This window comes from Nelumbo lutea, chromosome 4, assembly GCF_056320005.1.
Source record: "Nelumbo lutea isolate HS-2025 chromosome 4, American lotus-T2T, whole genome shotgun sequence".
Taxonomy (NCBI): domain Eukaryota; kingdom Viridiplantae; phylum Streptophyta; class Magnoliopsida; order Proteales; family Nelumbonaceae; genus Nelumbo; species Nelumbo lutea.
The window spans coordinates 70145698-70217786 of NC_142687.1; the positions used below are offsets into that span (position 1 = coordinate 70145698).

At 40.1% G+C, this 72089-nt stretch overlaps 1 non-coding gene across 1 annotated transcript; it reads left to right on the forward strand.

Annotated features, from left to right (window-relative positions):
- The first annotated feature begins 21232 nt into the window (after window positions 1-21232).
- LOC148861018 (small nucleolar RNA R71) lies at window positions 21233-21339 on the forward strand. Its single transcript, XR_016095344.1, has one exon. It is a non-coding gene; the product is annotated as a small nucleolar RNA R71 (small nucleolar RNA).
- Window positions 21340-72089: the final 50750 nt, after the last annotated feature.

The following is a 72089-nucleotide window of genomic DNA, read 5'->3' on the forward strand; positions in this document are numbered from 1 at the left end:
CTAAGAAACTGAATTCAAATCAAAAGAGAATGAAACTACAAATGATTTATTACAAAAGATCTTTGAATCACAAACCCTCAATTTGAACTCACCTTCTCTTCTAGCTTGCTTGTCTTGAACTTCCTTCAGCCCTTCTTCTGCTTCTTCCTTGCGCCTAGCCTTCTTCTCTTCTCTTCTCTCAAGGTGGCCGAACCTCTAAGAGTGGGAGAGCCTTCCTCTCAATCAATTGAACCACTTTCTCCCCTCCTAGAGGCCTCCTTATATAGTTTTTCAAGGGGGCTCTTGCCCCTTCTTGAAACTTCTAGAATGGGGTGTATTACACCCCTCATGAACCTTCTAGAGTGCTCCCTCCTTCTCTTCAAGAAACTCCTAGAAGTTGCCGCCCCTAGCTCCGTTTGGGCTGCTATTTGGGCTACAACTTATCTTGCTTTTGAGCTCATGTGGGCTACACTCTAGGCTGTTATTTGGGCTAAAAATGGGCTGGGCCGAAATTTCCTTCTTGCTAGGCTTCTTCCCTTGGATTTTCCAAAGAGTTTCACTTGCTCTTCTTGAGCCGAATGAAATTCTCTTGCTCTCATGGCTGGGCCGGGATGAACTTGATAAATTTTGGGTTTTCTTTTCTTGCTTTTGCCTTCTTTTTGTTGATTTGGCTCCCCCTGAAATCTTTCTTGCAATCAAGCTAAAATAGGGCAAAATTTAATTAAACCATCATAAAATTTCATGCAAAAACCTCATAAAATATAGATAAATTGTAGGTTCATCAAATACCCCCACACTTAAGCTTTTGCTTGTCCCCAAGCAAAGACATCAGCCATAAACTTAACATTCCCCCCCTTCTATTCTCACCATTTACCTGGTGAACTTTTTAAGATAGAAATGCATTGAGTAGTCGGGGAACTTTTGTAAGTGCTCAACTCTTATTCTTGTAAATTTCCATTTAAGATATGTATCAGATCCAAGGAAAGTAGTATATGAATTTCATCATAGTCTAGCCTTCACTCCTAATTCATATATAAATCAGCTCCTTAATTGTCAAGGTTAATAATCAAATTTCACTATGTTTCACATCTGTAACTAAATCTCAATGAGAGTTCAACTTTAGAGCGCCCCTTTGAACCTCGGTTGTCACCACAATTACTTATTTCTAAGGGTGAGTGCATCTTATGCTCCATCTCACCCTTTTTTTTTTCTTTTTTTTTTTTTTTTTTTTGGTGTGAGTGCATCTTATGCTCCATCTCACACACTTTTCTCTTTCTTTTTTTTTTCTTTTTTTTTTTTTTTTTTTTTTTTGGTGTGAGTGCATCTTATGCTCCATCTCACACTGGTCACTTACTTGAGGTAGGACTCATGTTCTGAGCTGCTAGTTTTACTATTCAACTCAAAATAGCGGAGTCAATTTGGGCTTTTGTCCTTCTTTGCAATTATTTACCCTCAAGAATTAGCACTTCAGATGTGCACTAGCTCTCTTGACCATTAACCATGAAATCAAGGGCTTCCATACACATGAAGATAGTTAGGGCTAGTCATGCTGAAAAGCATATTCAGCTCCCCTTTTCTCATGCATATATCAAATTGGGTCATTCACAAGAATAAAAACTTAACAAGTACATCAGTCTCCCTCAACTCATTGAATTCCTTCTTAAAAAAATCATCAAATAAATAGTAATGAACTTGAGGGGTTCTAGTCTTTTTTGGTTATGTCATTGCCTGCATATGTGTGTTGGGGTGAATGAGGTGCATGGTTTCAGCCCCCATACCCTAGCCTGAGCTCACTCCCCCACACTTAAGATGAACATTGTCCTCAATGTTCGTAGTGTTAGGCAGTAACAATAAAGCTAGCAAGAGAAATTCCAAGTAAAGAAAAGGGTGTATAGAGGACTTCCTGAAGATTAATTTCCAGATATGCAAGAGTTCTTTTGGTGGGAGCCTCTTCTGCTAGAATTTACTTGCAAGAGAGATCAAGAGCTTTGTTCTAACTAAAAATAATTTAAACCAAATAATAAAAATACTACTATACACAATTCCAAACAATGTAAATAATTTAACCAGTCTGTAATACACAACAGAAACTTACAAGGCCAAGAAGTTTGAATTCTATCTAACAAAATAAATAAATAAATAAATAAATTTTTAAAAAAACAAGATCAAAAGCCAATATAAATATCTCTTGGAATCTGATATGCAAGTGATAAACAAGTGATTTACAAGATTGAAACTAGCCTAGAAGTCTAAGAGTTCTTGAAATCAGCACACTACCAAAGTTATTTGATATATATATATATATATATATATATATATTTTTGGTTAGAACTTGACTTTTGAGAACAGTCACTTACAAAAACTCCAAACCTAATATCAATAAGTAGGTCTAAAATCTGTTGCAGTTAGGTCTGAAATAAGTTTGATCCTAAGAGCTTAAGACTTCTCTTTCAAGTCCCAACTTAAATGTCTTGTATGCCTCAGACCGGAAATCAGATCTGCAATTTTATAATGAAAGCAGCCTTGATTCAGATCTGAATACCATTACATCAAAAATATGAAGCTCTTTTTGGACTTCACAAACATTAGTCCTAATCCAATACAACCAATTCAGATTGGGTGCAAGTGATTTAAAAGATAACAAAACATCAAGTTCACAAAAATTTCAGATCATGTACTTATACTGCCTCTGATTCTCATGCACTTCAGAACTGATTTTACCATTCATGGCTTAAATTTTCATCAATGAAGCAAGTCTGATGCATCAAATTGTGAATTGGGTGCTGTCACTACCCGAATTCACATCAAAATAGAGTGGGTTCAGGTCTGAGTTTAGATGAACTCAGATCTGAACCTAGCAGAATGCAGTCCTGCAACCGGCTGAACACAGATCTGAACTTCAAATCTGAGTTTCAGATTTGAAAACTCACATGCTATTTTTTTCATTGTTTTCTTTTTCTTTTCTTTATCTATTTTTTCTTTTTTTTTTTAAATAAATCTAAAAACAAAATACAGCAATGCAACCAAAATCTTTTTGGATGAGTGCAGGTCTGATTGATGAATGCAATTCAGATCTGAACTTATTTTAATTTTTTTTTTCGGTTGAGTGCTGCAGTTCTGCTATAGCAGATCTGAGTGCCGAATGCAACTCAGATCTGCAACACTCATGATTTTGTGATTTTTTTCTTTTAGAGGGTAATAACTTCAAGATAGAAAGAAAACATGTCTCCTTTTATTAAAATTAAACTGAAACAAGGAAAATAAAGTAATCTACTAAAGAGAAAAGAAGCATAACTACAGTAATACAGTAGTTGCATTCAAAGCAAAAATGAAAAATTAAGCAAATTAAACCAACTATGAATGCAATGCTGAAGAACTACATCTACCAGCTACACTAAATCAGCAATCAAATATGAAGTAGATCATCAATGGGAAAGAGAGCTAACTAGATCAGCAGTGGAGTTTCATGCTAATTGCTGTACTGTAGCAGCCCTGCTACAGCTCTGAATGCTAGTGGAATGCACTGCTGCTTTTATTGAATATGTGAGGCATCACAATTATTCAATCCAAACACACATCCTCACCAAATTTAGATTGGGTACAAGTGGGTAAAGCCAAGAATACAGTCCACCCAGAATTCATAGTATGCTCTGTATCAGTTCAGTCCTCACATAATATCAACTGCATTTCAGATTTGAATTTCTCTCATTCTTTGCTATCCATTCACCCTTGAGGCAGGTTGGATGTATCATAGGGTGGATTGGGGTAGTGATGGCACCCAATTCACCTCAAACTTGCATCGGTTCAGATCTGAGTTCAGAGGAATTCAAATCTGAACTGAGCAGATCTGTAACAGCAGAATTCAGATCTGAACTTAAGTCTGAGTTTGGATCTGAATTCTCAATTGCCTTACCTTCAGTTATTGCTACCAAATTGTTTTTGGGGAATAGCAGAAGTGCCCTAGGGTGAATTGGGGTGGTGATGACACCCAATTCCCCTCAAAATTTTATCAGTTCAGGTCTGAATTCAAATCTGAATTCTGATCCGAATTCTCAATTGCTCCTCTTGTTGTTCAAAAGATCTCCCCTTTTTTTTTCATTTGTTTTTTTTTCTTCTTTTTGTAATGAAAGAAAAAAAAAATAATAAAGTCTGAAACACAAGCAACTCTTTTCAGTTGAGTGCTGCAGATCTGAAATCTGCTGATCTGAGTGCCGAATGCAACTCAGATCTGCAACACTCATGTTTATGTGAATTTTTTTTTCTTTTTTTTTTCTTTTTGAAGGGAACAACACCAAGATTGAATAGAAATCAAATATGCCTTTATTAAAATGAAACTGAAACCAGAAAAAGAAAGTAATCTACTTAAGAAAGAAGAAACATAACTACAATAGTACAGCAGTTGCAGTCCAAGCTGAAATGAAAAAGTTAGCAAATTAACCCAACTATGAATGCAATGCTGAATGAGATCAGATTAAGAATGCTCAATGTTTCCTAATATTGTTTCTCTAATTCCCCGGCAACGGCGCCAAAAACTTGATGTGTTGCTCATTGTGACACTAGCAAGTGCACTAGCCGTTCAAGTAATAAAGTAGTGAGTGAAGTATCGTTCCCACGAGGATTTAGGAAACAATTACCAATACTAAATTAAGCACTTCTTATCTAATCAACAAATAAATCAAAACTCTAATCAAAGCTAAGAAATCCTAAATTAAAATCTATCTAAATCATTGGTCCAATTGCCTTCAAATCAGGTTAGAAGAGTAAGCAGTAAATGTCAATCTCAGAATTCAGCAATCTATCAATTTGGATCATTCGAATAAATCATGATTGAGCCTTGGTTTGGTGAAACCCCAAGGTCATGAACAGCCTCTCTCAAGCGCATGTTCATCCTATGCATGAGTGACGGTTCTTCTATCTCTAGCAAGAATCTAATCCCCATGCATGCATTTCTTCAAACACTTCTAAGGCATCAATTCAAATCTGAATTGATCACCAACTGAATTGTGCAAGTTATCTCTAACCTTGCACTCAATTCAGTTCTTGAATAGTAGATCTGAATTTCTAGAGTCTCTCTCAAGCACTCTATGAATTCCAAGCTGTAGATTAATTCGCCCAATCTGAAAATTGCAGATCTGAATTCTCTTTCAAGCAATTCAGATCTTGCAATCTCAGATCTGAGAATTCAGATCTGAGTTTTGAAGGTTAGTTGGCCGAATTACTCTACAATCACACCCTTATTCAAGAAACTTCAAGTACAATACATGACCATTTGAATGAATAAAAAAGAATTAGATTGCTGAACTGAAATTTTACAAGCTGAAATACATCAAGGAAGAATGGAAACAAGGAGAAAGAAGAAAGAAAATATAACTAAGAAACTGAATTCAAATCAAAAGAGAATGAAACTACAAATGATTTATTACAAAAGATCTTTGAATCACAAACCCTCAATTTGAACTCACCTTCTCTTCTAGCTTGCTTGTCTTGAACTTCCTTCAGCCCTTCTTCTTCTTCTTCCTTGCGCCTAGCCTTCTTCTCTTCTCTTCTCTCAAGGTGGCCGAACCTCTAAGAGTGGGAGAGCCTTCCTCTCAATCAATTGAACCACTTTCTCCCCTCCTAGAGGCCTCCTTATATAGTTTTTCAAGGGGGCTCTTGTCCCTTCTTGAAGCCTCTAGAATGGGGTGTATTACACCCCTCATGAACCTTCTAGAGTGCTCCCTCCATCTCTTCAAGAAACTCCTAGAAGTTGCCGCCCCTAGCTCCCTTTGGGCTACTATTTGGGCTACAACTTAGCTTGCTTTTGAGCTCATGTGGGCTACACTCTAGGCTGTTATTTGGGCTAAAAATGGGCTGGGCCAAAATTTCCTTCTTGCTAGGCTTCTTCCCTTGGATTTTCCAAAGAGTTTCACTTGCTCTTCTTGGGCCGAATGAAATTCTCTTGCTCTCATGGCTGGGCCGGGCTGAACATGATAAATTTTGGGTTTTCTTTTCTTGCTTTTAACTTTTTTTTGTTGATTTGGCTCCCCCTGAGATCTTTCTTGCAATCAAGCTAAAATAGGGCAAAATTTAATTAAACCATCATAAAATTTCATGCAAAAACCTCATAAAATATAGATAAATTGTAGGTTGATCAAACACTGCTAATTCTGCTCCACCCTGCACTGCGCCATCTTCAGTGGGAGCAAATTTTGGATCCTTCCTTGGGCGTCAACACCTCCATTGGGAGATACTACTTCTCTGTATCAGGTATTATCTCTCCCTACTCCTTTTGGTTCAGATCTAGTTCAAGAATGATCATTGAAAATATGATTTTCTAAATGGGGAATTCAATTCCCAGTTGAAGGGAGAGAAAAATTTTTGAAATTCGCCCCCTTATTCCGCAATCTTTGGCCGTCCATGTGATGGATTTCCCATCCCTTCATGCAACACTGTTCCTTGCAGCCGAGGGAGAGGTGCTCTCTTGTCAGGCAGTGTATGATCATTATGGGCTGATAGGTTAAGTGTAAGACCATTGAGGATAATACCTGATGGGCTAATCTTGCATCTGCTCACAGTCCCTGGCTGTTACAAGGTGGCTTGGCCCAGGGACCACTTAGGGTAAGTGTTGGGCCCATAGAGCCCTTTTGATGGGTTTTAGGGGGTGCACTATTCATAACAGTGTACTCGGCGATGCCTTGTAATAAAGGCTGTGCCGAACCCATGTGGCTGATGTGTAGACCAATATTTGGGTCCCATGCCATACAAAGAAGCCCAACTGGGCAGCAATTTGGAAGGCTAAGTGAGTATATAACCTTAAATGGGCCTTAAAGTCATTTCAAACTGGGCTGATTTGATCAGTCAATTAAAAAGGGGAGATTTCTTAGATGGATCAGTTGATAGGATTGGGCGTAGATCCTATCCACTTAGAGAGTCAAAGATCTAAATAAGATTTAGATCTGGAAGCCTCTTAATTAGATTAGATAAAGGTTATCCCTTATCACTTAAAGGGACTTTAATCCAAATATGATTTGGATTAGCAACTCCTAATGGGATTAGGAGTTGATCCCTTTAAGATTATAAAAGGAGGAGGGGCGGCATGAAGGGATAGGATATCCATCACATGGATGCCGAAATCTTGCGGAATGGACTGGGTGAATTTCAAAAATTTCATCCATCTTTGTAGGGAATCGAATTGTTTGTTTTAGAAAAACATATTTTTCAAGGATTGATCTTGAACCAATAACCAAACCAGATCTGAACCAAAAGGAGTAAGAGGGAGGATGTACCTGATACAGAGAAACAGTATCTCCCAATGGAGGTGTTCAAGCCCAAGGAAGGATCCAAAATTTGCTCGCACTGAAAATGGCGCAGTGCAGGATGCAGTAGAATCAGCAATGTTCATCCAAAACAACTTGACCCTTCACAAGAATCAACAGGATGGCTTGTGAATACAGCTCCAATTACCCTTTTCCCCAAAAGACTGGTATCAAGATCAAATCTTGATTACTCCTATAGAGAGTAGGAGATCGAACTACTAGAGGTGGCGGCTGCAGGAAGGAGGCATCAAGAGAGTTCCCAAGGTGCAAAATTCTCTCTTCTTGTGATTTCAGCTCTGAAGACAAGAGTTTTTGGGTTGCATGTCTAAAGGCTATCGTCCCCTCCTCCTTTTATAATTTGAAAAGGATCAGCTTCTAATACCATTAGGACTTGCTAATCCAAATCATATTTGGATTAGAAGTCCCTTTAAGTGATAAGGGATAACCCTTATCTTATCTGCAAATCAGATCAGCAATCTCCTAATCTAATTAGGAGGCTTTCAGATCTAAATGTTATTTAGATCTTGGACTCTCTAAGTGGATAGGGTCTAGGCCCAATCCTATCAGCTGATCCCTCTCAGAATTTGCCCCTTTTTAATTGACTGATCAAATTAGCCCAGTTCGAAATGGGCTTAAGGCCCATTTAAGGTTATGAACTCACTTACCCTTCCAAAGTGCTGCCTAGTTGGGCATCCTTGTATGGCGTGGGAACCAAACATTGATCTGCAACATGGGTTCGGCTCAGCCTTTATTACAAGGCCTGGCCGAATACACTGTTATGAACAATGCACCCCCTAAAACCCATCAAATGGGCTCTGTGGGCCCAGCACTTACCCTAAGTGGTCCCTGGTGGGCAGATGTAAGATTAGCTCATCAGGTATTATCCTCAATGGTCTTACACTTAACCTCTCAGCACATAATGATCACACACTGCCCGACAAGAGAGGACCTCTCCCTTGGTTGCAAGGAACAATGTTGCACTCTCTGCTTATATGGATCCTGGGTGTTAAAACCTTTTGCAAATCATTTCAAAACCATAATATATACACTTTTATATCTCATATAAAATATATTTTGCAAAACAAATCTCAACGATTGAAATTGGCTGTCGGTAGTCTTGGTTTCCATCAGTGAGAGTGCATCCCTGATCATTACCTTTGTCCGACAAAGGGGCTAATCCTATCACTATGATCATCCACTCAGATGAATTCCCAGACTGTCCCAACATACCTAGGTTTTGACCCCCACTAAGGGTCTCACTGATTGGTATATCAAAAACAGCCCAATCCGACACCTAGTGCAGTATCATAATTGAGTCTAGAGGTCGGGTGTAACTTTTCAGTTTTGCCCATCAATCTCCAAGGTCTATGGCAATACTGGAAATCTGGTCCAGTTCGTAGATTCAATTAATCCTACACTGTATGTGCCTAGGGTCTCACCCTGGCAGCTTAGACAGGCCACCCCAACTGACTTGGTGGCACCACAGTGTCAGCCTTCTCAAGATAGGTCTCCCCAGACTGACCCAGTGGCTGTGAACATTCTAAACTAACACGAGTCTCATTAAGTGTCCAGTTTTAGGGTATTACACAGAAACATACCAAGGGAACATGAATCAAATATGCACTTTTATTCATTTACAATAAACTTATTAAGTACATCATCTTGATTGAAGATAAGGGCATACAATACTATCTTACAACTCCCACTTGCACTTAGGTCCAATTAGGGACAAGCCAGAGTCCCATGCTTTCCATGTGTTTCTCAAACACTTTCTATGATAGTGGCTTCATCAATGGTTCTGCTACATTTTCCACTGACGCTACCTTCTGAATCTGGGCGTCCCCTCTGCCAACAATCTCCCACAGTACGTGGTACTTCCTCTCGATGTGCTTCGACTTTGAGTGAGCTCGTGTCTCCTTAGCCTGAGCAATGGCTCCATTGTTGTCACGCAACAATGGGATGGGTGATGTGCTGGATGGAACTACTCCCAACTCGTGAATGAACTTTTTCATCCACACGGCTTCTTTGGCTGCCTCACTTGCGGCATGGTACTCAGCCTCGGTCGTGGAGTCTCCAGTGGACCCCTGTTTGCTGCTTTTCTAGCAAACAGCACACGATCCTATCGTGAAAACATATCCAGATGTAGACTTTCTATCATCTGGATCTGACTTGAAATTGACATTTATATACCCTTCGAAGGTACTTAAGTATGTTTTTCAGAGCAGTCCAGTGTTCCTACCTTGGGTTGGCCTAAAATCTACTTACTACACTCACTGCCTGAGCAATGTCAGGACAAGTGCACAGCATGGCATACATGATGCTTTCTACGGCAGAGGCATAGGGAATGTCTTTCATGCCATCAATCTCCTCAGAAGTCTTGGGAGACGTCTTGGAGAGAGTGACTTCGTGCCTGAAAGGAACATTTACTTTTTTGGAGTTTTCCATGATGTATCTTTTGACTATTTTGTCAATGTAGGGAGATTAGGATAATCCTATTATCCGCTTCGTTCTATCTCTATAGAGTTAAAGAACCAGTATATAGGAGGTTTCTCCAAGATCTTTCATGCAGAATTGCTATGAAAGCCATACTTTCTATTAGATAGTTTTGTATGCCCTTAGCTTCAATCAAAATGATGTACTTTATGAGTTTATTGTAAATGAATAAAAGTGCATATTTGATTCATGTTCCCTTGGTATGTTTCTGTGTAATACCCTTAAATTAGACACTTAATGAGACTCGTGTTAGTTTAGAAAGTTCACAGCCAGGGGGTCGGTCTGGGGAGACCTATCCTGACAAGGCTGACAGTGTGGTGCCACCAAGTCGGTTGGGGTGGCTTGTCTCAGCTACCAGGGTGAGACCCTAGGCACATACAATGTGGGATTAATTGAATTCTTGAACAGGACCAAATTTCTAGTATTGCCCTGGACCTTGGAGATTGATGGGAAAAAATGGAAAGTTATACCTGACCCCTAGACTCGATTATGATACTGCACTAGGTGTCGGATTAGGCTGTCTTTGATGTACCAATCAGTGAGATCCTTAGCGGGGGTCAAAACCTGGGTATGTTGGGATAGTCTGAGAATTTATCTGAGTGGGTGATCATAGTCACAGGATCAGCCCCTTTGTCGGACAAAGGTAATGATCGGGGATGCACTCTCACTGATGGAAACCAAGACTGCCGGTAGCCGATTTCAATCGTTGATATTTGTTTTGCAAAATATATTTTATATGAGATATAAAAGTATATATATTATGATTTCAAAATGTTTGCAAAAAGGTTTTAATTCCCGGGATCCATAGATGAGAGAGTGCAACACTGTTCCTTGCAGCTGAGGGAGAGGTCCTCTCTTGTCGGGCAGTGTATGATCATTATGGGCTGTGTGGTTAAGTGTAAGGCCATTGAGGATAATACCTGATGGGCTAATATTGCATCTGCCCACAGTTCTTGGGTGTTACAAGGTGGCTTGTCCCAGGGACCACTTAGGGTAAGTGTTGGGCCCATAGAGTCCATCTGATGGGTTTCAGGGGGTGCACTGTCCATAACAGTGTATTTGACCAGGCCTTGTATCAAACGCTGGGCTGAACCCATGTGGCTGATGTGTAGATCAATGTTTGGGTCCCACACCATTCAAGGAAGCCCAAATAGGCAGTAGTTTGGAAGGCTTAATGAATACATAACCCTAAATGGGCCTTAAGCCCATTTCGAACTGGGCTAATTTGATTAGTCTTTATGGGGGGCGAATTCTGAGATAAGATCAGCTGATAGGATTGGGCCACACCCTATCCACTCAGAGTGTCCAAGATCTAAATGAGATTTAGATTTGGAAACTTCCTAATTAGATTAGGAACTGGTTGATCTAATCTACAGATAAGATAAGGATTATCCCTTATCTTAAAGGGACTTCTAATCCATATATGATTTGGGTTAGCAACTCCTAATGGGATTAGGAGCTGATCCCTTTAAGTCTATAAAAGGAAGAGGGGGTGGCAGCCTTTACACAACATCCAACAAACTCAAGTCTTGTCTTCAGAGCTGAGATCAGAGAGGAGAGAATTCTGCACCCTGCAAATTCTCTCTAGCCGCCTCCTTCCTACAATTGCCACCTATAGCAGTTCAATCTCCATTGCTTGGGAGAAATCAAGATTGGATCTTGATTCCAATCTTTTGCAGAAAAGATTGGTAGGAGTTGTATTCACTAGCCGTCCAGGTGATTCTTGGGAAGAATCAAATTCTTAGGAAGGACACTGCTGATTCTGCTCCACCTTGCACTGCTCCATCTTCAGTAGGAGTAGATTTTGGTTTCTACCTTGGGTGTGAACACCTCCATTGGGAGATACTATTTCTCTGTATCAGGTATTATTTCTCTCTCATCCTTTTGGTTCAAGTCTGGTTCTGTTTATGGTTCAAGAATGATCCTTGAAAATATGATTTTCTAAATAGGGATTTCGATTCCTAGTTGAAGGGAAAGAAAAATTTTTGAAATTTGCCCCCTTCATTCCGCAATCTTGGGCATCCATGTGATGGATTTCCTATCCCTTCAGTGGTATCAGAGCCAGGTTCAAAACTTGAACCATTCTGTTTCAGATCTGAACCTGTGCAAATAGGGAGAAGGCGTTCTACCCAATTTGCACAGATATGGGTTTTGGGAAATTTGTTCCCAAAACAGATGGGCAAATAATCTGAAATTAATTTTAAATAAATCTGATTATTATTTAGAATAGTTTTTTATAATTTTCTTGATTTATGGGTTGTTCGTACAAGAGGAGATCGAAATCTTGGTTTGCGTAGGGAGAACTGCAAGATTTGCAGTTTATTGAATTTATTTATTACATTTGGTCTGTAAATAATTTTTTTTTTTTAGACTCAATGTATAGGCATTCGATCTGATGTAATAATTAATAGAAATAGGATTTCTATTTATTTTAATTTTGGATCGAAGATGGCAGGGCAGAGAAGGAGATTTCGCAGATGGGAGATTCGCTATCTGCGATTTGCAGTTTGAGAAACTGCAATCTGTGATCTAACCTCTGTTTTGCAGGATGGAGTGTGCGAACAGCCCTGATTTACTGATTTTTGTTTTTCTTTTATCAGTTATTTAATTTCAGATTATTTACTTGAATTAAGGATTTAATTAAAAATCAAACCCTAGACCCATTCGAACCAAGATTGGTTCAAACTGTTTGGACCAATTCAAGGTTTAATCAAGGCTGAAAGTCAGCCCTAATTTTCCCACTAATGGGCCTGAGGATTGATATTTAATTAAATGGTTAATTTGGCCCAGCCTCTAAAGGCCCAGTTTTAAATAGTTAAAACTGCAAAAGCCCATTTTAAAGGATAAAGCTATATGGGCCGAACTGGGTAACCCTAATTCATCCCGTATACCTAGATAATATTAATGGTTAATATTATGGAATTTTAACAGGCTTCCAACGGGCCTTACAGATAATTAATTGATTGGATCAATTTATCCCTGCATGAGATGTATGGATGTGTGATGTGCTTCGTACATGGGCCATAAGTACTTGGCCCATGCTCATTTGACAGTGGCTCTTGCACACACCATGGCTGAATGCACATCATTGCCATGGTGTCCCTTTTGGTCAGTGGATGACCTCCCTCAGTGGTGGGCCCCACACCTCATCGAGAGGTTACATGCGGAACCCTAGCCGATTTGAGGCCCACCGAAATCTAGCTTTATGAAAGTCAGTGGGAGCCACTTCGGTTTGACCTAAATCAAACTAGGGCATAATTATTTGTTCCCTCCAGCTAATATGAGTGCGTGTGATAGGGAGATTCATATGATGAACTCTCTAAAGGCCTTCCATCATTAGCATGAGGATGGGTCCTTTAGTAATGAGGAGACGCACCAGAAAATGGGCTATCCATTTGATGTTGGGCTTGTCTAAGTGTTTCATAAGATGATAGGGGCATCATAGACCGATGTGGGAGGGGCTTCACCAAAAAATGGGAACTCTCTCATGGTACCTTGGCGTTCACGAATATGATGGGTAAACACTCACTAGATAGAAATGTTTACCTGAAAATGGCTCTGAACCTTGTCTAACAGAGGCCAAAGGGAAAACTCATATGATGAGTGGATATGATCCTTCACAGAAAGGTGGTGGGGTTATGCAGCTGAAACAATTGGCTCCATGCACCCTATGTGATTTCCCACATTTCTAGAGATAACCCGTAGACTCCATCATTGAGAAATGAGGGAAATCTCAGAGATGAATAAATGGAAATGGATCATAGATTAAAAGCCATATCTATGAAATGAACATGAATCAAATTAGGTTGTGGACTGATGTTTGCTCTTTTATCAGAAAATGGCAAACGAATCTTTTGCAAAGCTTCTTGATGACAACAAGCTTAAGGGCCCAAACTATGCCGACTGGTACAGGAATCTTATGCATTCGGGAGACAGGGCTTCTGAGGCCCGAAGGAGAGACTATTAGGAATGGGAGGAGAAAAACTCCCTTGCCCAGTGTTACATCATCGTCTCTTTGGACAACCCAATACAGAGGTAGTTCGATCAGATCAAACTTCCCAAGGACATATTGAATAGCCTGAGAATGATGTATGAAGAGCAGAACCGTTCAACTCGAAAACTGGTCTTGAAGTAGTTCATTACCACTCAAATGTCCAAGGGCCAACAAGTTCATGACCATTGTCTCGAAAACTGGTCTTGAAGCAGTTCATTACCACTCAAATGTCCAAGGGCCAACAAGTTCACGACCATTGTCTCTGGATGATGGGTTACATCAACGAACTGGAGGCTCTTGGATCCGGGCTGGACCTCGCAACCCACATAGTTGCTATCCTTAATTCTTTGCCTCCTTCCTTTAATCCGTTCATCATGAACTATAACATGAACAAGCTGAATGTCAGCTTACAAGAGCTCAGCAATATGTTGCAAAGAGCTGAAGAACTGATTAAAAAGGATGAGCCTGTAGTTATGCTTGTTGAAGCAAGCAAAACAGGCAAGAGAAAGAGGAAGGCAAAGAAGCCTCAGAAAAAAGCCACTTAGAGCAAAAGGCAGAAGAAAGACCAAGCATCGGATGCCTGTCACTTCTGCAAGAAGACCGGCCACTGGAAACAGAATTGTCCTACCTACCTGGAATCCAAGAAAGGTAATTCTGAAACTTGTGTTATAGAAACCAACTTATTGGTAGCTTCTGCATCCTGGTGTATTGACTCCGGGGCTTCAACTCATGCGTGTAACTCACTGCAGGAGTTCAAGGTAAGCAGAAGGCTGAGTGAAGGAGAAGTCACTCTCTACTTGGGGACTACTGCAACTATTGCAGCCGCCGCAATAGGATCCGTGGAGTTAATTTTTAGAGAAGGAAAAGTTGTACTAAAAGATTGTCTTTATGTACAAAACTTAAGAAGAAATTTGATTTTTATTTCAAAACTGTGTGCAGATGGTTATTCTGTCTTCTTTGTAATACAATTACTATTAAAAGAAACAATAGATTAATTGCATACGTGGAACTGGAGAACGGTCTCTATGTTCTACATCCTTCTCTAGAAACTAACATAGCCGAAACTACGTCGGCTGAAATCCCCAAGAAGAGAGCCCGTGATACAGTTAATCCCACGTGTCTGTGGCATTACGGACTTGGCCACATCGGTGTTGACCGAATCACAAGGTTTGTAATTGATGGTCCTTTGAGTTTTCTAACTGTAGAAGATCTTCCCACCTGTGAGCCTTGCCTGTAAGGCAAGATGACGAAATGGCCATTTAACGATAAGCCTGAAATATGTACAGGCATGCTTGACCTAATACATACTGATGTATGTGGTCCCCTGAGTGTTAGGACACGAAATCAACACGTGTATTTCATTACCTTCACAGATGATTTTTCACGATATGGTTGAGGGAGAGGTCTTCTCTTGTCGGGCAGTGCTTGATCATTAAGGGCTGAGAGGTTAAGTGTAAGACCATTTAGGATAATATCTTATGGAAAATCTTGCACCTGCCCACAGTCCCTGGGCTTTTATAAGATGGCTTGGCCCAGGGACCACTTAATGTAAGTGTTGGGCCCATAGGGTCCATGTAATGGGTTCAAGGGGGTCACTAAGTTTTTTAGTGAATTTGGCTGGGCCTTGTAATAAAGGCTGGGCCAAACCCATGTGGCTGGTGTGTAGATCAATGCTTGGGTCCCACGTCATACAAAGAAGCCCAACTGAGCAGCAAATTGGAAACTAGTTAAACACTGAACACTTAATGGGCCAAAAGCCCATTACGAGCTGGGCTGATATGATCACCCATCTAAGGGGCGAATCTAGATTGATGTTTGTAAAAGGATTGGGCTTTTGACCTTATCCACTCTGAGAGACCAAATTCAAATCAAATTTGAATCTGGTAACCTCCTGATAAGATCAGGAGTAAACTAACTTAATCTGCAGATAGGATTGAGATTATCCCATATCCAAATATTGATTTGGATTGAGATAGCTCCTAATTAGGAGGATTTCTTAATCAAGAAGAAAGGAGGAGAAAGAATTCGAATATACCAGATTTTGAACCATGTTTTTCCAAGAGAGAAGAAAGTCTTCTGCAATAGAGATTTGATCTCAAGAACTCCAGAGAGAAGAAAAGTTGTTCAGCCATCTTCGTCCCAAGAGTCCTCCTCCAGCCGCCGCCAACCCCTCTTGCAAGATTCGATCTTTGTAGGAGATAGAAGTCAAGAAATCAGTTCTTGACATCAGTCTTGCAGAAAAGATTGAAAAGGATTCAGTGTTCAGAGTTTCTAGTGGATTCTTGTGAAGGATCCAGTGTGTAGGATGCACCCTGCTGGTTCTGTTTCATCAACAACTGTGTCATCTTTAGCAGGAGCGGATCTTGGTATCTTCTTTGGGCATGAACACCAACTTTGGGAGATATTGTTTCTCCGGATCAGGTATAGTCCTTCCTGTTTCCTTTTAGTTCAGATCTGGTTTGATTATGGTTCAAATTTAAACCATGAATATTGTATTCTAAATCTAGGGAATATGATTCCCAGTTGGGAGAAGGTAGGAAAATTTTTGAAATTCGCCCACCCATTCCCACCCTTCATGGTGTCCATTAGATGGATCCTACCCTTCTTTCAGTGGTATCAGAGCCACAGGTTCGAATCTTGAACCAAAAGAAAATCAGATCTGAACCTGCGTAGAATGACAGAAGTTGTTCTACCAAGATTTGCGCAAATTGTTTTCTCTATTTCAAGAAATTGTTTCTTGTTAAGGTGATTGATCAGAAATTAATTTCTGTTAAATTCAGAATTTATTTAGAACTGTTCTTTATTTATTTTGATTTAATGGACAGTTCGAACCTAAAGATCGCAGTGCAGATTTGGCACAAATGGTCTGCGCACCCTTTTTCCTTTTCTATTCAATTCAGTTTGTAAATATTTTTTTTTTCTAGACAGATTGTCTAGATTTGATCAAGAATGTAATTAATTAATAGAAATAGGATTTCTGTTTTTTATTTTATTTTCTTGATTAAAGAAGAAGGAAGAAGAAGGCGGCGCGGGAGATTTGCAGATGGAGAAATCGTTCTTTGCGATTTGCAGTTTGTGAAACTGCAACCCTTGTGATTAACCTATGTTTTGCAGGTGGTGCGAACAGTCCATAATTGATTTGTGATTACAAAAAATCAAATTAATTAATTTCAGATTTTCATGAATTAATTCTTGAATTGAAAATCAGTTTCGGACCACTTTGGACTAGATTGGACCAAAACTGTTTAGACTGAATCTGGGGGTTTGAAAGGGACTGGCTTTCAGTCCACTTTTCTCACACTTTTGTTCCAAATCTGATGTTCAATTACAGGGATTAATTCAGCCCACCTGTAAAGCCCAGTTTTAAAGGGTTAAAACTATGAAAGCCCACACTTGTGAGAAAAGTTGTATGGGCCGAACTACTAACTGCGATTCATCCCATACACCTAGTAGACATTAATTGTTAATGTTATGGATTTCAAATGGGCCGTTTAATGGGCTTTACAGTAGTTGATTGATTGGATCAATTCCTCCTTTTTCATGTGACGATTGGATGCTTGATGTGTTGCGACCATGGGCCATAAGCACTTGGCCCATGATGATTCGTTAGTGGCTCTTGCGCACACCATGGCTGAATGCACATCATTGCCATGGTGTCCCTTAAGGTCATTGGATGACCCTTCCATTCTTGGTGGGCCCCATAACCCTTAAAAGTGATGCGTATGGAACCCCTAGCCGATTAAGTCCCACCAGAAATCTGACTTTATGAAAGTCAGTGGGAGCCACTTTGGTTTGACCTAAATTAGAACTAGGGCATAATTTTGTTCCCTCAAGCAAATATGAATACATGTGATAGGGAGATCCATATGATGGACTCTCTAAAGGTCTTCCGTCATTAGCACAATGATGGGTCCATTAGTAATGAGGAAACACACCATGAAATTGGGCTATCCATTTGCTGTTGGATCTGTTGGAGTTTTTCATAAGATGATAGGGGCGTTATAGACCGATGTTGGAGGGACTTCACCAGAAAATGGGAACTCTCTCACGGTACCTTGGAGTAACTTGAATATGATGGGTGTACACTCATTGGACAGAAAGGTTTACAAGAAAATGGCTCTGAACCTTGTCTGACAGAGGCCAAAGGGAAACTCATCTGATGAGAAGATATGATCCGCCACAGAAAGGTGGTGGAGTTATGCAGCTGAAACAGTTGGCTTCACGCACCCCATGTCATTTCCCACATTTCCAGAGACATTGCATTGTCTCCATCACTGAGAAAGGAGGGAAATCTCAAAGATGAATAAATGGGAATGGAACATGGATTAAAAGCCATATCTATGTACGTAACTTGAATCAAACTCAGGTTGTGGACTAATGATTTTGCTGTTTTATCAGAAAATGGCAAACGGTCAGTTTGCAAAGCTTCTAGATGATAACAAGCTTAAGGGCCCAAACTATGCCGACTGGTACAGAAATCTTATGTTGGTCCTAATTTCAGAAAAGTTAGACAAGGTGGTGCAAAATCCAACCCCGGAGCATCTGGGTGATAGGGCTTCTGAGGCCCATAGGAGGGACTACCAAGATTGGGAGGATAAGAACTCCCTAGCCTGTTGCTTTGTGATTGCCTCACTAGACAAGTCAATACAGAGGCAATTCGATCAGATCGAATTAGCCAAGGACATTTTGGACAGTTTAAAGACAATGTATGAAGAGCAGAACCGTTCTACTCGACAGAAGGTCTTGAAACTATTCATGACCGCACAAATGTCCAAGGGGCAGAAAGTTCATGACCATTGTCTTCGGATGATGGGTTACATTAACAAACTTGAAGCCCTTGGATCCGGGCAAGATCTTGGCACACAAGTGGGTGCCATCTTGAATTCTTTGCCCTCTTCCTTCAATGCATTCACAATGAACTATAACATGAATAAGCTGAATGTCAGCATCTAGGAACTCAGCAATATGTTGCAGAGGGCCGAGGATCTACTAAAGAAGGATGAGCCTATGGTTATGCTTGGTGAAACTAACAAATCGGGCAAGAAAAAGAGAAAGGCAAAGAAGCCCCAGAAGAAAGCTGTCAAAACCAAGAAGCAAAAGAAGAACAAGGTATCTGATGTCTGTCACTTCTGCAAGCAGATCGGCCACAGGAAGAGGAACTGTCCTACCTACCTGGAATCTAACAAAGGTAACATCGAAACTTGTGTCATATAAACTAATATGTTAGTTACTTCTGTGTCCTGGTGTGTTGACTCCGGGGCTTCAACTCATGCGTGTAACTCACTGCAGGGGTTCAAAGTTAGCAAAAGATTGAGTGAAGGCGAAGTGACACTGTTTTTGAGAACAACTGCAAGTGTTGCAACTGCGGCAATAGGAACCGTAGAATTAGTTTTTAGAGAAGGAGTGCTTGTACTTAAAGATTGTCTTTATGTACAAAACTTGAGAAGAAATTTGATTTCTGTTTCTAAACTGTGCGTTGATGGATATACTATTTATTTTAGTAATATGATTACTGTTAAACGGAATAACAAATTCATCGCATGCAGAGAACTGGAGAATAGTCTCTATGTTATACGTCCTTCTCTGTAAACTATCTTAACCGAAACTACGTCGGTTGAAAAACCCAAGAAAAGAAATCGTGATACAGTAAATCCCATGTGGCTCTGGCATTACCGACTTGGCCACATCGGTGTTGACCAAATCACAAGGCTGGTAAAGGATGGTCCTTTGGATTTTCTAACTGTAGAAAATCTTCCCACTTGTGAGCCATGCTTTCAAGGGAAGATGACTAAGTGGCCATTTGACGGTAAGCCTGAAAGAGCTACAGGCACACTTGACCTAAAACATACTGATGTATGTGGTCCCCAGAGTGTTAGGACACGAAATCAACACGTGTATTTCATCACATTTACAGATGATTTTTCACAATATGGTTACGTGTACCTAATGAGACACAAGTCTGAGTCATTTGAAAAGTTCAAAAATGCAGACAGGAAGTCGAGAAACAGTTAGGGAGAGAAATTATGGCCCTTCGATCAGAACGAGGTGGCGAGTATCTCTCTGACGAATACAGGGACTACTTAAAAGGTCAACAGAATAGTGTCACAATTAGCTCCTCCTGCCACACCTCAACTCAATGGCGTTTTAGAGATGAGGAATAGGACCTTGTTGGACATGGTCCGGTCACTTCTCGTCCACTCAGAATTACCCACATCCTTTTTGGGATATGCATTAGAGACTGCTATCTACGTACTGAATCGGGTTCCAACCAAATCGGTTTCAAGGACTCTATATGAACTATGGACCGGAAGGAAGCCAAGTGTAAGACACTTGAAGGTTTGGGGTTGTCCTACACACGTTAAAAGAACAAGTGCAGGAGATCGTTGGTAGAGGGGACGTCCTAATTCAGAAGGTAGCATCAGTGGACATGTGGCAGACCCATTGACTAAGCCACTAACATTGAAGGTGTTTGAGAAACACGTGGAAAGTATGGGACTCCGGCTTGTACCGAATTGAACATAAGTGCAAGTGGGAGCTGTTAAATAGTTTTGTATGCCCTTAGCTTCAATCCAATTTGATGTACTTTTGACATTTAGTGTAAATAAATAAAGTACATGTTTGATTCTTCCAGTGTAGGGATAGGGAGTTTAATTTCATGTAAATTCAGTTTAGGTGTACTTCCCTCATCCTCCTTTTGCAGATTGGCTACATCAGCTTTCTTGTTTTCTTTTTGGATTTCGCCAATTGCCTTCCCGCTTCTTACAGCTATGGCGTTCACATGCTCTCTGGGATTCTTTTCTATGTTGCTGGGCAGCCTTCCTTCTTTCCTCTCTGATAACATGCTCACCACCTACCCCATTTGAACTTCTAAGTTCTTAATCGATGCTTCATGGCTTTGGAATCTTGCTTCAGTAGCATTGATGAACTTAGAAATCATCTCTTCCAAATTACTCTTTTTTTCTTGTGGGGGTGGCTGTGGTTGGAATCCCATGGGTGCCTTTTGCTGATTGTTGCTCCATGAAAAGTTTGGTTGACTCCTCCACCTTGGGTTGTATGTATTTGAATATGGGTTATAGTTTGACCTACCAGCATGAGAGATAAAATTAGCATTCTCATGGGAAATAAAAGGACTGTTTAATTGACAATCAAAATTAATATGTCCTATTTGACCACATAAATCGCATGAGATGCTAGATGGTGTATTCATGGTTACAATACTAAAATTATCCAGTCTTTATTTAAATTGGCTATTTGCGCAGATAAGGATGCAAAGGAATCAATGTGGTGTATTCCCCTCTGATTGGTACGATCATTGCTCCGCTGGTAGCTGTTTGATGCCATCTCCTCCACTAAGTCATATGCTTCCTCTGGAGTTTTACTCATGATTGTACCACCTGCGGCTGCATCAATAATGGATCGATTAGAGGGGGTGATACCATTACAAAAAGTCAGTATTTGTCACCAAATTGGTATCCCATGGTGAGGACACCTCCTAAGCATCTCTTTAAATCTTTCCCATGCTTCATACAGAGACTCCCTCTCAAATTGAGCAAAAGTGGTAATATCATTAATTAATTTTGCTATTTTGGAGGGTGGGAAATATTTAGCCAAAAATTTCTGGGTTAAATCATTCCAAGTGGTGATGCTTCCTGTAGGGAGTGAGTTGAGCCAATCTTTAGCTCTATCGTGCAATGAAAAAGGAAATAATCTTAGCCTAATTGCATCATCACTAACTCCATTGTGTTTAAATGTATCACATATTTCAAGGAAGTTAACGATGTGTGCATTAGGGTCATCACTTGGTAACCCACTAAACTGAATAGTAGTTTGGATCATTTGAATTATTGCAGGCTTTATTTCAAAATTATTGGCATGGATGGTAGGCTTGCAAATGCTGGATGTCGCCCCATCAATGTTTGGACAAGCATAGTCAAAGAGGGTGCGGTTTCCTTCTGCCATCTCTCATTCTATCTCTATGGTTGGTTCGCAAATAACAACCACTTCTCTTGCTTTTCCTTTGTTGGCCCTTTGCAACAAGTGAATGGTCCTTTCAATTTCTGGATCGAATTCTGCTAACCCTTCCTGTCTAGTGCGTGTCATGCACTAGTAAATCCGAACCAACAAAAATAACAAAAAATTTTGAACAAACAAATAAAAATAAAAATAATAACAGAAATAAAAAGAAATAAAAGGAAAATAGTGATGTGTTGCTCATTGTGACACTAGCAAGTGCACTAGCCGTTCAAGTAATAAAGTAGTGAGTGAAGTATCGTTCCCACGAGGATTTAGGAAACAATTACCAATACTAAATTAAGCACTTCTTATCTGATCAACAAATAAATCAAAACTCTAATGAAAGCTAAGAAATCCTAAATTAAAATCTATCTAAATCATTGGCCCAATTGCTTTCAATTCAGGTTAGAAGAATAAGCAGTAAATGTCAATCTCAGAATTCAGCAATCTATCAATTTGGATCATTCGAATGAATCATGATTGAGCCTTGGTTTGGTGAAACCCCAAGGTCATGAACAGCCTCTCTCAAGCGCATGTCCATCCTATGCATGAGTGATGGTTCTTCTATCTCTAGCAAGAATCTAATCCCCATGCATGCATTTCTTCAAACACTTCTAAGGCATCAATTCAAATCTGAATTGATCACCAACTGAATTGTGCAAGTTATCTCTAACCTTGCACTCAATTCAGTTCTTGAATAGTAGATCTGAATTCCTAGAGTCTCTCTCAAGCACTCTAGGAATTCCAAGCTGTAGATTAATTCGCCCAATCTGAAAATTGCAGATCTGAATTCTCTTTCAAGCAATTCAGATCTTGCAATCTCAGATCTGAGAATTCAGATATGAGTTTTGAAGGTTAGTTGGCCGAATTACTCTACAATCACACCCTTATTCAAGAAACTTCAAGTACAATACATGACCATTTGAATGAATAAAAAAGAATTAGATTGCTGAACTGAAATTTTACAAGCTGAAATACATCAAGGAAGAATGGAAACAAGGAGAAAGAAGAAAGAAAATATAACTAAGAAACTGAATTCAAATCAAAAGAGAATGAAACTACAAATGATTTATTACAAAAGATCTTTGAATCACAAACCCTCAATTCGAACTCACCTTCTTCTTCTAGCTTGCTTGTCTTGAACTTCCTTCAGCCCTTCTTCTTCTTCTTCCTTGCGCCTAGCCTTCTTCTCTTCTCTTCTCTCAAGGTGGCCGAACCTCTAAGAGTGGGAGAGCCTTCCTCTCAAGCAATTGAACAACTTTCTCCCCTCCTAGAGGCCTCCTTATATAGTTTTTCAAAGGGGCTCTTGCCCCTTCTTGAAGCCTCTAGAATGGGGTGTATTACACCCCTCATGAACCTTCTAGAGTGCTCCCTCCTTCTCTTCAAGAAACTTCTAGGAGTTGCCGCCCCTAGCTCCCTTTGGGCTGCTATTTGGGCTACAACTTAGCTTGCTTTTGAGCTCAAGTGGGCTACACTCTAGGCTGTTATTTGGGCTAAAAATGGGCTGGGCCGAAATTTCCTTCTTGCTAGGCTTCTTCCCTTGGATTTTCCAAAGAGTTTCACTTGCTCTTCTTGGGCCGAATGAAATTCTCTTGCTCTCATGGCTGGGCCGGGCTGAACTTGATAAATTTTGGGCTTTTTTTTCTTGCTTTTGCCTTCTTTTTGTTGATTTGGCTCCCCCTGAGATCTTTCTTGCAATCAAGCTAAAATAGGGCAAAATCTAATTAAACCATCATAAAATTTCATGCAAAAACCTCATAAAATATAGATAAATTGTAGGTTCATCAAATAGAATATAATTAAAAAATAAATAAAAGATCCAAATTAATCAAAGTTAACAAATTCTAATATTATTTTAGGATTAAATCCCCTGCAACGCTGCCAAAAACTTGATAGCTATAAATATATAACTCTAGCAAGTGCACTAGTTATCAAGTAGTATAATAATATCGTTCCCATGGGGATTTAACAAAATAAGTATTAGAATCACAGCCTTCCCTAATTATTTGGACAGTCGAAATTTCGATTTAAGGAAACAAGAACTACTGAAAATAAAAACAAGAACAAAGAAAATAAAAACAAGGGTGATCACTAATCGAATATGCAAATGATGGAATCGCTAGGACTTTTGGTCCACCTAACCAATGCAATAAATATTGATGGGTCCAATTATCCAAGACTAATTATTATTCCCATAAGCTGATATTTTCAAAAATTTATTTAATATTTTCTCTTGAGATATACTAAACCTATGCCCATCAAGTAACCCTTCGATCTCTCGAGTAGAGCTCTCAAGGAAGTGCATTAAGTCCAAGAAAACCATTAAATTCAGATGAATCATGTATATATATCTCTATATACCATTCAATTCACACTGTGAATTATTCTGTCAATTATGTGAATTCCTCTCTCAATTCATTCACATAACCCAAATCAATTAAGAGGTGGCCAAGCTCTTAATTGCGTTAAGCACAATAATTCATAGACTATATAGAAATCACAATCTTGGATTACAACATGAACAAACTGAACATCAGCTTGCAGGAACTCAGCAATATGTTGTAGAGGGCCGAAGAATTGATTAAAAAGGATGAGCCCATTGCCATGCTTGTTGAAACTAGCAAATCGGGCAAGATAAGGAAGGCAAAAAGAAATCCCCAGAAGAAGGTTGCTAGACCCAAGAAGTAGAGGAAGGACTAGGCATCGGATGCTTGTCACTTCTACAAGAAGACTGACCACTGGAAAAGGAACTATCATGCCTACTTGGAATCCAAAAAAGGTAATCTCGAAACTTGTGTTATAGAAACCAACTTATTGGTAGCTTCTACGTCCTGGAGTATTGACTCCGGGGCTTCAACTCATGCATGTAACTCACTGTAGGAGTTCAAGGTAAGTAGAAGACTGAGTGAAGGAGAAGTCACGCTCTACTTGGGGACTACTACAACTATTGCAGCTACGACCATAAGAACCGTGGAGTTACTTTTTAGAGAAGGAACTATTGTCCTAAAAGATTGCCTTTATGTACAAAATTTAAGAATAAATTTGATTTTTGTCTCAATACAGTGTGCAGATGGTTATTCTATCTTCTTTAGTAATACGATTACTATTAAAAGAAACAACATATTCATCGCATACAGGGAATTGGAGAACGGTCTCTATGTTCTACATCCTTCTCTAGAAACTAACATAACTGAAACTACGTCGGTTGAAATCCCCAAGAAGAGAGCCTGTGATACAGTTAATCCCACGTGCCTGTGGCATTACCTTGGAGAAGCCTCCTATATACTAGGTCTTCGACTCTATAGAGATAGATCGGAGCGGATAATAGGATCATCCCAATCTGCTTATATTGACAAAATAGTCAAAAGATATAGTATGGAAAACTACTAGGAAGGAAATGTTCCTTTCAGGCATGGAGTCACTCTCTCCAAGAAAATGTCTCCCAAGACTTCTGAGGAGATTGATGGCATGAAAGACGTTTCCTATGCCTCTGCAATAGGGAGCATCATGTATGTCATGTTGTGCACTCGTCTAGACATTGCTCAGGCAGTGAGTGTAGTAAGTAGATTTCAGGCCAACCCAAGGCAGGAGCACTGGACTGCTGTGAAGAACATACTTAAGTACCTTCGAATGACAAAAGAGTTTTGTCTAGTATTCGACGGTAGCTCACTATAGATCCAAGGGTATATAGATGCCAATTTCCAATGAGATACAGATGATAAAAAGTCTACATCTGGATATGTTTTCATGATAGGATAATGTGCTATTTGCTAGAAAAGCACCAAATAGGGGTCCACTGCGGACTCCACGACCGAGGCCGAGTACATTGCCGCAAGTGAGACTGCAAAAGAAGCCATGTGGATGAAGAAGTTCGTTCATGAGTTGGGTGTAGTTCTGTCCAGCACATCACCCATCCCATTGTTGTGTGACAACAATGGAGCCATTGGTCAGGCTAAGGAGCCACGAGCCCACTCGAAGTCGAAGCACATCGAGAGGAAGTACCACGTACTACGGGAGATTGTTCGTAGAGGGGTGATGAGACCAAAATGAACCCTAATTTTATCCCCTAATATTCACTCTTTTACGTTTACTTAGCACTTAAATGGACTCATTACTCTTGTATTTCGATTCAGGGCAATAAAGAAGGCAATTGGAAGAAAATAGGGCAAATCGGGTGATATTGCACAGTTTCGGCGACAGTCAGTAATCAGGGCCTAACTATCAATTCCGGACACCGAATTGGACAATTCAAGAAGCATTAGAAAGAAGAAAAGAATGCCCACAACTTTTATGTTTTGAGTTTTCACAGATTCGGCCCGCATCGAGTAAAAAATGATCCCAAAGGCGGAGCAAGTTCGCAGCCAGGCCCATTTCACAACTTAAGCCCAACTCGCAGAAGTACCTTGAAGCAGCCCAACTCGAATTCAAGAGTTAAGAGTCCGAATTTCGAATGTAATCTCTAAGGAGAGAGTTTTATCAGATCTAAAGTCTTGAATGTAATCCTAGAGAGATAAGAAGATTGAAATTAGAGCATTAGATAAGAGATAGGATAGGATTAGTTCAAGATAAGAGCAAAACTCCCTAAGGATAAGATGATCTCCTAGAAGGAATTGGAAAACAGCCCTCTCCTTTGGCTATATAAAAAGGGGGGCGAACCAGCTCTAAAAATCACTCATTCCAAGATCCAAAAAATCATCAAGAAGACCAAGAAGCAAGAAGGCAGTTCGGCTATGGAGAAGAAGAGCATGGAGATTGTGCAGATCATGAGTAGTTAAGCTTCTTTTTCTGGTTCAAGGGGGGAGGTTCGATTGTGTCATTGTGAGGTTCTTTAGTTACTTTGTTTTTTTTCTTTTTAATTCAAGTATTCATTGGTTCTTGAGCACATTTTTATTGGATGTTAATGTTAAATAGTCTAACAAACTGAATTAATGTTGATTTTCCTACTGCTATCCATGATTTCGGTGATCCGTAATTGTCACGAATAATGGTACAAGTAGCAATTAGGTTGATATCTTTTTTGGGTCAATTGTTCGTGACAGCCTTTGACCAATGTTTTAACATGGTTCAACCTAAAAGAATCGATGGAACAAAATTCAGTAATTGCAGCTATCTCAATTATTGTTATTTTGGTTTAATTGTTTTCACAAATCTTAATGCTATCATTGTTTAACATGGAACGCTATCGTACCCAGTTGAGTGGTGATAAGTGTTGATCGAATGCTGGGTTTGGTCAACTGAATTAGGAAAACACAAAGTTTATTATGGCTATCCTAATAAATCTAAGGTTAAATGCTTGAATTGCAAGAATGCTAAATTGTACCAAGGATCGATGGCCAATCGATTCAACCCGAACCCTTGAACCAGAATTCGGTAAGACTGATTTTCTCTTGTTTGTTTAGTTTGTTATTCTTTTAATTTTAGTTATTTAATATTCCCACACAATTACTTTATCCATTCGGCTAAGAGATTACTGATTTGCTCCCTGTGGGATTCGACCTAGAACCACTTTTACTGCAAATATTTTATTGTGGGACTAGTACTAATTTTGAGGGCTTCGACAAACCCGTCAAAATTTTGGCGCCGTTGTCGGGGAGTAACTTTAATTTCTTAGCTATTACCTTCCTATTGTTAACCTCTTTTGTTTTATGACTCGTGCTTCTCAACGAGGTGAACTCGAGTACAATCCCGAAATTGAAAGGACCACCCGTTGTTTAAGAAAGGAGGCGAAGCAAAGGAAGGATCGTTCACCAAAGAAGGTGAATTCAGATTGTGATCTTCCCATCTTCGAAGAAGTAGAAAGAATGGCTGACAGAGAAAGAACATTAAGGGAGTTGGCTGCACCAATTATGAACCAACAGCCTTTATGCATCACGTACCCCACTCTTGAGGTAGCCTTTGAACTCAAATTTGGTTTGATTCAATTATTACCTCTGTTTCATGGTTTCCCAGGTGAGGACCCTCACAAACATCTAAAGGAATTTCATGTCGTTTGTTCAAGCATGAAACCCCATGGTATGACCGAGGACCAGGTAAAACTCATAGCCTTTCCATTTACTTTAAGAGATAAAGCAAAGGATTTGTTGTATATTCTTCCTCCCGGTTCAGTACGCACATGGGACGAGATAAGAGGATATTTTTAGATAAATATTTTCCTACATCCCGGGCTACAAATATAAGAAAAGAAATATGTGGAGTTTGGCAATTTGGTGGTGAGACACTATACGAATATTGGGAAAGATTTAAACAACTTGTTGCTAGCTATCCACATCACCAAATACCCGAACAACTGTTAATCCAATACTTCTATGAAGGGCTGCAGCCCATGGATAGAAGTATGGTTGATGCAGCCAGTGGAGGAGTCTTGGTGAACAAGACACCCGAAGCGGCCAGGGAGTTAATCTCCAACATGGCCGAAAATTCACAACAGTTTGGTTCTATGACAGACGGTACCATTAGATGGGTTAATGAGGTAAGCCATGTAAATTTAGAAAATCAGATTTCTGACCTAACTGCTTTGGTAAGATAACTCGCTGCAGGGAAAGTACAAACTGCTAGGGTGTGTGGTATCTGTTCGATTCCTGGCCATCCTATGGACATGTGTCCATCATTGCAAGATGGTTCGATGCAGCAAGTCAATGTCGTAGGAGGATTCCCGTGCCAGCCCCAATGAAAGTATGATCCCTACTCCAATTATTACAATCTGGGGTGGAGAGATCACCCAAACCTAAGCTACGGGAACCAAGGAGGACAGCAGCAATACCTGCCCCATTTTTTCAGTCGACAGCCCTAGTTTTCAACACCCATCACAGCGCAAAGCCATCCCTCGAATTCAGGTACGTCATTAGAAGATATAGTTAAGGCTCTAGCTACAAATACTCAGCAATTTCAATAGGAAACAAGAGCCAGCATTCAGAATTTGGGAAACCAAATCAGCCAACTTGCCACTGCCGTTAGCAAGTTGGAGGTGCAAAGCTCCGGGAAACTACCATCACAAACGGTAGTCAACCCCAAGGAGAATGTAAGTGCAGTGGTGCTGAGAAGCGGGAAGGAACTGCAGCTAGAACCTACCTCACCAAGGAAGGTGGATAAAAGACAAGAAGAAGACAAGGTGCAGGACTCAAGAGTTAGAGAGAACATTTCACCCATGATCAAGAGGACCTTACCAGAAAAACATGCTGATCTAGGTATGTTCACCCTACCTTGTGTGATTGGGAATAAGCAAATCGAGTATGCCATGCTAGACTTAGGTGCATCTATCAACGTCATGCCATATTCGATTTACTATGCTTTGAGATTAGGTCCTTTAATGGAAACTAAAGCTGTTATCCAATTAGCTGATCATTCTAACGCCTTCCCAAAAGGGATTGTTGAGAATGTAATGGTGCAGGTTAACGATTTAATTTTCCCAGCTGATTTTTACATTCTGAAGATGGAGTAGGACACGATCGAAAGTTCAGCCCCACTTCTATTAGGCAGGCCATTTATGAAAACGGCCAAGACCAAAATAGATGTGGATGAGGGTACCCTCTCCGTCAAAATCGGCGGGGAGACTATTAAATTTAATATTTTTGAAGCTATGAAGTACCCAAATGAAGACCATTCGGTTGATACTATTGATCCAACTGTGCAGGAATTTTTTGAAAAAGATATGAATGAGGAGCTAGAATTGAGTGCACAATTGGATACGAAGGCCCCTATTCTAGATTTGAACCCGCTCATGATGGATGGAAGGGGAGCACACCGAAAGCTAAAACCACGAGAGCTAAAGTAGCAAAGGAGGACGTCGAGCATAACGACGTTAAACAATTGCGCTTGTGGGAGGCAACCCATTGTGTTTAGTTAATTTTGTTATTTTATTTGGTTTTGATTTTTGTGTTTAGCAGGAACCCAACAAGACAAACAGGGAAATACCCCCAAATCCTTCTACTTTATGCATAATCACATACATTAGGGACAATGTATAACTTAAGTGTGGGGGGATTACGGAAATCTGATGGAAATTTGGGATACCTTATCTTCTTGAAATTTCTGCTCCCTGGAAACTTATCCTTGAATGATTTCAACTTATCAGGAATCATGTGCTTAGGCTTAATAGATAAGATAGGATGCAAGTATGACTAACTGAATCTTTCTTGGCTGCATATGGTACCTCATGATTTTAATCGATCAATAGGCAAGATGCATAAGGGTTTGATTGATTTTCACTTAATTATCTGTCAAACATGGGTTGATTATTCTTGAACTTGCTGTGTTAGGCATATAGAGACCACGATCAATGAATTCATGGATCAGGTGGTGAAACCCTGTGATTCTTGTGAAAAAAAAAGAGGAGTTTGAAAATAAAATAATAACTAATGTGAGATGGAGCATAAAATGCACTCACATCTAGAAACAAAAAACAAGCATGAGACGGAGCATAAAATGCAATCACATCTAGAAACAAAAAACAAGTGTGAGACAGAGCATAAAATGCACTCACATCTAGAAATGAAAGCAAGTGTGAGATGGAGCATAAAATGCACTCACATCTTGAAAAGAAGGCAAGGGTGAGATGGAGCATAAGATGCAATCACCCTAGAACCCCAACCCCATTCTCACCTTCAGATCCTATGAATTCACACTAAGTGGTGAAGATGTGATACATAGCAAGCTTATGGCAATAAGCACACCTTGTTTTGATTCAAAGTTAGTCTCTCTTGTGTTACTTGACTTTTTGCCTTGCCCGAGGATGGGCAAAGTTTAAGTGTGGGGGGATTTGATGAGACCAAAATGAACCCTAATTTTATCCCCTAATATTCACTTTTTTATGTTTATTTAGCACTTAAATGGACTCATTACTCTTGTATTTCGATTCAGGGCAATAAAAAAGGCAATTGGAAGAAAACAAGGCAAATCGGGTGATTTTGCATAGTTTCGGCGACAGTCAGTAATTTGGGCCTAACTCTTAATTTCGGACACCGAATTGGACAATTCAAGAAGCATTAGAAAGACGAAAAGAAGGTCCACAACTTTTATGTTTTGAGTTTTGACAGATTTGGCCCGCATCGAGTACGAAAATGAGCCCAAAGTCGGAGCAAGTTCGCAGCCAGGCCCATTTCACAACTTAAGCCCAACTCGCAGAAGTACCTTGAAGCAGCCCAACTCGAATTCAAGAGTTAAGAGTCCGAATTTCGAATGTAATCTCCAAGGAGAGAGTTTTATCAGATCTAAAGTCTTGAACGTAATCCTAGAGAGATAAGAAGATTGAGATTAGAGCATTAGATAAGAGATAGGATAGGATTAGTTCAAGATAAGATCAAAACTCCATAAGGATAAGATGATCTCCTAGAAGGAGTTGGAAAACAGCCCTCTCCTTTGGCTATATAAAAAGGGGGGCGAACCAGCTCTAGAAATCACTCATTCCAAGATCCAAGAGATCATCAAGAAGACCAAGAAGCAAGAAGGCAGTTCGGCTATGGAGAAGAAGAGCATCGAGATTGCGCAGATCATGAGTAGTTAAGCTTCTTTTTCTGGTTCAAGGGGGGAGGTTCGATTGTGTCATTGTGAGGTTCTGTAGTTACTTTGTTTTCTTTCTTTTTAATTCAAGTACTCATTGGTTCTTGTGCACATTTTTATTGGATGTTAATGTTAATTAGTCTGACAAACTGAATTAATGTTGATTTTCCTACTACTATCTATGATTTCGGTGATCTGTAATTGTCACGAATAATGGTACAAGTAGCAATTAGGTTGATATCTTTTTTGGGTCAATTGTTCGTGACAGCATTTGACCAATGTTTTAACATGGTTCAACCTAAAAGAAACGATGGAACAAAATTCAGTAATTGCAGCTATCTCAATTATTGTTATTTTGGTTTAACTATTTTCACAAATCTTAATGGTATAATTGTTTAACATGGAACGCTATTGTACCCAGTTGAGTGGTGATAAGTGTTGATCGAATGCTGGGTTTGGTCAACTGAATTAGGAAAACACAAAGGTTAAATGCTTGAATTGCAAGAATGCTAAATTGTACCTAGGATCGATGGCCAATCGATTCAACCCGAACCCTTGAACCAGAATTCGATAAGACTGATTTTCTCTTGTTTGTTTAGTTTGTTATTCTTTTAATTTTAGTTATTTAATATTTCCACACAATTACTTTATCCATTCGGCTAAGAGATTACTGATTTGCTCCCTGTGGGATTCGACCTAGAACCACTTTTGCTGCAAATATTTTATTGTGGGACTAGTACTAATTTTGAGGGCTTCGACAAACCCGTCAAGGGGATGCCTTGATTCAAAAGGTAGCATCAATGGAAAATGTAGCGGACCCATTGGTTGAGCCACTATCACAGAAAGTGTTTGAGAAACATGTGAAAAGCATGGACTCCTACTTGTACCTGATTGGACCTAAGTGCAAGTGGGAGCTGTTAGACAATTTTGTATGCCCTTAGCTTCAATCAGAACGATGTACTTTATGAGTTTATTGTAAATGAATAAAAGTGCATATTGTTAGACAGTTTTGTATGCCCTTAGCTTCAATCAAAATGATATACTTTATGAGTTTATTGTAAATGAATAAAAGTGCATATTTGATTCATGTTCCCTTGGTAAGATTCTGTGTAATACCCTTAAATTGGACACTTAATGAGACTCGTGTTAGTTTAGAATGTTCACAGCCAGTGGGTCGATTTGGGGAGACCTATCCTGACAAGGCTGACACTATGGTGCCACCAAGTCAGTTGGGGTGGCTTGTCTCAACTACCGGGGTGAGACCCTAGGCACATACAATGTGGGATTAATTGAATCTTTGAACTGGACCAGATTTTCAGTATTGCCCTGGACCTTGGAGGTTGATAGGCAAAAACTGGAAAGTTATACCTGACCCCTAGACTCGATTATGATACTGCACTAGGCGTCAGATTGGGCTGTGTTTGATGTACCAATCAGTGAAATCTTTAGCGGGGGTCAAAACCTGGGTATGTTGGGACAGCCTGAGAATTCATCTGAGTGGGTGATCATAGAGACAGGATCAGCCCCTTTGTCGGACAAAGATAATGATTGGGGATGCACTCTCACTGATGGAAACCAAGACTACCGGTAGCCGATTTCAATCGTTGAGATTTGTTTTGCAAAATATATTTTATATGAGATACAAAAGTATATATATATATTATGGTTTTGAAATGTTTGCAAATAGGTTTTAATTCCTGGGATCCATAGTTGAGAGAGTGCAACACTGTTCCTTGCAGCTGAGGGAGAGGTCCTCTCTTATTGGGCAGTGTATGATCATTATGTGTAATTTAGTGGAAATAAATAAAGTGCATGTTTGATTCATATTGTTTGGTTTATTTCTATGTAAAACCCTAAAACTGGACATTTATAGAGACTCGTGTTAGTTTTAAATGTTCACAGCCGTTGGATAAGTCTGGGGAGATTTATCCTGGCAAGGCTGATACTGGTGTGCCACCAAGTGTTGGGATGGCCTGTCTCAGCCACCAGGGTAAGACCCGAGGCACATTCAGTATGGGATTACTTGAATCCTTGAACCGGACCAGATTTCCAGTATTGCCCTGGACCTTGGAGATAGATGGGCAAAACTGGAAAGTTACACCTGACCCCTAAACTCGATTATGACACTTCACTAGGTGTTGGATCAGGCTGCCTTTGATATGCCAATCTGTGAGATTCTTAGCGGGGATCAAAACCTGGGTATGTTGGGGCAGTTTGAGAATTCATCTGAGTGGGTGATCATAGTGACAGAATCAGCCACTTTGTCGGGCAAAGGGTAATGATCGGGAATGCACTCTCTCTGATGGAAACCAAACTGCCGGCAGTTGATTTCAATCATTGGAATTTTGTTTTGCAAAATTAATATATTTATATATATATATATGTACAGTTTCAAATTCTTTGCAAATGGTTTTAATTCCCGGGATCCATGTGAGAGGAGAGTGTGGCACTATTCCTTGCAGCCGAGGGAGAGGTCCTCTCTTGTCAGGCAATGCTTGATCATTAAGGGCTGAGAGGTTAAGTGTAAGACCATTGAGGATAATACCAGATGGGCTAATCTTGCACCTGCCCACAGTCCCTGGGTTTTTATATGATGGCTTGGCCCAGGGACCACTTAATGTAAGTGTTGGGCCCATAGGGTCCATATGATGGACTCAAGGGGTTCATTGAGTTTTTCAGTGAATTCGGTTTGGCCTTGTATTAAAGGCTGGGCCGAACCCATGTGGCTGGTGTGTAGATCAATGCTTGGGTCCCACGCCATACAAAGAATCCCAACTGGGCAGCAGATTGGAAAGTAATTAGACACTGAACACTTAATGGGCCAGAAGCCCATTTCGAGGTGGGCTGATATGATCACCCATCCTTGGGGTGAATCTGAGATTAATGTTAGTAAAAGGATTGGGCCTTTAGCCTTATCCACTCTTGGAGACCAAATTCAAATTAGATTTGAATCTGGTAACATCCTGATAAGATCAGGAGTAAGCTAACTTTATCTGTAGATAGGATTAAGATTATCCCCTATCCAAATACTGATTTGGATTGGGATAACTCCTAATTAGGAGGTTTCTAAATCAAGAAGAAAGGAGGAGAAACCCTAACAAAAAGAAGGAGAGAAATAATACAGTTTTTGAATCAAGAAAAATCGCAAGAAAGGTTCCTGTGAATTGAGATCAGATCTCATACTCCAGAAAAAGAAAAAAAAAAGGCAGTTCAGCCTTTTCGCCTTTAGAGTTCTCCTCCTGCTGCCGCCATCTCCTTTGCAAGATTAGATCTTTGCAGAAAAGAAAGTCAAGAAATCTGTTCTTGACATCAGTCTTGCAAGAAAGACTGAAATAGATTCAGTGTTTAGTGCTTCCAGAGGATACTTACGAAGGATCCAGTGTGTAGGATGCACCCTGCTGGTTCTGTTCCATCCACAACTGTGTCATCTTCAGCAGGAACGGATCTTGGAGCATTCTTTGGGCGTGAACACCAACTTTGGGAGATAGTGCTTCTCCGGATCAGGTATATTCCTCCCATTTGTCTTTTTGTACAGATCTGGTTTGATTATGGTTCAAGTAGGATCCTTGAATATTGTATTCTAAATTTAGGGAATATGATTCCCAGTTGGGAGAAGGTAGGAAATTTTTGAAATTCGCCCACCCATTTCGCAACCTTTATGGCATCCATTAGATGGATCCTACCATTCTTTCAGTTGAGAGGTTATGTGTAAGACCATTGAGGATAATACCTGATGCGCTAATCTTGCATCTACCCACAGTCCCTGGGTGTTACAAGGTGGCTTGGCCCAGGGACCACTTAGGGTAAGTGTTGGGCCCATAGAGCCCATCTGATGGGTTTCAGGGGGTGCACTGTCCATAATAGTGTATTCGTCCAGGCCTTGTAACAAAGACTGGGCTAGACCCATGTGGGTGATGTGTAGATCAATGTTTGGGTCCCACGCCATACGAGGAAGCGCAACTCGGCAGATGTTTGGAAGGCTAAATGAATACATAACCCTAAATGGGCCTTAAGCCCATTTTGAGCTGGGTTAATTTGATTAGTCATTAAGGGGCGAATTCTAAGATAAGATCAGCTGATAGAATTGGGCCCACACCCTATCCACTCAGAGAGTCCAAGATCTAAATGAGATTTAGATCTAGAAATTTCCTAATTAGATTAGGATATGGCTGATCTAATTTGCAGATAAGATAAGGGTTATCCCTTATCTTAAAGGGACTTCTAATCCAGATATGATTTGGGTTAGCAACTTCTAATGGGATTAGGAGCTGATCCCTTTAAGTCTATAAAAGGAAGAAGGGGCAACAGCCTTTAGACACAACACAACAGACAACCAACAGTCTTGTCTTCAGAGCTGAGATCACAAAAGAGAGAATTCTGCACCCTGCAAATACTCTCTAGCCGCCTCCTTCCTGCAATCGCCGCCTACAACAGTTCAATCTCCATTGCTTGGGAGAAATCAAGATTGGATCATGATTCTAGCCTTTTGGAGAAAAGATTGGTGGGAGTTGTATTCAAAAGCCGTCCAGGTGATTCTTGAGAAGGATCAAGTTCTTTTGGAAGAACACTGCTGATTCTGCTCCACCCTGCATTGCACCATCTTCAGTGAGAGCAGATTTTGGATCCTACCTTGGGTGTGAACACCTCCATTGAGAGATATTGTTTCTCTGTATCAGGTATTATCTCTCCCTACTCCTTTTGGTTCAGATCTGGTTCAGTGCATGGTTCAAGAATGATCCTTGAAAATAAGATTTTCTAAATAGGGAATTCAATTCCCAGTTGAAGAGAAAGAAAAATTTTGAAATTCGCCCCCTTTATTCCGCAATCTTTGAGTGTCCATATGATGGATTTCCTAACCTTTCACATATTTGATCCATGTTCCCTTGGTATGTTTCTGTGTAATTCCCTTAAACTGGACACTTAATGAGACTCGTGTTAGTTTAGAATGTTCACAGCCAGTGGGTCGGTCTAGGGAGACCTAGATAAGGCTGACACTAAGGTGCAACCAAGTCAGTTGGGGTGGCCTGTCTCAGCTGCTAGGGTGAGACCCTAGGCACATACAGTGTAGGATTAATTGAATCTACGAACTGGACCAGATTTCCATAATTGCCCTGAACCTTGGAGATTGATGGGAAAAACTAGAAAGTTACCTTCGACCCCTATACTCGATTATGATACTGCACTAGGTGTCAGATTGGGCTGTCTTTGATGTATCAATCAATGAGATCCTTAGCAGGGGTCAAAACTTGGGTATGTTGGGACAGTCTGAGATTTCATCTATGTGGGTGATCATAGTGACAGGATCAGCCCCTTTGTCAGACAAAGGTAATGATCGGGGATGCACTTTCACTAATGGAAACCAAGACTGCCGGCAGCCGATTTCAATCATTGACATTTGTTTTGCAAAATATATTTTATATGAGATATAAAAGTATATATGTAATGGTTTCTAAAAGGTTTGAAAAATGGTTTTAGCTCCCGGGATCTATACAAGTAGAGAGTGCAACACTGTTCCTTGCAGCCAGGGAAGAGGTCATCTCTTGTCGTGTAGTGTATGATCATTATGGACTGAGAGGTGAAGTGTAAGACCATTGAGGATAATACCTGATGGGCTAATCTTGCATTTGCCCACAGTCCCTGGGTGTTACAAGGTGGCTTGGCCAAGAGACCACTTAGGGTAAATGTTGGGCCCATAGAGCCCATTTGATGGGTTTCAGGGAGTGCACTGTCCATAACAGTGTATTCGGCCAGGCCTTGTAACAAAGGCTAGGCCGAACCCATGTGGCTGATCTGTAGATCAATGCTTGGGTCCCACGCCATAGAAGGAAGCCCAACTGGGCAGCAATTAGGAATGTTAAGTAAGCACATAAGCTTAATGGGCCTAAAGCTCATTTCAAACTATGCTATTTAATTAGTCAATTATGGGGAGAATTCTGAGATAGATTAGTAAATAGGATAGGGTGTTGACCCTATCCACTCTAAGAGTCCAGATCTGAATGTTATTCAGATCTAGAAACCTCCTAATGAGATTAGGAGAAAGCTAATGTAATCTACAGATAAGATCAGGGTTTGTCCTTATCACCTGAAGAGATGGCCGATCCAAAATGTGATTTGGATAAGCAGCTCCTAATCGGATTAGGAGCTGATCCTTTAGGTTGACAAAAGAAGGAGAGAGCGGCAGCCTTTAGATGAATGAGATATTCACATCCTCTTGAGTGCTAAAATCATAGAAGGAAGAATTAAGCATCCCTGCATAATTCTTTCTTGCCGACTCCCTGTTCTTGATGCCCCTGTTTTCCAGTTCGATCTCTAGCTGTGGGAGAAGTCAAGATTCGATCTTGACATTAGTTCTTTGAGAAAGAATCGATAGGAAGCTATGCTCACATGCCATTATGTTGTTTCTTGCGAAGGACAGAGTTCTTGGAGAAGAAGATGTTGAATCTGCTCCATCCTGCACTGCGCCATCTTCAGTCGGAGCAGTCTTTGGATACTTCCTTGGGTGTGAACACCTTCGTTGGGGGATACTATTTCTCCGTATCAGGTATAATCCTCCCCTACTCCTTTTGGTTCAGATCTGTTTCAGTTTATGGTTCAAGAATGATCCTTGAAAATATGATTTTCTAAATAGGGAGTGTGATTCCCAATTGAACGGAGAGAAAATTTTTTGAAATTCACCCCCTTATTCCATAATCTTTGGGCATCCATACGATGGATCTCTCATCCCTTCGAAATAAATTTGGAAAAACTTTAGCTTATGAAACTAATAAATTATCTTGGTTAATCTAATAAATTGATATCCATTGGAAGGGTTAGGTGGACCAACAGTCCTAGCGCTTCTAATTAGATCGTTACAAGTTTTGTTATTAACTACTCTTATTTTTATTTTATTCTTAATTTTCAGTAGTTCTTAGATCTGAAATTCGGTTGTCCAAATAATTAATGAAGGCTATAGTTCTAATACTTATTTTGTTAAATCCTCGTGGGATTGATATCTTTATATTACTTGATAACTAGTGCACTTGCTAGGGTTATATAATTATAGCTGACAATCAGCCTTGATCGAACGATATCTTAATTATTTATTAATCCTTAGGCCCATCAGTGGGAAATTAGAGCTGACAATTAGCCTTGATCGAACCCTAGATTCGGTCCAATTAGTTTGACCCAATCTGGTTTGAATGGGTCTTGGGTTTGATCTTTAATTAAAGATTTAATCCAAGAAAATGATCTGAAATTAAATACTGATCAAAGCAAAGCAAGAATCAATCAAAGAGGGCTGCTCACACATCACTTCCTGCAAAATAGAGGTTAGATCACAGTAGGCAGTTTCACAAACTGCAAATCGCAGATAGTGATATTCCCATTTGCAAAATCTCCTTCCTACACCACCAACTTCAATCCAAAATAAATAGGAACTGCAAAATCACAGTTTTCTGTGCCAATCAAGATTTCGATCTCTAGTTGTACAAACAACCCATAAATCAACAAAATTATAAAGAACAATTCTAAATAAATTCATATTTATAAAATTTAATTTCAGATCATTCGCCCTTTGTCTGGGAAACAATTTTCTAGAAAAAACCCTAACCTGTGCAAATCGGGTAGAACACCTTCTGCCCATTTGCACAGGGTTAGATCTGGTTTAATTTGGTTCAAGACTTGAACCTGGCCCTGATACCACTGAAGAGATGAGAGATCCATCATATGGATGGCCGAACCCTATAGGTAGGTTGGGCAAAATTTCAAACATTTCCTCTCCCCTCATCTAGGAATCACATTCCCTATTTTAGAAAATCTATATTTTCAAGGATCAATCTTGAACCATAAACTAAACCAGATCTACAACCAAAAGCAGGAGAGGGATATACCTGATACAAAGAAATAGTATCTCCCAACAAAGGTGTTCACGCCCAAGGATGGATCCAAAAACTGCTTCCACTGAAAATGGCGTAGTGTAGGATGTAGCAGAGTCAGTAGTGTTCTTCCCAAGAACCAAACCCTTCACAAAGAATTCGATGGAGGTAGTGAGCACAACATCAAATCAGACTTTCTCCAAAGGCTGATATCAAAACACCTCTTGATCGCTCCTACAAGGAGATCGAACTGGCAGTAAGGTGGTGACAGGAGGAGAATGCAGAGAGAAGGCACAGTCACACTGTATTTGACTTCTCTCTGTGCTCTCAGATCTTGTCTCTCTGAGATTTTTGGGATGACATGAAAGGTTCACCCCCTCCTCCTTTTATAGGCTTAAAGAGTGCTCCTAATCTCATTAGGAGTTTCCTAATTCATATCTATATTTCGATTAGGAGTTCTCTTTAAGAGATAAGGATAAGTGATTATCTTATCTGCATATTTAATCAGCCCTCTCTTAATCTTATTAGGAGATTTATAGATCTGAATCTGTATTCAGATCTAGACTCTCTGAGTGGATAGGGTAGGACCCTATCCTATCTGTTGATTTAATCCTAGATCCGCCCCCTAATTAACTGATCATATCAGCCCAGTTCAAAATGGGCTTTAGGCCCAATAAGTATAAGTGCTCATTAAGCCTTCCAAACTGCTGCCCAGTTGGGATTCCTTGTATGGCATGGGACCCAAGCATTAATCTACACATCAGCAACAAGAGTTCATTCCAACCTTTGTTACAAGGCCTAGCCGAATTCTTTAGAAACCCAGTGAACCCCCTGAGCCCATCACATGGACTCTATGGGCCCAACACTTACACTAAGTGGTCCCTGGGCCAAGCCACCTTGTAACACCCAAGGACTGTGGGCAGATGCAAGATTAGCCCATCAGGTATTACCCTCAATGGTCTTACAATTAACCTCTCAGCCCATAATGATCAAACACTGCCCGACAAGAGAGGACCTCTTCCTCGCCTGCAAGGAACAGTGTTGCACTCTCTGCTCACATGGATCCTGGGAATTAAGAACTCTTGCAGACATTTAGAAACCGTAAGATATATATATTTATATCCATATGTAAAACATAATTTGCAAAACAAATCTCAACAATTGAAATCAGCTGCCGACAGTCTTGGTTTCCATCAGAGAGAGTGCATCCCCAATCATTACCTTTGTTTGACAATGGGGTTGATCCTGTCACTATGATCACCCACTCAGATGAATTCTTAGACTGCCCCAACATACCCAGGTTTTGACCCCCTCTAAGGATCTCACTAATTGGCATATCAAAGATAGCCCAATCCAACACCTAGTGTAGTATCACAATCAAGCCTAGAGGTCAGGTGTAACTTTCTAGTTTTGCCCATCAATCTCCAAGTTCCAGGGCAATACTGGAAATCTGGTCCAGTTCAGGGTTTCAGGTAAACCTACACTACATGTGCCTTGTGTCTCACCCTTGTAGTTAAGACAGGCCACCCCAACATTTGGCAGCACACTAGTGTCAGCCTTGGCAGGATAAATCTCCCCAGACTTATCCAACGGTTGTGAACATTCTAAACTAACACGAGTGTCATAAGTGTCCAGTTTAAGGGTATTACACAAAAATATACCACAAGAACATGAATCAAATATGTACTCTATTTACCTACAATAAATGTCATAATGTACATCATTCTGATTGGAGCTAAGGGCATACAACTGTCTAACAGTTCCTAGTGTGAGTGAGTACCAATAAATCTAGAAGAGCAATATAAAGTAGTAGGAGGGATTTAGAGAACTTCCCTAAGGATCAATTTGATTTCTACAATATCTCTTTTGATGGGAAGCCTCTCTACTAAAAATCACATTAATCTAGAAAGAGATATCAGCAACTTGTTTGACTAACATCCTATATAAATACTAAAATAAACTCAACTGAAAGGAATAAGAAATCAGAAAACAAAAACAAGAGAGTTTATGACTAAAAATCTGAGTTGGTCTGAAAACATCCACCAACCGCATCATCAATAACACCTTCCGAGCTAAGGCTGTCATGTGTTCTCGAGACATCCTCAGCAGTTTTTCTCTATGCCAAGGGCTCAAATCTGCTGATATGATTACCATTAACGCTGATGGTGCCTCTAAGAAGGCATACTCTAGATGTGGAGGTGGTTGCTTCAGCTCAAGGTAGGGTGGCTCTTGGGTTGAAGGCTTGCTTATTGGTATTGGTGGGGTATCCAAGCCAACCTACTTGAGAAACTCTTCCCCTTGAAACTGTGGATTGGCATTCATGTATGCTGCCATGCCTTGAATCTCTTCATTCTCTTCCCTTGCAGCTCCTCCCTCTTGTATGGGAAGCTCAAGGGGGTTGGCCAACATGCTAACCTTGTTTTCAGCCTTTTCCTTCTTCTCCACCTCTGGTAACTCCTCATCACCTCTTGGATTCACTTCAGTATTACCTGGTAGAGTACCCAGATTGCTTGCTGAAATCAGTTGTGCCAACTACCCAACTTGCTTCTCCAAGTTCTTTTTTGCTGCTTCTTGGATCTGAAATCTTGTTTCAGCACTAGCTATGAACTTGGTCATCAGCTTCTCTAGGTTAGATATCTGTTTCAACTGATAGAAGTTTTGGGGGTAGGAGTTCGGCACATGCTGATTTCGCCATGACTGATTTGGGTATCCCCTCCATCCGGGGTTAAAGGCACAAGGATACTGAATGTATTTCTCCCTTGGAAAGTGGCCAACAAAGTTTACCTGGTCTGGAGGTTGCATAAACTGATTGCCAACTTGGCATTTAGTGCTGATGTGGCCTCCCCCACACCAATCACAAGTCATGTACTGCATATGCATGGCTGTCATCTATATCACATCTATTTTCTTGCAGATTGTACTTAGTTGTGCAGATAGGGCTGTGTATGTGTCCACATGGTGAAGATCTTGCTGCCTTCTAAATTGTGCTCTTTCAGGATGCCATTGAGAGTTGGTTGCTGCCATCTCCTCGGTCAACATAATAAAGAAACTACTGTACACTAATCATAGAATGTAAGCTATCAACCAATCAACAACCTACGAAGGATGGACTGTTAAACAGTAAGAGAGCAGAAATCTAAAAAGCAAAGAAATCTGAATGCTTTCTAACAAGAAAAAAAAACTCAAGAAAAAGAACAATCACTCGGCTGAAAACTAATGTAGATAGATCTGAAATCTAGTATTCAAGACTAAAATCAGAGAAGTAGCCTATCAACTTCAAGCAGATTGCTCACTTTTGAAACAAGAATAGCAGCCTAATATAGAGACGATCGGCAGGAAGAAAGAAGATGTCTGATTTCATCAATGAAATTCTGTTAGACAGTGTATACCCTTAGCTCCAATCAGATTGATGTACATTATGACATTTATTATGAATAAAGTACATATTTGATTCATGTTATAGTGGTATGTTTCTGTGCAATACCCTTAAACTGGACACTTATGAGACTCGTGTTAGTTTAGATTGTTCACAGCCGTTGGATAAGTTAGGGGAGATTTATCCTGTTAAGGCTGACACTGATGTGCCGCCAAGTGTTGGGGTGGCCTGTCTCAGCTGCCAAGGTGGGACCCGAGGTACAAGTAGTGTAGGTTTACTTGAAACCCTAAACTAGACTATATTTCCAGTATTGCCCTGGACCTTGGTGATTAATAGGCAAAATTGGAAAGTTACACCTGACCCCTAGACTCGATTATGATATTGCACTAGGTGTTGGATTGGGTTGTCTTTGATATGCCAATCAATGAGATCCTTAATGGGGATCAAAACCTGGGTATGTTGGGATAGTCCGAGAATTCATCTAAATGGGTGATCATAGTGACTGGATTAGCCCCTTTGTCAGAGAAAGGTAATGATTGGGGATGCACTCTCTTTGATGGAAACCAAGACTATCGGCAGCTGATTTCAATTGTTGAATTTTTCTTTTGCAAAATATATTTATATACGGTATACACATATATATATATATTATGGTTTCAAAATATTTGCAAAAGGTTTTAAATCCTAGGATCTATGTGAGTAGAGAGTGCAGCACTGTTCCTCGTAGCCGAGGGAGAGGTCCTCTCTTGTCGGGCAGTGTTTGATCATAATGGGCTGAGAGGTTAAGTGTAAGACCATTGAGAGTAATACCTGAGGGGCTAATCTTGCATCTGTCCACAGTCCCTGGGTTTTTATAAGGTGGTTTGGCCCAGGGACCACTTAGCGTAAGTGTTGGGCCCATTAGGAGCTCATGTGATGGGTTTCAGGGGGTTCACTGTCTTTTCAGTTAATTCGGCCAGGCATTGTAACAGAGGCTGGGCTGAACCCATGTGGCTGATGTGTAGATCATTTTTTGGGTCCCACACCATACAAAGAAGCCCAACTGTGTAGCAGTTTAGAAGCATTTTGAGCACTTAGACTTATTGGGCCTAAAGCCCATTTCGAACTGGCCTAATTTGATTAGTTATAAGAGGGGGTGGATCTGGGATTAAATCAGTAGATAGGATAGGGTCTTACCCTATCCACTCAGAGAGTCTAGATCTGAATTCTGATCTGGAAACCTCTTAATGAGATTAGGAGAGATCTAATCTAATCTACAGATAAGATAAGGGCTTATCCTTATCTCTTAAAGAGAACTCTTTATCCAAATACAGATTTGGATTAGGAAATTCCTAATGAGATCAGGAACTATCTTTAAGGCTACAAAAGGAGGAGGGGGTGAACCATTCAGTTCATCTCACCATCCCAGAAATCTCAGAGATCAGATCTTAGACCCAGAGAGAAGACAACAACAATGTGACTGTGCCATCTTCTCCCTGCAATTTCCTCCAGTTGCTGCCATGCTGTCAGTTCGATCTCCTTTCTATGAGTGATCAAGAAGTGTCTTGATATCAGTCTTTGGAGAAAGGCTGATCAGAATTCGTGCTCACTACCTCCATTAGATTCTTGCTGAAGAATTTTGTTCGTTGGACGGACTCTGCTGATTCTACTCCACCATTCACTATGCCATCTTTAGTGGGAGCAGTCTTTGGAGTTTTCTTTGGGCGTGAACACCTTCGTTGGTAGATAGTGCATCTTCATATTAGATATATCCCTCTCCTAACCTTGAACCAAATTAAATCAGATCTGAATCTATGCAAATGGGTAGAAGGCGTTCTACTCAGAATGCATCATGGTCAAACTCGGGCCCGAATTCTAAGCAAGTTCGTAGAGATGCCCAGTTCGCAGCTGAAGCCCATTTTGCAGCTAAAGCCCAGTTCGCAGAGAAACTGAAAGGAGGGAGAGATCCATCATATGAACGCCAAGAATGCAGCGGAATGGGGTGGGAAAATTTCAAAAATTTCTCTCCTCCCTTCAAAGTAGGAATCATATTCCTTGATTTTAAAATACAATATTCAAGGATCTAATCGAACCAAAACCAAACCAGATCGGAACCAAATAGAAAGAGAAGGGTTATACCAGATACGGAGAATTGTATCTCCCAACGTCAATGTTCATGCCCAATGAATACTCCCAAGATCTGCTCCCACTGAGGATGATGCAGTGATGTTGGAGTAGAACCAGCAGCATTCATCCTACGAACCAAATTCTTCACAAGAATTCGTTGGAAGTGAAGAGCACTGTACACAATCAGCCTTTCAGCAAAGGCTGATATCAAGAACACCTTCTGGATCTTTCCCTCTCAGAGAGATCGAACTAGGCAGTGAATGACGGCGGAGGATAATGAAGAACTCTAGAGCTGAAGTTGGCGTATTTGCTTTTCTTCTCTCTAGGGTTTCTGAGATCCAATCTCAAATTGCAGGAGGAGTTGTTTCTGAAACCTTGGTTCGAATTCTAGTAATTCAACACTAGGTTTTCTCCTCTTTCTTAGTGATTAAGAAACCTCCTAATCCTATTAGGAGTTATCCCAATCCACATCTATATTTGGATAGGGAATTATCTTAATCCTATCTGCAGATAAGGTCAGCCCACTCCTGATCTTATCAAGAGATTACCAGATTCAAATCTTTATTTGAATCCCAGATCCACCCCTTTAAGCGGGTAATTAAATCAGCCAGTTCAAAATGGGCTTTAGGCCCAATATGTATTAAGTGCTCAGTAGGCTTCCAAACTTCTGCCCAGTTGGGCTTCTTTGTATGGCGTGGGACCCAAGCATTGATCTATACATCAGCCACATGGGTTCGATCCAGCCTTTGTTACAAGGCCTAGCTGAATTCACTAGAGAGCCCACTAAACCCCTTAAGCCCATCACATGGAGTCTATAGGCCCAACGCATAGACTAAGTGGTCCCTGGGCCAAGCCATCTTATAAAAACCTAGGGACTGTGGGCAAATGTAAGATTAGCCCTTCAAGTGTAACCCTAAATGGCCTTACACTCAACCTCTCACTTGGCAACACACCAGTGTCAGCCTTGGTAGGATAAATCTCCCCTGACTTACCAATGGCTGCAAACATTCTAAACAAACACGAGTCTCATCAAGTGTCCGGTTTAAGGGTCTTACACAGAAACATAGCATACAACATGAATCAAGCATGCACTTTATTCATTTACACTAAATGTCAAAAGTACATCGAAACTGATTGGAGATAAAGGCATACAAAACTGTCTAACAGCTCCCACTTGCACTTAGGTCCAATCTAGTACAAGCCAGAGTCCCATGCTTTCCGCATGTTTCTAAAATACTTTAATTGTGAGTGGCTTAGTTAATTGGTCTACCACATTATCCACTGATGCTACCCTCTGAATCAGGATGTCCCCTCTACCAACAATCTCCCGTAGTACATGGTACTTCCTCTCGATGTGCTTTGACTTCGAGCGGGCTCAAGGGTCCTTAGCTTGAGTGATCACTCCATTGTTGTCACACAACAACGGGATGGGTGATGTGTTGGATGGAACCACTCCTAATTTGTGAATGAACTTTTTCATACACACGACTTCCTTCGTAGCTTCACTTGTGGTAATGTACTCAGCCTTGGTCGTGGAATCTGCCGTGGACTCCTGTTTGCTACTTTTTCAGCAAACAACACACGATCCTGTCATGAAAACATACCCAGATGTAGACTTTCTATCATCTTGATCCGACTGGAAATTGGCATCAGTATACCCCAGACAAAACTCTTTTGTCGTTCAAAGCTATTTGTGTATGTTCTTCACAGCAGTCCAATGCTCTTGCCCTGAGTTAGCCTAGAACCTGCTTACCACACTCACCACCTAAGCAATATCAGGGCGAGTGCACAGCACGGCATACATGATGCTCCCTACGGCTGAGGCATAGGGAACGTCTTTCATGCCCTCAATCTCCTCAGAAGTCTTGGCAGACATCTTCTTGGAGAGAGTGACTTCGTGCTTGAAAGGAACATTTCCTTTCTTAGAGTTTTCCATGTTGTACCTTTTGACAATTTTGTCAATGTAAGCAACCTAGGATAATCCAATTATCTGCTTCGATCTATATCTATTGAGTTGAAGACCCAGTATATAGGAAGCTTCTCCCCACTAGACCTTATCCCCATCGGACCTTACCCCCAATATATATGAAGCTACTCATTCCTAATGAGTAGGATATCATCTACATACAACACCAAGAAGGTGACCTTATCCCCACTGGACTTCCTATAAGCACAGAGCTCATCCGAATTCTGCTCAAAGTCAAATGATTTGACTATAGAGTCAAAATGGATGTTACAACTCCTAGAAGCTTGCTTAAGTCCGTATATGGATCTATTAAGTTTACATACCATTTTTCCTGACCAGCAGCAATGAAGCCTTACGGCTGCTGCATGTAGATATCTTCACTAAGATCTCTATTCTGGAACGTAGTTTTCACATCCATCTACCAAATCTCATAGTCATGGAATGCTACTACAGCTAGCAGGATGCTAATGGATTTAGGCCTGGCCGCGGGTGAAAAAGGTTTCCCCATAGTCGATGCCTTCTTTCTAAGTATACACTTTCACCACCAAATGAGCTTTGAAGGTCTCAACCTTGCCATCGGGGCCCTTCTTCCTCTTATAGATCCATTTTCAACCGATTGTTTTTACCCCGGAGGGCGGATCTACTAGAGTCCAGACTCCATTAACCTCCATTGAGTCCATCTCGGCTCTCACGGCCTCCACCCACTTCTGGGAATCTATGTACAACATAGCTTCTGCATAAGTCACGGGATCCTCCTCACTAGTCAAGGCTTCCACCAGGTAACTATCCTGGTCATAACCATAATGGACTAGTGGCCTGGATACCCGGGTGGATCTTCTAGGTTGGTCACTACCTGTAACTTGTGGGACATCTCCCACTGCTCCTGAGCTCTCCTCATCAAGAACTATTTCCTAACGATGGATGTCCAGGATATAATCGACCTCTAAGAACTGGGTGTTTCGACTGTAGAACACTTTCTGCTTACTTGGATCATAGAATAGATAACCCACTGAATCCTTTGGGTAGCCTACAATTAGGCAATGGCTGGTCTTGGATTCCAACTTGTCTACACTCATTCTTTTAACATGCGTAGGACAACCCCAAATCTTCAAGTGTCTGACAATTTGTTTCTTTCCCGTCCAAAGTTCATATGGAGTTTTTAGAACCGATTTGGTTGCAACCCAATTCAGCACATAGATTGTAGTCTCTAATGCATATCCCCAAAAGGATGTGGGTAATTCCGAGCGTGTGAGAAGTGACCGGACCATGTCTAACAATGTCCTATTCCTCCTCTCTGAAACACCGTTAAGCTGTGGTGTTGCAAGAGGAGCTAACTGTAATATTATCCCATTGGCCTTCAAGTAGTCCCTGAATACGTCAGAGAGATGCTTGGAGCCTCGATCTGATCGAAGGGCCTTAATTTCTCTCCCTAATTGTTTCTTGACTTCCTATCTGAACTCCTTGAACTTTTCAAAGGATTCAGACTTCTGTCTCATCAAGTACACGTAACCATATCAGTGAAGGTGATGAAGTACACATGTTGGTTACAAGTCCTAACACTCAGGGGACCACATACATCAGTATGTATAAGGTCAAGCATGCATGTACATCTTTCAGGCTTACTGTTAAATGGTGGTTTTGTCATCTTACCTTGGAGGCAAGGCTCACAAGTGGGAAGATCTTCTATAGTTAGAAAATCCAAAGGACCATCCTTTACCAGCCTTGTGATTTAGTCAACACCTATATGGCCAAGTCGGTGATGCCACACGCATGTGCGATGAATTTATTGTTTCTTTTAATAGTAATCATATTACTAAAATAGACAGTATATCCATCAACACATAGTTTAGAAATAGAAATCAGATTTCTTTTTAAGTTTGTACATAAAGACAATGCTTAAGTACAAGTATTCCTTCTCTAAAGACTAATTCTATGGTTCCTATCGTCGTAAATGCTACCAGTCGACATAGTTTGGGCCCTTAAGTTTGTTTTCATCAAGCAACTTAGCAAATTATCCGTTTGCCATTTTCTGGTAAAACAGCAAAACGTTAGTCCACAACCTTAGTTTGATTCATGTTACCTACATAGATATGGCTTTTAATATATGTTCCATTTCCATTTGTTCATCTCTGAGATTTCCCTTCTATCTCAGTGATGGAGACGGCGAAATGTCTCTGGAATTGTGGGAAATCACATAGGGTGCGTGGAGCCAACTATTTCAGCTACATAACCCCACAACCTTTCTATGACAGATCATATCTACTCATCATATGAGTTTCCCTTCGGCCTCTGCCAGACAAGGTTTATAGCCATTTTAGGATAAACCTTTCTGTCTAGTGAGTGCTCACCCATCATATTCAGGTTACGCCAAAGTACCGTGAGAGAGTTCCCATTTTCTAGTGAAGCCCCTCCCACATCAGTCTATGACGCCCCTATCATCTCATGAAACACTCTGAAAGACCCAATAGCAAATGGATAGCCCAATTTTATGGTGCATTTCCTCATTACTAAATGGCCCATCATCATGCTAATGATGGAAGGCCTTTAGAGTGTCCATCATATGGATCTCCCTATCACATGCACTCATATTACCGGAGGGAACAAGTAATTATGCCCTAGTTAATTTAGGTCAAACCAAAGTGGCTCCCGCTGACGGAAGGCCCAGTTCGGCTAGGGTTTCTGCACGTGACCCCTTTTAGGGTTATGGGGCCCACCATGAAGGGATGGGTTATCCAATGACTGTAAGGGACACCATGGCAATGATGTGCATTCAGCCATGGTATGCACAAGAGCCACTATTGTATCATCACGGGCCAAATGCTTATGGCCCATGGTCACAGCACATCAAACATCCACACATCGCATGTAATGGAAGAATTGATAAAATCAATTACTTGCTGTAAAGCCCATCAACAAGCCCATTTATTATCCATAATATTAATAATTAACATTATCTAGGTATATGGGGTGAATAGCAGTTAGCAGTTCGGCCCATATAGCTTTTACACAAAAGTGGGCTTTTGCAGTTTTAACACTTTAAAACTGGGCTTTACAGGTTGGGCCGAATTGGTTCATCCAATTAAAGATTTGCTTTAGACCTGAAAGTGGGAGAAATCAGGACTGAGAACAGCCCCGTTCGAACCCTAGATTCAGTCCAAACAGCTTTGGTCCAATCTGGTCCGAAACAGTCCAAAACCAATTTTTAATTCAAGAAAGATCTGAAATTAATATTTCTGATTTTAGACAATCACAAATCAGATATGGATTGTTTGTACCACCTGCAAAAGAGAGGTTAGTAATCACGGGCTGCAGTTTCATAAACTGCAAAGCGTAGAATGTGATATCACGATCTGCAAATCTCTAGCGCCATCGTCATCTTCAATCAAGAAAATAAAAAATTATAGAACCATAATTTCTATTAATTATTTACATTCTTGATTGAATCCTATACATTCAGTCTAGAAAAAAAAAAGAAAATTATTTTACAAACCGAATAGAATAGAAACTACAAAAAGGGATTGCGTAGACTATTTGTGCCAAATCTGCACGTCGATTTCCATGTACGAACAACCCATTAAATCAAAAAATAAATTAAGAACATTTTCAAATAAATTTCAGATTTAACAAAATTAATTTCAGATCAATTGGCTCCATCCAAAAACAATTTCTTGGAAAAAACAACAATCTGTGCAAATCCAGGTAGAACAGCTTCTGCCCATTTGCACAGGTTCAGATATGATTTTCTTGGTTCAAGATTCAAACCTATGGCTCTGATACCACTGAAAGGAGGGAGAGATCCATCATATGGATGCCAAGAATGAAGCGGAATGGGGTGGGCGAATTTCAAAAATTTCTCTCCCTTCAAACTTGGAATCATATTCCCCAATTTTAGAATACAATATTCAAGGATCTAATCGAACCAAAACCGAACCAGATCTGAACCAAATAGAAAGGGAAGGGTTATACCTGATATGAGAATCAGTATCTCCCAACGTCAGTGTTCACGCCCAAAGAATACTCCCAAGATCTGCTCCCACTGAAGATGACACAGTGATGCTAGAGCAGAACCAGCAGTGTTCGTCCTACAAACCAAATTCTTCACAAGAATTTGATGGAAGCAAAGAACACCATACACAATCAGCCTTTTAGCAAAGACTGATATCAAGACACCTTCTTGATCTTTCCCTCTCAGAGAGATCAAATTAGGCAGTGAATGGCGGCGGAGGCTAATGAAGAACTCTAGAGCTGAAGTTGGTGTATTCGCTTTTCTTCTCTCTAGGGTTTTTGAGATCCAATCTCAAATTGTAGGAGGAGTTGTTTCTGAAACCTTGGTTCAAATTCTAGTAATTCAACACTAGGGTTTCTCTTCTTTCTTAGTGATTAAGAAACCTCCTGATCCTATTAGGAGTTATCGCAATCCAAATCTATATTTGGATAGGGAATCATCTTATTCCTATCTAGAGATAAGGTCAACCCACTCCTGATCTTATCAAGAGATTACCATATTCAAATCTTTATTTGAATCTTAGATCTGCCCCTTTAAGTGGGTGATTAAATCATCCAGTTCGAAATGGGCTTTAGGCCCAATAAGTATTAAGTGCTCAGTAGGCTTCCAAACTGTTGCCAAGTTGGGCTTCTTTGTATGGCATGGGACCCAAGCATTAATCTACACATCAGCCACATGGGTTCAACCTAGCCTTTGTTACAAGGCATAGCTGAATTCACTGGAGAGCCCACTGAACCCCCTGAGCCCATCACATGGATTCTATGGCCCAACGCTTACACTAAGTGGTCCCTGGGCCAAGCCATCTTATAAAAACCCAGGGACTGCGGGCAGATGTAAGATTAGCTCATTAAGTGTAACCCTAAATGGCCTTACACTCAACCTCTCAGCCCATAATGATCAAACACTGGCCGACAAGAGAGGACCTCTCTCTCGGCTACATGGAATTGAAAGAATGGTAGGATCCATCTAATGGACGCCATGAAAGGTGCGGAATGGGGGTGAATTTCAAAATAAATTTCCTACCTTATTCCAACTGGGAATCATATTCCCTAAATTTAGAATACATTATTCAAGGATCCTACTTGAACCATAAACAAACCAGATCTGAACCAAAAGGAAACAGAAAGGATTATACCTGATCCGGAGAAATAATATCTCCCAAAGTTGGTGTTCATGCCCAAAGAAGTAACCAAGATCCGCTCCTGCTGAAGATGACACAGTTGTGAATGAAACAGAACCAGCAGGGTGCGTCCTACACACTGGATTCTTCACAAGAACCCTCTGGAAACCTTGAACACCGAATCCTAGTGTCTTTCTCGCAAGACTATTGTCAAGAACTGCTTTCTTGACTTCCTGTTGCTGCAAAGATCCAATCTTCCAAAAGGTAGTGGCGGCAGCTGAAGGAGGAGAAGTCCAGGGACGAAGAGGGCAGAATTGTCTCTTCTCTCTGGAGTATGTGAGAGATCAAATCTCAGATTGCAGGATGTGTTTCTTGCTTGCTCAAACCCCTTTGTTCGAAATCTGATATTTCTTGCTAGGGTTTTCTCCTCTTTCTTCTTGATTAAGAAACCTCCCAATATTTTGGGAGTTATCCCAATCCAAATCAGTATTCGGATAGAGGTTAATCTTAATCCTATTTGCAAATTAAGTTAGTTAACTCCTGATCTTATCAAGAGGTTACCAGATTCAAATATAATTTGAATTTGGTCTCTTAGAGTGGATAAGGTCAAAGACCCTATCCTTTTACTAGCACTAATCTTAGATTTGCCCTATGAACTGGTGATCATATCAGCCCAGTTGGAAATGGGCTTCTGGCCCATTAAGTGTTCAGTGTTTAACTAGTTTCCAACCTGCTGCCCAGTTGGGCTTCTTTGTATGGCGTGGGACCCAAGCATTGATCTACACATCAGCCACATGGGTTCGGCCCAACCTTTATTACAAGGCCCAACCGAATTCACTGGAAGACTCAGTGACCCCCTTGAGCCCATCACATGGACCCTATGGGCCCAACAATTACATTAAGTGGTCCCTAGGCCAAGCCATCTTATAAAAACCCAGGGACTGTGGGCAGGTGCAAGATTAGCCCATCAGGTATAATCCTAAATGGTCTCCCTCGGCTGCAAGGAACAGTGCCGCACTCTCAACTCACATGGATCCCGGGAATTAAAAACTTTTGCAAATCTTTTGAAACCGTACATATACATATATATATATATTATTTTGCAAAACAAAATTCCAACGATTGAAATCAATTGCCGGCAGTTTGGTTTCCATCAGAGAGAGTGCATTCCCGATCATTACCATTGTCTGACAAAGGGGCTGATCCTGTCACTATGACCACTCACTTAGATGAATTCTCAGACTGCCCCAACATGCAGCAGCCGCAAGGCTTCATTGCTGCAGGTCAAGAAAACATGGTACGTAAACTTAATAGATCAATTTATGGACTTAAGCAAGCTTCTAGAAGTTGGAACATCCGTTTTGACTCTGTCGTCAAATCGTTTGATTTTGAGCAGAATCTGGATGAACCCTGTGTTTACAGGAAGTACAGTGGAGATAAGGTTACCTTCTTGGTTCTGTATGTAGATGACATTCTACTCATTGGGAATGATGTAGGTATGTTAACTTTGGTGAAAGTATGGCTATCACAGCAATTCTCCATGAAAGATTTTGGAGAAGCCTCCTATATACTGGGTCTTTGACTCTATAGAGATAGATCGAAGCGGATAATAGGATTATCCCAATCTGCCTACATTGACAAAATAGTCAAAAGATATAGCATGGAAAACTCCAAGAAAGGAAATGTTCCTTTCAGGCACGGAGTCACTCTCTCCAAGAAGATGTCTCCCAAGACTTCTGAGGAGATTGATGGCATGAAAGACGTTCCCTATGCCTCTGCCGTAGGGAGCATCATGCATGCCATGCTGTGCACTCGTCCTGACATAGCTCAGGTAGTGAGTGTAGTAAGCAGATTCCAAGCCAACCCAGGGCAGGAGCATTGGACTGCTGTGAAAATCATACTTAAATACCTTCGAAGGACAAAAGAGTTTTGTTTTGTATTCGACGGTAGCTCACTACAGATCCAAGGGTATACAGATGCCGATTTCCAATCAGACTCAGATGATAGAAAGTCTACATCTGGATATATTTTCACGATAGGATCGTGTGTTGTTTCCTGAGTGTCACCAAACAGGGGTCCTAAGTTGCAAATTAATAGTCCACAACCCAAGCCGAGTGCATTGCCGTAAGTGAGGCTGCCTTATGAATGAAGGTGTTCATTCATGAATTTGGAATTCAGCACATCACCCATTCCATTGTTGTATGACAACACTGGACCTACGGAAGGATGATAGTAAGATGTAGCATCAGCGGAGAATGTGGTAGACCCATTGACTAAGCAACTGACATAGAAAGTGTTTGAGAAACACGTGGAAAGCATGGGACTCTGGCTAGTACCTGATTGGACCTAAGTGCAAGTGGGAGCTGTTAGATAGTTTTGTATGCCCTTAGCTTCAATCCAAATTGATGTACTTTACGAGTTTATTGTAAATGAATAAAAGTACATATTTGATTCATGTTCCCTTGGTATGTTTCTGTGTAATACCCTTAAACTGGACACTTATTGAGACTTGTGTTAGATTAGAATGTTCACAGCCAGTCGGTCGGTCTGGGGAGACCTATCCTGACAAGGCTAACACTGTGGTGCCATCAAGTCGGTTGAGGTGGCTTGTCTCAACTACCGGGGTGAGACCCTAGGCACATACAGTGGGGATTAATTGAATCTTTGAATTGGACCAGATTTCTAGTATTGCCCTGGACCTTGGAGATTAATGGGCAAAACTGGAAAGTTACACCCGACCCCTAGACTCGATTATGATACTGCACTACGTGTCGGATCGGGCTATCTTTGATGTACCAATCAGTGAGATCCTTAGCGGGGGTCAAAACTTGGGTATGTTGGGACAATCCGAGAATTCATCTGAGTGGGTGATCATAGTGACGGGATCAGCCCCTTTTTCGAACAAAGGTAATGATCGGGGATGCACTCTCAATATTGGAAACCAAGTTTTTAATATAAAAATATATATATTATGGTTTGTAAAATGTTTGCAAAAAGGTTTTAATTCCCGGGATCCATATAAGTGGAGAGTGCAACACTGTTCCTTGCAGCCGAGGGAGAGGTCCTCTCTTGTCGGGCAGTGTATGATCATTAAGGGCTGAGAGGTTAAGTGTAAGACCATTGAGGATAATACCTGATGGGCTAATCTTGCATCTGCCCACAGTCCCTGGGTGTTACAAGGTGGCTTGGCCCAGGGACCACTTAGGGTAAGTGTTGGGCCCATAGAGCCCATTCGATGGGTTTTAGGAGGTGCACTGTCTTTAACAGTGTATTCGACCGGGCCTTGTAACAAAGGCTGGGCTGAACCCATGTGGCTGATGTGTAGATCAATGCTTGGGTCCCACGGCATACAAGGAAGCCGAATTGGGCAGCAGTTCGGAAGGTTAAGTGAGCACATAAGCTTGATGGGCTTAAAGCCCATTTTGAACTGGGCTATTTATTTAGTTAATTAAAGGGGCAAATTCTGAGATGGATTAGCAGATAGGATAGGGTCTTAATCCTATCCACTCAGAGAGTCCAGATCTGAATGTGATTCAGATCTAGAAACCTCCTAATGGGATTAGGATAAAGCTAATCTAATCTGCAGATAAGATAAAGGTTTATCCTTATCACTAGAAGAGAAGGCTGATCCAAATATGATTTGGATAAGCACCTCCTAATGGGATTAGGAGCTGATCTTTTAATTTAACAAAAAGAAGGCGGGGGTGGTAGCCTAGAGAAAAAGAGAAACCAAGAAACACATCAGATCTTCTTTAGTGCTGAAATCAAGAAGAGAGAATTCTGCACCCTATGAATACTCTCTTGCCGCCTCCCTGCTCTTGTCGCCCTATTTGCCAGTTCGATCTCCAGCTGTGGGAGAAGTCTAGATTGGATCTTGACATCAGTTCTTTGAGAAAGGATTGAAAAGGAAGTTGTGCTCATGTACCATTCTACTGATTCTTGCGAAGGACAGAGTTCTTGGGGAAGAACATTGCTGATTCTGCTCCATCCTGCACTGCGCCATCTTCAGTGGGAGCAGTCTTTGGATCCTTCCTTGGGCGTGAACACATTCGTTGGGAGATATTACTTCTCCGTATCAGGTATTATTTTCTCACATTCCTTTTGGTTCAGATTTGGTTCAGTTTAAGGTTCAAGATTTATCCTTGAAAATATGATTTTCTAAATAGGGAATGTGATTCCCAGTTGAAGGGAGAGGAAAATTTTTGAAATTCGCCCCTTATTCCGTAATCTTTGGGCATCCATGGGATGGATCTCTCATCCTCTCACTGCAGTTTTGTGAGATAGGATCTCAGAAACCCTAGTGAAGAAAAACAGTTCCCCATTTTCTTCTCTAGCTCCCTCCTGTTGTAGCCGCCATTACCGATTGTAGTTTGTTTTCTCTGTCAGAGAAAGATCAAGAAAATTTCTTGATATCAGTCTTTGTTGAAAGGCTGATTCAGTTTTGGTGCTCATTGTCGTCCAAAGGATTCTTGTGAAGGATTCAGTGTGTAGGACGCACTTTGCTGGTTCTGTTCCACAATTGCTGTGTCATCTTCAGCAGGATCAGATCTTGGCGGCGCTGGAGAGTTATAGATGGAGGGATCGCATTCTGCATTTTGCAGTTTATGAAACTGCAACCCTAGTGACTAACCTCTGTTTTAAAGGTGGTGTGAACAGTCCATGTCTGATTTATGATTGTCTAAAAATCAGAAATACTAATTTCAGATCGTTCCTGAATTAATTCTTGAATTGAAAATCAATTTTGGACCATCTCAAACCAGATTAGACCAAATCTATTTGGACCGAATCAAGGGTTCGAAAGGTGACTGTTTTAGTTGAATTTTCTCACACTATCAGGCCCAAATCTGATGTTCAATTGCAGGGATTAATTCAGCCCAACCTGAAAAGCCTAGTTTTAAAGAGTTAAAACTGCAAAAGCCCACTTATGTGAGAAAAACTATATGGGCCGAACTGCTATCTACCATTCAGCCCATATACCTAGATGATATTAATTGTTAATATTGTGTTTTTGTTGGACTGATTAATGGGCTTTATAGCTAGTGATTGAATGGATCAATTTTTCCATATCATGTGATGTGTGGATGTTTGATGTGCTGCGACCATGGGCCATAAGCACTTGGCCCATGATGATTTGTTAGTGGCTCTTACGCACACCATGGCTGAATGCACATCATTGCCATGGTGTCCCCTAAGGTCATTGGATGAGCCCTCCTTGCATGGTGGGCCCCATAACCCTAAAAAGGGGCATGTGCGAAAATCCTAGCCGATTTAGGCCCACCAGAAATCTAACTTTATGAAAGTCAGTGGGAGCCACTTTGGTTTGACCTAAATTAGAACTAGGGCATAATTTTTTGTTCCCACTAGTAATATGAATGCATGTGATAGGGAAATCCATATGATGGACTCTCTAAAGGCCTTCCATCATTAGCACGATGATGGGTCCTTCAGTAATGAGGAAACGCAAATTGGGCTATCCATTTGCTGTTGGGTCCGTCAAAGTGTTTCATAAGATGATAGGGGCATCATAGACTGATGTTGGAGGGCTTCACCAGAAAATGGGAACTCTCTCTCGATACCTTGGCGTAACCTGAATATGATGGGTGAGCACTCACTGGATAGAAAGGTTTACCTAAAAATGGCTCTGAACCTTGTCTGATAGAGGCCAAAGAGAAACTCATACGATGAGTGGATGTGATCCGTCGCAGAAAGTTGGTGGGGTTATGTAGCTGAAACAGTTGGCTCCATGCACCCTATGTGATTTTCCACATTTCTAGAGACATTTTTCCATATCCGTCACTTAGATAGGAGGGAAATCTCAGAGATGAACAAATGGAAATGAAACATAGATTAAAAGTCATATTTATATAGGTAACATGAATCAAACTAAAGGTTGTTGACTAACGTTTTGTTGTTTTACCAGAAAATGGCAAATGGACAATTTTCTAAGTTGCTTGATGTCAACAAGCTTAAGGGACCCAATTATGCCGACTGGTACAGAAACCTTATGCTGGTCCTGGCTTCAGAAAAACTGGATAAGGTTGTTAAAAATCCTTCTTTGGATCATCTGGGATAGGGCTTTATAAGTTTATTGTAAAAATCCAAAGACATATTGGATAATCTGAGGACTCTATACGAAGAGCAGAATCGTTATTGTTAGACAGTTTTGTATACCCTTAGCTTCAATCAAGATGATGTACTTTATAAGTTTATTGTAAATGAATAAAAGTGCATATTTGATTCATGTTCCCTTGGTATGTTTCTGTGTAATGCCCCTAAGCTGGACACATAATCAGACTCATGTTAGTTTAGAATGTTCACAGCCAGTGGGTCGGTCTAGGGAGACCTATCCTGACAAGGCTGACACTGTGGTGCCACCAAGTCGGTTGGGGTGGCTTGTCTTAGCTGCCAGGGTGAGACCCTAGGCACATACAGTGTAGGATTAATTGAATCTACGAATTGGACCAGATTTCCAGTATTGCCCTGGACATTGGAGATTGATGGGCAAAACAGGAAAGTTACACCCGACCCCTAGACTCGATTATGATACTGCACTAGGTGTCGGATTGGGCTGTCTTTGATATACCAATCAGTGAGATCCTTAGCAGGGGTCAAAACCTAGGTATGTTGGGACAGTCTGAGAATTCATCAAAGTGGGTGATCATAGTGATAAGATCAATCCCTTTGTCAGACAAAGGTAATGATCGTGGATGCACTCTCATTGATGGAAACCAAGACTGTCAGCAACCGATTTCAATCATTGAGATTTGTTTTGCAAAATAGATTTTATATAAGATATAAAAGAATATATATTATGGTTTTGAAATGATTTGCAAAAGGTTTTAATTCCCGGGATCTATATAAGCAGAGAGTGCAACACTGTTCCTTACAGCCGAGGGAGAGGTCCTCTCTTGTCGGGCAGTGTATGATCATTATAAGCTGAGAGGTTAAGTGTAAGACCATTGAGGATAATACCTGATGGGCTAATCTTGCATCTGCCCACAGTCCCTGGGTGTTACAAGGTGGCTTGTCCCAGGGGCCACTTAGGGTAAGTGCTGGGCCCGTAGAGTCCATTTGATGGGTTTTAGGGAGTGCACTGTTCTTATCAGTGTATTCGGCTAGGCCTTGTAATAAAGGCTGGGTCGAACCCATGTGGTTGATGTGTAGATCAATGTTTGGGTCCCACGCCATACAAGGAAGCCCAACTAGGCAGCAGTTTGGAAGGCTAAGTGAGTACATAACCTTAAATGAGCCTTAAGCCCATTTGGAACTGGGCTGATTTGATCAGTGAATTAAAAAAAGGCAAATTCTGAGATGGATCAGCTGATAGGATTGGGCCTAGACCTTATCCACTTAGAGAGTCCAAGATCTAAATAAGATTTAGATCTGGAAGCCTCCTAATTAGATTAGGAGATGGCTGATCTGATCTGCAGATAAGATAAGGGTTATCCCTTATCACTTAAAGGGACTTCTAATCCAAATATGATTTGGATTAGCAACTCCTAGTGGTATTAGGAGCTGATCCCTTTTAGATTATTAAAGGAGGAGGGGGCGGCAGCCTTTAGATATGCAACTCAAAACTCTTGTATTCAGAGTTGAAATCAGAAGAAGAGGGAATTCTGCACCTTGCAAATACTCTCTTACTGCCTCCTTCCTGCAGCCGCCACCTCCAGTAGTTCGATCAAGATTTGATCTTGATAACAGTCTTTTGGGGAAAAGATTGATTGGAGCTGTATTCATAAGCCATCTTGTTGATTCTTGCGAAGGGTCAAGATCTTTTGGAAGAACATTGCTAATTCTGCTCCATCCTGCACTACGCCATCTTTAGTGGGAGCAGATTTTGGATCCTTCCTTGGGCGTGAACACCTCCATTGGAAGATACTGTTTCTTTGTATCAGGTACATCCTCCCTCTTATTCCTTTTGGTTCAGATCTAGTTTGGTTAATGGTTCAAGATTGATCCTTGAAAAATATGTTTTTCTAAAATAGGGAATTCGATTCCCTGCAAAGATGGGAGAAATTTTTGAAATTCGCTCAATCCATTCTGCAAGATTTGGGTGTCCATGTGATGGATATCCTATCCCTTGAATTATACTCAACAAAAGGTCCTGAAATAGTTCATGACCATGTAAATGACTAAGGGGCAGCATTGTCTTCGGATGATGGACTACATAAATGAGCTAGAGGCCCTTGGTTCTATGCTAGATCTTGTCACACAGATCGATGCTAATCTCAACTCTCTGCCTCCGTCCTTTAACCCGTTCATTATGAATGCTAACTATAGAAAACCTTCCCACTTGTGAAGTTTGCTTTAGAGGCAAGATGACAAAGCGGCCATTTAACGGTAAGCCTAAAAGATGTACAGGCACACTTGACCTTATACATAGTGATGTATGTGGTCCCCTGAGTGTTAGGACACGCAATCAACACGTGTATTTTCTCACAATATGGTTATGTATACCTAATGATACATAAATCTTAATCCTTTGAAAAGTTCAAAGAGTTCAGACAAGAGGTCGAGAAACAGTTAGGGAGAGAAATTAAGACCCTTCAATCAGATCAAGGTGGCGAGTATCTCTCTGACGAATTCAAGTTCTATTTGAAGGCCAATGGGATTATCTAACAGTTGGTTCCTCCTGCAACACCTCAACTTATCAATGTTTCAAAGAGGAGGAATAGGACATTGCTAGACATGGTCTGGTCACTTCTCACATGCTCAGAATTGCCCACATCCTTTTGGGGATATGCGTTAGAGACCACAATCAACGTGTTGAAAAGGGTTCCAACCAAATCAGTTCCGAAAACTCCATTGATGAGAGTAGAATTTATCAAATTTTTAGCCCCATCTACTCTGTCTTTTATACTGAATTAGCACCTAATTGGATTCATATTTCTGTTCAGGGCATGAAAGAAGGCATCAAGAGCAAAGAAAGACAAATCGGATGATTTTTCACAGTTTCGACATCATTCAGTGATCTGGGCCAAACTCGCCTCTCCGAACTCTGAATGGGCTGATTCAAGATCCATTGGAAAGATAAGAGAAAAAGCATTTTGAGCTTTTGCTGATTCAACCTGCATCAAAGTCAAATCCGGGCCTGAAGTTGGGGCAATTTCGTAGGAAGGCCCAATCCGCAATTAAAGCCCAACTTGTAGAAAAGCCTTGCAGTAATCCAATTCGCAGAGGAGGTCTAATACGAATCCAAGAACAAGAAACTGAGAAGAGTCTTTCCATATCTAAATTCTTGATGTAATCTTAGAAAGACAAAATGATTGAGTTCATTAGATAAAGAGATAAGAGTAGGATTAGAATAGGACTTTCTATTCTTGTAAGATAAACTTCAAGAGGAAGTAGGAGACCACCCCCTCCCCTTAAGCTATATAAAGGAGGGGAAGGACCACCTTTAGGCATCATTGAATCACTCAATTTCAGATTTGAATCAAGAAGCAATGAGCAATCAGTTAAGAAGAATTCAAGAAAGGTTCAAGAATTCAAAAAATCTCAAGAGGAAGGTGGCGGCAAGAGGAGGAGATCTCAGAACCATGGGCGAATTCAAGAGTTCTTTCTTTCCCTTTGTTTGTTTTAATTCTTCTATTATGAACTGATTTGTTTCTTGCTAGGGCTAGGGAAAGCCTAACCATGTTAATGAATATATTTTTATCTTCTTGATTTATCCAAGATTGTGTTTTCCATATAGTCTATGAATTGTTGTGCTTAATGCAATTAAGAGCTTGGTCACCTCTTAATTGATGTGAGTTATGTGAATGAATTGAGAGAGAAATTCACATAATTGATAGAATAATTCATAGTGTTAATTGAATGGTATATAGAGATATATATACATGATTCATCTGAATTTAATGGTTTTCTGGGACTTAATGCACTTCCATTTTGAGAGCTCTACTCGAGAGATCAAAGGATTACCTAATGGGCGTAGGTTTAGTATATCTTGAGAGAGAATATTAAATAAATTTGGGAAAATCTCAGCTTATGGGAATGATAATTAGTCTTGGATAATCAGACCCATCAATATTCATTACATTGGTTATGTGGACCAAAAGTCCTAGCGATTTCATCATTTGCATATTCGATTAGTGATCACCCTTGTCCAAATAATTAGGGAAAACTGTGATTTTAATACTTATTTTGTTAAATCCCCGTAGGAATGATATTATTATACTACTTGATAACTAGTGCACTTGCTAGGGTTATATATTTATAGCTATCAAGTTTTTGGCACCGTTATCGGGGATTTAATCCTAAAATAATATTAGAATTTGTCAACCTTGATTAATTTGGACATTTTATTTCTATTATTATTTTCTTTTTATTTGTTTTTATTTCCATTATTATTTTCATTTGTTCAAATTTTGCTGGTTCAGATTTACTAGTGCATAACACGCACTAGACAGGAAGGATTAGCAGAATTCGATCATGAGATTGAAAGGACCCTTCGCTTGTTGCAAAGGGCCAACAAAGGAAAAGCAAGAGAAGAGGTTGTTATTTGTGAACCAGCCATAGAGATAGAAGGAGAGATGGGAGAAGGAAATCGCACCCTCTTGGATTATGCTTGTCCAAACATTGATGGGGTGACATCCAACATTTGCAAGCCTACCATCCATGCCAATAATTTTGAAATAAAGCCTGCAATAATTCAAATGATCCAAACTAGTATTCAATTTAGTGGGTTACCGAGAGATGACCCTAATGCAAACATCGTTAACTTCCTTGAAATATGTGATACCTTTAAACATAATGGAGTTAGTGATGATGCTATTAGGCTAAGATTATTTCCTTTTTCATTGCGTGATAGAGCTAAAGATTGGCTCAACTCACTCCCTGCATGAAGTATCACCACTTGGAATAATCTAACCCAGAAATTTCAAGGAGATGCTTAGGAAGTGTCCCCACCATGGGATACCAACTTGGCGACAAATACAAACTTTTTATAATGGTATTACCCCCTCTAATTGGTCCATTATTGTTGCAGCCGTAGGTGGTACAGTCATGAGGAAAACTCTAGAGGAAGCATATGACTTAGTGGAGGAGATGGCATCAAATAGCTACCATTGGAGCAATGATCAAACCAATCAAAGGGGAGACACCACATAGATTCCTTTGCATCCCTATCTGCACAAATAGCCAATCTAAACAAGAGACTGGATAATTTTAGTATTGCAGCCATTAGTACACCATCTAGCATCTCATGCGATTTATGTAGTCAAATAGGACATGCCAATTCTGATTTTCAAATAAATAGTCCTTTTATTTCCCATGAGAATGCTAATTTTATCTCTCATGCTAGCAGGACAAACTACAACCCATATTCAAATACATACAACCCAGGGTGGAGGAGTCATCCAAACTTTTCATGGAGTAACAATCAGCAAAAGGCACCCATGGGATTCTAACCACAGCCACCCCCACAAGAAAAAAAGAGCATTTTATAGGAGATGTTCCCTAAGTTCATCAGCACTGCTGAAGCAAAATTCCAAAGCCATGAAACAACAATTAAGAACTTAGAGGCTCAAGTGGGGCAGATTGTGAGCATATTATCATAAAGGAAAGAAGGAAGGCCAACAACACAGAAAAGAATCCCAGAGAGCATGTGAACGCCATAGCTTTAAGAAGTGGGAAGACAATCAGCAAAACCCAAGAAGACGACAAGGAAGTTGAATCAGCCAATTTGCAAAAGGAGAATGAGAGAAGTACCCCTAAACTAAATTTACATGAAATTCAACTCCCTATTCCCTACCCAAGAAGAGATTTGAAGGCCAAATTAGATAAACAATTTGAAAAATTTTTGGAAGTATTTAAAAAGATTCACATTAACCTTCCTCTTCTTGATGTGTTATCACAGATGCCCAACTCTGCAAAATTCCTGAAGGAGGTGATGTCCAATAAAAGAAAATGGGAGGATTGCGAGATGGTAAAACTAAACGAAGAATGTTCGGCCATTCTTCAAAATAAGCTACCACCAAAACTGAAGGATCTAGGGAGTTTCTCTATACCTTGCACCATAGGAAATGCTGAATTCGATAAAGCCTTATGTGATTTTGGTGCTAGTATAAATTTAATGCCCTATTCTATTTTTAAGAGACTTGGATTACATGAACTAACAACTACCACCATTACCCTACAACTGGCTGATCGAAGCATCAAATACCCTAGGGCAATAGTGGAAGATGTCTTAGTTAAAGTAGGGAATTTCATCATCCCTGTTGATTTCATCGTGTTGGATATGGAGGAGGATAGATCTATGCCATTAATCCTAGGGAGACCCTTTCTTGCAACTAGTAATGCTTTAATTGATGTACAAAAAGGTCAGCTTACTCTTAGGATTATTGGAGAAGAAATGATATTTAATGTTTTTCAAACCCTAAAGTATCCCAACACTAAAGAACATGAAATTTATGTATTCGACTCCATTGATGTGGTGGCAGCAGAAATTAATAAATCAAAGATATATGGCCCCCTTGCAAACTGTCTCATTAATTTTGGTAATAACATGCAGGTAGTGGAGGATGAAGTAGAGGAGGTAATAAATTATTTAGAGGCCAGCCAAGAAGAGTGCAAGCCAAGAAAAGGGAGATCTCTACCATTAGATGGGCTGATCTCCTATAAACAATTATTACCCTCCATCAAAGCACCTCCAACTTTAGAACTCAAACCCTTACCTTTTCATTTAAAATATATGTTTTTGGGAGATAGTTCCACCTTACATGTAATTATCTCAACGAATCATCCCGTTGGTATGCACACACAAAATTATGATGGAGGAAGGCTGCAGTCCCAAGGCACAACCACAAAGGAGGCTTAATCCAAAAATGCAATAGGTGGTAAAGGCAGAAATTCTGAAATGGCTCGAAGCAAATATTATTTATCCAATTTCAGATTCATCATGGGTAAGCCCCGTTCAAGTCGTACCAAAGAAAGGTGGGATGACTATTATAAATGAAAATAATGAATCAACTCCCACAAGAACATTAACTAGCTGGAGGGTATGCATAGACTATTGAAAGTTAAATGAGGCCACTAGGAAAGACCACTTTCCACTACCATTTATTGATCAGATGATAGAGAGACTTGCAAGGCACAAATATTATTGCTTCCTAAATGGCTATTCCGGGTACCTTCAAGTACCCATTGCACTAGTAGATCAGGAAAAAACCACTTTTACTTGCCCTTATGGAACCTTTGCCTTTAGGAGAATGCCATTTGGACTATGCAATGCACCTACCACTTTCCAACGGTGTTTGATGTCATTATTTGTAACTTCATTGATGACTTCATGGAAGTCTTCATGAATGATTTCTCTATTTAGGGATCATAATTTGATGAATGCCTACTTAATTTGGAAAAGGTACTCCAAAGGTGTGAGGAATCTAACCTTGTTTTAAACTGGGAAAAATGCCATTTCATGGTTAGAGAATGAATCATTCTAGGGCATAAGGTGTCCTCTCGGGGCATCGAGGTTGATAAAGCTAAAAAAGAACTGATTGAAAAATTACCTCCACCATAGTCAGTAAAAGATGTTAGGGGCTTTCTCAGGCATGCCGGTTTTTATAGGCAGTTCATCAAAGATTTCTCAAAAATCGCTAGGCCCCTAACAAATCTACTAGTTAAGGATGTGCCTTTTGATTTCAATGATGATTGTTTGTAAGCATTCAACACCCTTAAAGAGAAATTGGTTCAAGCACCGATTGTATCAGCTCCTGAATGGGATCTACCCTTCGAAATAATGTGTGATGCAAGCAATGATACCTTAGGCACAATTTTAGGGCAAAGAAAAGATAAGAAATTTCATACCACTTACTATGCAAGTAGGACCATGAATGAAGCACAAAAAAATTATTCCACTACCGAAAAAGAACTACTTGCAATAGTATTTGCTATTGAAAAATTCAGATCCTATTTGCTCTTATCTAAAGTCATCATATTCACTGACCATGCTACCTTGAGGTATCAACTTGCTAAGAAGGATGCAAAACCTAGGCTGCTACTATGGATCTTACTGTTGCAAGAATTTAATTTAGAAATTAAGGACAAGAAGGGTAGTGAGAATACGGTAGCTGACCATTTATCAAGGCTTGATGAAAAGTATGTCAAAAATATCGATAATTCAGCCTTACATGATGAATTCCTAGATGAGCAACTTTATGCAATTAATGATAATAATGAACCTTGGTTTGTTGGTTTGGCTAATTTCTTGGCAGGGAATGTGATGCCTCCAACAGAGAAAGAAATTATTCTCTGATGTGAAATATTACTTTTGGGATGAACCCTACTTGTACAAAATCTGCAAGGACGGCTTGATAAGGAGATGTATTCCAAAGGAGGAAGTACAAAGTGTCATACAATTCTGCCATGACAAAGAAGCAGGAGTTCACCATGGAGCATCAAGGACTGCTTCAAAAATTCTTCAAAGCGGTTTGTATTGGCCATCACTCTTCAGGGATGTATTCAAATATGTAAGTGCTTGCGATCATTGCCAAATGACAGGTAATATCTCCTGAAGAAATGAGATGCCCTTGAGCAACATACTTGTTTGCGAAATATTTGATGTGTGGGGCATCGATTTCATGGGACCATTTCCAAAGTCTGTTAATAATTCTTATATACTTGTGGTTGTGGACTATGTGAGCAAATGGGTGGAAGCATGTGCCTACCCTACTAATAATGCTCGAGTTGTCATTAAATTCATGAAAAAATTCATATTTACTCGTTTTGGAACACCTCAAGCCATCATAAGTGATGGGGGCAAGCACTTTTGCAATAGGCAATTTGAACAACTGTTAAATAAGTATGGTGTTACACACCGAATTGCAACCCCTTACCACCCTCAGACCAGCGGTCAAGTAGAAGTCTCTAATAGGGAATTAAAGCAGATTTTAGAAACAACGGTTACCACATCCAGGAGAGATTGGTCCTTAAAGTTAGATGATGCACTTTGGGATTACTGTACTATGTTTAAAACCCCAATTGGTATGTCACCCTACCAACTAGTTTTTGGCAAAGCATGTGACGGGTTGTCGAAGCCCTCAAAATTAGTACTAGTCCCACACTAAAATATTTGTAGTAAAAGTGGTACTAGGTCGAATCCCACAGGGAACTAAACAATAATCTCTTAGCCGAATGGATTATATAATTGAGTGGGAAGATTTAATAACTAAAATTAAAAGAATAAGAAAGCAATAACAAACTAAACAAACAAGAGAAAATCAGTCTTAGCGAATTCTGGTTCAAGGGTTCGGGTTGAATCGATTGGCCATTGATCCTAGGTAAATTTCAGCATTCTTGAAATTCAAGTATTAAACCTTAGATTTATTAAGATAGCCATAATAAACCTTGTGTTTTCCTAATTCAGTTGACCAAACCCAGCATTCGATCAACACTTATCACCACTCAACACTTAAACAATGATAGTATTAAGATTTGTGAAAACAATTAAACCAAAATAACAATAATTGAGATAGCTACAATTACTGAATCGTGTTCCATCAATTCCTTTAGGTTGAACAATGTTAAAACATTGGTCAAAGGCTATCATGAACAACTCACCCAATTACGAATCACCGAAATCATGGATAGTAGTAGGAGAATCAACATTAATTCAATTTGTCAAACTAATTAACATCAACACCCAATAAAAATATGCTCAAGAATCAATGAATACTTGAATTAAAAGGCAAGAAAATAAACTAACTATAGAACCTCACAATGACACAATCAAACCTCCCCCCTTTGAATCAGAAAAAGAAACTTAGGTGCTCATGATCTACGCAATCTTCATGCTTTGCTTCTCCATGGCCGAACTGCTTTCTTGAACTTCTTGGTCTTCTTAATGATCTCTTGGATATTGGAGTGAGTGATGATAGAGCTAGTTTGACCCCCTCTTTATATAGCCAAATGAGAGGGTTGTTTTCCAACTCATTCTAGGAGATCATCTTATCTTTAGGGAGTCTTGAGCTTCTTTGAACTAATCCTATTGTATCTCTTATCTAATGATCTAATCTCAATCTTCTTATCTCTCTAGGATTACATTCAAGTCTTTAGATCTAATAAGACTCTCTCTTTGGAGATTACATTCGAGATTTGGACTCTTGACTTTTGAATTCGAGTTGGGCTGCTTTAAAACTTGGGCTGCTTCAAGGTACTTCTGCGAATTGGGCTTAAGTTGTGAAATGGGCCTGATTGCGAACTTGCTCCGACTTCGGGCTCGTTTGTGTACTCGATGCAGGCTGAATATGTCAATACCCAAAATGTAAAAGTTGTGGGTCTTCCTTTTACCTTTCTAATGCTTCTTGAATTGTCTAATTCGGAATCAGGAATTGAGAGTTAGGCCTAGATTACTGACTGTCGCCGAAATTGTGCAAAATCATCCGATTTGCCTTGTTTTTTTCCAATTGCCTTCTTTATTGCCCTGAATCGAAATACAAGAGTAATAAATTCATTTAAATGCTAAAGTAATGTAAAAAGATGAAGATTAGGGGACAAAAATAGGATTCCTTTCAGTCTCATCAGTATGCCATCTACCCGTTGAGTTGGAACATAAAGCTTATTGGGCTACCAAATTTCTGAATTTTGAATTAAGCAATGCAGGTGAGGTAAGGAAACTTCAGCTCAACAAGTTAGATGAATGGAGGAATCATGCTTACGAGAATGCCCGCACTTACAAAGAAAAAACCAAGGCATGGCATGACTCTCGAATTGCTGGGAAGGAGTTCAAGGAAGGATATGAGGTGCTGCTCTTTAATTCTCACCTAAAGCTATTTCTCGGTAAGTTGAAAACCAGGTGGAGCGGACCTTTTGTGGTGGCTAAGGTATTCCCGTATGGAGCAATCGAACTACATAATGATGATGGGAGTACATTTAAGGTAAATGGACAGCGGTTGAAACATTATATTGAAGGAGAGCAACCCATCCACCATGGGTCCATTCTTTCCTTAAAATCGCCATAAAAAGAAAGGTGAAAGTCAAGCTCATGACTTAAAAAGAGTGCTTGTGGGAAGTAACCCATTAAGTTTAGTTATTTGTTTGTTCAGTTTTTTTTTATGAGTGTGTTTTTCTTCTCTCATCGTATCTCACATCTGTAGGCTCTTAACGAGGCATTCAGGGAAGTCCTCTTAACTCTCTCTCCTTGTTTCTGTTATGAATATTCCATACATTGAGGACAATGTAGATCTTAAGTGTGGGGGAGGATTAAGGGGTTGATAAAATTTTTGAACTCTAGTATGCTTTGATCACACTTTTTAACCTTTCCTTTTGAAATTTTTTCTCCTTAGAGACTTGTTTTTGAATAATTGCAAACCATCTTGAATCATGTGCTTAGGCAGGATAGATAAGAAAGGATGCAGGGAAATCTAGCTGAAATTTCTAGCTATGGAAGGCATCTTAGTAGTTTGAATGATTAACGGGCAAGATGCAATACAGATTTGACCCTTGTGAGCATTTGGCTTCTAATGAAAAAACATGGGTTGATTATTCTAGAACTTGTTTTGTTAGGCATGTTAAGACCACGAGAATGAGTTCATATATTGGAACGTGTTATCTAAAAAGAAAAAAAAAAAACTTGTGTGAGATGGAGCATAAAATGCACTCACACTAAAAAAAAGGAAAATAAATAAATAAAAAATAAAAAATAAATAAATAAAAGGGTGAGATGGAGCATAAAATGCACTCATCCCTAGATCTCAAACCCTAATTCACCCTTTGATGCATTGCACTCATGATAAGTGGTGGAGATGTGATACATAAGCAAGTTTATGGTAATAATATCCCTTGTTTTGTTCTGAAGAATCATGAGAGGGTATATTTTGAATCTTGCAACATGTGATTATGAAAACAAAGAGGGCTTACTCTAGCTGTAAATTGCTCATGCAAAGAGATGCCTGCTTCCCTTGATTGTCAATCTCGCTTGTGGACATGAGGATTAGCGATTTAAGATTATTCCTCAACAAATTAAAGAGGAAAAGAAATGGACGAACGGAAGACCCATAAATATTGGATCAATGCATGCGGGAGAACCAATACCCTAATGAGAAAAATCCAAGACCATCTTTCAGTTAGCTTGTTCTTGTTTTAATTTTGTTTTGAGTTTTGTCTTGCCCGAGGATGGGCAAGAGTTTTTGTGTGGGAAATTTGATGAGAGTAGAATTTATCATATTTTTATCCCCAATTACTTTGTCTTTTACACTAAATTAGCACCTAATTGGACTCATATTTCTGTTCAGGGCAAGAAAGAAGGCATCAAGAGCAAAGAAAGACAAATCGGATGATTTTTCATAGTTTCAACATCGTTTAGTGATTTGGGCCTAACTCCCCGAACTCTGAATGAGATGATTCAAGACCCACTGGAAAGATAAGAGAAAAAGCCACAACTTTTGTATTTTGGGATTTCGTTGATTCGGCCTGCATCGAAGTCAAAAGTCACAACTTGATCTAATCTTAGAAAGATAAAAGGATTGAGTTCATTAGATAAAGAGATATGAGTAGGATTAGAATAGGACTTTCTATTCTTGTAAGATAAATTTCAAGAGGAAGTAGGAGACCACCCCCTCCCCATAAGCTATATAAAGGAGGGGAAGGACCATCTTTAGGCATCATTGAATCACTCAATTTCAGATTTGAATCAAGAAGCAATGAGCAATCAGTCAAGAAGGGTTCAAGAAAGGTTCAAAAATTCAAGAAATCTCAAGAAGAAGGTGGCGGCAAGAGGAGGCGATCTCAGCACCATGGGCGAATTCAAGAGTTCTTTCTTTCCCTTTGTTTGCTTTAATTCTTCTATTATGAACTAATTTGTTTCTTTCTAGGGCTATGGAAAGCCTAACTATGTTAATGAATATATTTTTATCTTCTTGATTTATCCAAGATTGTGTTTTCCATATAGTCTAAGAATTATTGTGCTTAATGCAATTAAGAGCTTGGTCACCTCTTAATTGATGTGAGTTAGGTGAATGAATTGAGAGAGGAATTCACATAATTGATAGAATAATTCATAGTGTTAATTGAATGGTATATAGAGATATATATACATCATTCATCTAAATTTAATGGTTTTTTGGGACTTAATGCACTTCCATCTTGAGAGCTCTACTCGAGAGATCAAAGGGTTACCTAATGGGCGTAGGTTTAGTATATCTCGAGAGAGAATATTAAATAAATTTGGAAAAATCTCAGCTTATGGGAATAATAATTAGTCTTGGATAATCAGACCCATCAATATTCAATACACTGGTTAGATGGACCAAAAGTCGTTGCAATTTCATCATTTGCATATTTGATTAGTGATCACCCTTGTTTTTATTTTCCCTATTCCAATTTTATTTTTAGTAGTTCTTGCTCAATCCTAACTTTCGATTGTACAAATAATTAGGGAAAAGTGTGATTCTAATACTTATTTTGTCAAATCCCCATGGGAACGATATTATTATAGCACTTGATAACTAATGCACTTGCTAGGATTATATATTTATAGCTACCAAGTTTCTCCATACGAACTATGGACCAGAAAGAAACCAAGTGTCCAACACTTAAAGATTTGGAGTTGTCTTGCATACGTTAAAAGAACGAGTGCGGACAAGTTGGAAATGCCCTGTTCTTAGAGATGGATTATATCCTGGACACTCATCGTCAGGAAATAGTTCTTGATGAGGAGAGCTCAGGATCAATGAGAGATGTCCCACAAGTTCCAGGTAGTGACCAACCTAGAAGATTCACCTGGGTATCCAGGCCACCAGTTCGTTATGGTTATGACTAAGATAGTTACCTGGTGGAAACCTTGACAAGTGAGGAGGATCCCGTCACTTACGCAGAAGCTATGTTGGACATAGATTCCCAGAAGTGGGTGGAGGCCATGAGAGCTGAGATGGACTCGATGGAGGCCAATGTAGTTTGGACTCTAGTAGATCTGCCCTCCGGGGTAAGAGGAAGAAGGGCCCTGATGGCAGGATTGAGACCTACAAAGATCTTTTGGTGGTGAAAGGGTATACTTAGAAAGAAGGTATCGACTACGAGGAAACATTTACACCCATTCTATGCTTTAATCCATCATATAGACGCCCAAAGATTGCGGAATAAGGGGGTGAATTTCAATTTTTTTTCTCCCTACAATTGGGAAACTAATTCCGTATTTAGAAAATCATATTTTCAAGGATCATTCTTGGACCATAAACTAAACCAGATCTGAACCAAAAGGAGTAGGGAGAGATAATACCTAATACAGAGAAGTAGTATCTCCCAATGGAGGTGTTCACGCCCAAGGAAGGATCCAAAATCTGCTCCCACTGAAGATGGCGCAGTGCAGGGTGGAGTAAAATCAGCAGTGTTCTTCCAAAAGAACTTGATCCTTCTCAAGAATCACCTGAATGGCTTGTGAATACAATTCACACCAATCTTTT